Source organism: Sesamum indicum, linkage group LG9, assembly GCF_000512975.1.
Source record: "Sesamum indicum cultivar Zhongzhi No. 13 linkage group LG9, S_indicum_v1.0, whole genome shotgun sequence".
Lineage (NCBI taxonomy): Eukaryota > Viridiplantae > Streptophyta > Magnoliopsida > Lamiales > Pedaliaceae > Sesamum > Sesamum indicum.
The window spans coordinates 8427509-8499597 of NC_026153.1; the positions used below are offsets into that span (position 1 = coordinate 8427509).

Below are 72089 nucleotides of genomic sequence, written 5' to 3' on the forward strand. Positions count from 1 at the left end.
AAAATTTTAGAAAATTATTTAAGGAGAAGTAAGGATTTCATTTTTTTTTTTAAATTTTAACAAACTCTTCTATTAGTCACATAATTATTATTATTGGCACCCATCATCTTGTTTAAATTAAACATTTCAATAATTATTTTTTTAAATAAAATTTGACATTTTTATAAACTCTAAAAATATCTTACAAGATGTATGGACTTAAAATAAATGTTATAAATAAATCGGCCGTCATTTTATTTTTTAAATAAATTTTATAAATAAATTTAGCTAGACATCTTATAAAAAGACACTCATTAATGATGAAAGATTTGATTAATTTAATTTTTTTAAATATATAATATTACAATGGATAATTATTGTCAGAAGTGAATGGAGATGAATGGTCTTGTGGCTTAGTTTCGATTAATTAAATAAAATAGAATAATGATTGGGATTTAATAATAAGATGACACTACAGATTCTTTCCTTAGTTAATATATTAGCTAAATTATATGCTAATCATTTTGGTCCAATAGAATTTTATGAACATGGGGTGTTATAATTCAACCAAAAAAAAATTAAAAAAAAATAGTTGCATGTGCTAATAGTGCCAAATTCGGATCGGATTATCTTAATTAAGACTTAGAGAGTGTTTGGTGGAATTTATAAGTTTTTCAAAATATTTTAGAGTAAATTAGAATGAACTTTTTTAAAATTTAAAATAATTATAAATATTCTTTTATTGTTTCAGAAATTATCAATCTGATTTTAATGATTGTCTAATAATTACCCCAATTTATTAGTCTCATTTTTATTCAATTTTTATGATGAACTGATCAAATCGCCGATATGGACTATGAATTTCACTTTATTTATTTTTTAAAATTCTCTAAATATTTTTATGGATTATTTTGAATTTTTTTTCTACAATTTTCTCAAAATTTTGTATCCATCTTGTTCGATTTTTTCTATAAAGTAGAGGAAGGGCAAAGTTGAAATTCCAGATGTTCATCCAAGGATTATAGAATTTCATCAAATATCAAGAGTTATTTGTAATTTTTCAAATAAGGGAGTAGTTCGTAATTGTATCAAACTTCAGTGGAGCTCGTTGTAGTTTACCCAATATTTTATAAAATGTTTAAAAGCTTGTACGCTCTATATAATTGTCTGATAAATTTTTCATAAAGAGCTTACAAGATCTCGAAATTAAGATATTTAAAGATCTTATAAAGCTCTTTAAAAGTAAATAAGTTCATCCCATCCTTTTTTTTAATAATATTTTTAAAATTTTTTTTAATAACACTCTCATAATTTTGTTATTATTCATATAATTGAACCCCTCCCCTAAGCAAAACTATTTTGTTTATATGAAATTAAAATCTAACAATTTGGTAATTTTTCAATTAATATTTTAATATGAAGAGTTTATTATAACAAACATCGTATAAATTCTGACATTCTTTTATTTGAATTTATTGAAATTTATTTTATACATTAAATGTGCAAAAACATTTATGCGGGAGACACTAAAATTGGAAGAAAATGAATAAATTAAGGATTTAAATAAATTTTCAAATATTGCAAACCAAAATAAATGGAAATAATGTCATAATCTTATTTCACAAAATGTCATAACATATGGTATTAAAATCATATTATGGTATCCCATAACAAATTCATTGATTATTACTCAATTTTTAATTAAGCTTGGAATATGGTATCAAAATCAGGTCCATTAACATATCAAGAAATCTCATATATTATAATTTCCTATTCTTTATAATGTTTAATGTTGTTAATAGTCATGCCTTAAACCTTTCAGAAATCAACAAATGTTTCTGCAGATTTGATTTTATCAGATTCAATTAACTATTTTGCCATAAAAATATAATATTTACTTATATGACAAGTATAAACTCATTTGTTATATAATTATCTTAAATTTGAAAAAAAAATAATATTTTTCTTGAATATGGGATAATGATTAATTCCAAAAATTAATTTTTTTTAATAACATTTCAATCATTGTGGCATAGTGATTAATGTCAAATATTACCACATGATTAGGCCTTAGGTCTTGTCAATAGTATATCAATGATAAGAATCTAACATGCATACATGACGCAATCGCAAATATTACTAACGAATTTGTAGGGTGCCATCCCTGCTTTTCCATTTTGTCTTTAAAGAAAAGAAAGAATAAAATTCATTCACAAATTACATATCAACAGAATTACACTTTTAGTTCCAGAGGATAGAGGTTCAATATATTTAATTTTTTATGGGATTTATGGGACAAAATATGTCGAGTTTTTTAAATTTTAGTACTATTTTGAAAATTTCATAAAATATAAGAGTAAATGCATGGAAGTATTTCAATTTTAAAACTATTTTAAAAATCACAAAAAATAGAAAACTAAATGTGTTGATCGCATACTAAAAGTATAATTTTGCCGTACATATTATTCTTACAAACAATTTAAAATATACTTGGAACCCATTATTTCTTTTGCAATTTTTTAATTTCTAAGTGGGATATTCTATCATTTTCATTGACCCTAGAAAATTTTGATGCAAAAAATTGAAAAAAAAGGCAAAAGAAATAAATAACTAAATATTTTTTGGATCATGTATTATGTTTGGACATCCTTGTCCACTAACTTACAAGCTCATACTAGATCCTGTAATCCTACCTATGGTAACTAAAACTTTTGTTTAAAGATTAGTTAGATCTGCTAATCACTTTTGCTTACATTAAACAGAAATCCCACCAAAACAGTTTAATAAAGTTGCAGTCTTTTTCATCTTTTCACCAGCTTCAAAATGATCAAGTGAACCAAAGCCTGAAAAAGAAAAAAGACCCAACTTTTATTTCAAAACTCTGAAATTTACCAAAGAAAACTCTCTCATTTTTCTACCTCTCTGAAATGGGATTTCAGAGAGTGAAGAAAAATGCAGAAAAGAAAGCCATTTTCTTGAGAAAGACCCATTAAGCAGAAGTTTTCTTCAAGTTTTCAGGTAAAGAGATTCTTGTTTATTAAGCATGGGGTGTGATATTCAACCTAATCCCTACATTATTTTAAGTTTTTAGACCCATGACTTAGGAAACATTCATGAGAATCAAGACATATTGACAGTCTGTAGATATGGACCACATAGCCTCTCTGAAAAGAAAAATGCTAAAATCCCTCATAAATGCATGAGACAAAAGGGTGACCTGAGCGCAGTATATGATTGGGGGGATTAATGAATTGGCATTGACTCCCAAAGATTAGTCTGTTTTCAGAGATGATCATCATTGGGTGCACCAAAATCCTCCGACCCTTTTTGTAGTTTTGTGGTTTCTGTTCAAGAAAGGGAGCCCCGTGGAGATGATCCCCTGCAGTTTCTTGGTATGAGTCTTGAGGGGTTGATTGTGTGATTTTCACAAGTTTTGGGTTGGAAAATGGGGACAATGGAGAGTGGGGTGGAGTTGATGGGAGGCAATGAGGAGAGAATTCATGTGTCGGTGAGGTTAAGGCCGTTGAATGCTAAGGAAATCTTGAGGAATGATGTTTCAGATTGGGAATGCATCAACGATGACACAGTTGTTTACAAGAATGTCAGCCTTTCTGCTTCGGACAGATCAATGTATCCCACTGCCTATACCTTTGGTAAGAAGAAAATCCCTTAGTTTAATTAGCAGTTTCCAGATGTAATTTGTTTGTTGAGTTCTGTGTTGTTTTCAGAATTTTGGGTGTTTGAATGAATTGACTGTGATCATGATGTGTAAGAGAAGATCATAATCTACTTGTACCATGTCTAAGTTTTGTGCCAATTGTGAAAGATTAATGCTGTTGTTAAGTTTTAGCAGACTGTAGCATGGTCTCGTCTGATCAAAACTTTCTCGACTTTGATTTTCAGTCTAGTTCTTATATGATCCTTCTCTCTTGAGCTGTATATGAGCTTCTAAAACTTTTTCAATTTTGTGTCAACTGTTTACTACTGTTATATTGCTAATAATTTGAGAAACCTTGGTGAATTTTTGTAGATAGGGTATTCAGGACTGACTGCTCCACAAGGGAGGTATACGAGAAAGGAGCCAAGGATGTCGCAGTTTCCGTTCTTAGTGGGCTGAATTGTGAGTGCAGCTTCTATTTTCCTTTTTCTTATTCGCGCATCCGTTTTCAGCTTGTTGTCATTCTTTCGAGTCTCTTTTGAGGTTCTTCTCTGATAGATTGTCTGCGAAACTATGATAAAATTTATCTGTAGCAAGTGTTTTTGCATATGGACAAACAAGCAGTGGAAAGACATACACCATGACTGGTGTTACCGAGTATGCGATAGCCGACATATACGAGTACGTACAGAAGGTAAGCGTAAATGCTATTGTATCTCATTTACAAATGCAGCATCGGGGTCTTGTGCAGATTACGTATTACTTCTAATAAGTGAGTGGGGTTCATTTTCAGCACCCAGAAAGAGAATTTGTCTTGAAGTTCTCTGCTATGGAGATATACAATGAATCTGTGAGAGACCTCCTCAGTGTAGATAGCACTCCACTAAGACTTTTAGATGATCCAGAGGTGAATCCTTTGTCCTGACAGGCAATTTGGTTCCTGGTTTTTTTACGATAACCTGATTGAGTGCTTCTTTTGCTAGAGAGGAACCATAGTCGAGAAGCTCACCGAGGAGATTTTACGGGACTGGGACCATGTGGTTCAGCTCCTTTCTGTATGTGAAGGTACAGAAACTGATGTATTTGAGTTACATCGGTGATGAAGAACCTGGACTCTAGATGCACTTGTGTTCACTTCCTTTTTGAGAAAAACGAGTGTTTTCTAGTTAAGATTTTGAACTCAAAACCATGATAACTCGAGACCATCTTAAGAAATGTGGTGTGTTTGTTATGATTAACTTGAAATCTTTGAGTACAACTCCTAATCTAAACAACTGTTGTATCTTTGACATTTCAAGAACGCTGGACTCTGAGACATTTTGTGAATCTTTGCAGCTCAAAGACAAATTGGAGAGACATCCCTGAATGAAATGAGCTCCAGATCTCACCAGATCATTAGACTGGTATTGCTTTTTTCCTTACTTTCTACTGATTTCCTTGATTACCATGAGCCATCCATCGAATGTGGTCGGATCAGACTGTGTAAACTCAATCTTGTTGTTGCAGACAATTGAAAGCACCTCTCGTGAGTTCTTAGGCAGGGAAAATGCGAGCACACTTTCGGCTGCTGTGGTATGGAATATCTAACAAGAAAGAAAGGTTGTGGAACACGATTTCCATGTTTCTGAATGTGGGTTTTTTCTCATTGTAATACAGAATTTTGTTGATCTGGCTGGAAGCGAACGGGCATCTCAATCATTATCAGCTGGCACAAGGTTAAAAGAAGGCTGCCACATAAATCGCAGTTTGCTGACACTGGGAACGGTTATTCGCAAGCTGAGGTAGGTAGTCATACTCATTTTGTCCATTTGCTTTTTTCCTAAAACATAGGTTTTTTACTTTTACTTTGTATTAATGTCAGTTTGGCTGCACACCTCAAATTCTCATCGGACGCTTTGGATGTATCTACGTAATCTTTAATGTTGGCATCTGAAATATTGAATGTTCTGTTAACTGATTAATAACAAACATTAAATATTTCGGATAACGGAGCATATATTATACACTAGAAAGAGCGAGAAACTTTTCTGAATTTTCTTTTCTCCTTCTTGCTGGCTAAAGAAATAGTTAAAAAACTTCATGCATTTGCCCTTTCTTTCCTCAAGTTCATGCAAGAACAGATTCATGACCTTTACAAGTTTGTTATCTTAAATAAACCTTCTTTAAATGGAAGAGCTAAATTATAGAATCTGATTTGAATAGAACAGTTTCAAAGTTCAAACTTTTGATCTGCAAATCAAATTCAAATTTCAAAGAAGTCAAGTATGCCATAAATCTATCATCCTTTTCTACTAACGCACGTATGGTCTAAGGGATGTTGTATGTGAACATAAGAATATTCAGACTGTCTGTCAATTGGATGTTTTTCGTGTTAATTATCTATATATTGTTTCATGACTGTATACAGCAAGGGTCGAGGTGGACATATACCTTATAGAGATTCCAAGCTAACTCGAATTCTGCAAACATCACTGGGAGGAAATGCTAGAACAGCCATCATTTGCACGATGAGCCCTGCACGCAGTCACGTTGAGCAATCAAGAAACACTCTTCACTTTGCAAGCTGTGCAAAGGAAGTGGCCACCAATGCGCAAGTTAATGTAGTCATGTCGGACAAAGCTTTGGTGAAGTATTTGCAGAGAGAGCTCGAGAGACTAGAGAGTGAGCTTAGAAGTCCCCAGTCTGCTTTGGCCCATTCAAATTATTCTGCAATACTGAGAGAGAAAGATTTGCATATCGAGAAGGTAGTAAATATATATGTTGCTTTGAAACAAAATGTTCTATTGAATTCAATGAGATTAAACCTTTAGTTCTTTGCAAAAGGATGTTTGCTGGAATTGTGTGCTAAGTTGACTATCTTCAACTATGGCAATAGTTTAGAGAACAACACATAAAGATGCATTTTGTACTGTAAAATTGACTGATATCAACTTGGAGCTATTTCTGAAGTTTTCGTTTTATTGTAGCTTGAGGAGGAAATTTGCGATCTTATTCTGCAACGAGATATTGCTCAATCACAAGTCAAAGATTTGTTACAAATGCTTGGAGATGGTGCAAGTTCCATGACACAGGCAACAATTCGTTATGTCTAATGATGGTTTTTAACTTTTTCTCCCTTTTCTTATTTTTCATTCCTTTCTTGATACTTTCTCTAGGTAGGATTGGGACACTACCCACACTTGCGAGTGCAGAAATTGCCAGATACTGAAACCCAAGAACGGGAAACATCGATATTGGCAGATCCCATTCCCCACTCCGCAGATGTTGATACAAGAAGATATTCTGATGGACACAGTACAACCAGTTCACAGGATCAAATTGTTAGAGTTCCGTATTTTGTTGAGGACTTTGTGCAGAGTAATGTATCACCGAGGGTGTTGATTAGCAGTTCAAACTTTAGTGAAAGTTATTCATATCATGGTTGGGAGGAAATTGAAAAACAAAGTAGTGGGAATTCGGAGGATCTATGCAGGGAAGTCCGTTGCATTGAGACAGAAGACTTGAGTAACAAAGGGGCTATAGAATCCAGTTTTGTATGTGCTGAAGAGAACACTGAGTTCCCTGAAGTAAAAGTGTATGTAAAAGAACACAGGCAAACTATGGAATTGCCAACAACTCCTTTAGAAATAGATCAAGGATTTAAGTCATCTCCTTTGAAGGATGATAGTGAAATGAAGGAAGGTACAGGGACCGGGGTTGTAACCTCAAAGGAAGACCAAGAACTGATTCTGGTACCATTGGAGGAAGTCAAAGAGTCACTGCCTCCTCCTTCTGAGAAAGAGAAAGAACTTAGCTCCATTCATTATCTTGATACGCGAGCTCTTGAAAATCTATCTTTGAGACATGAACTAGATCAAGATTCATCTGTCATTAGAAGGTTGAAATTGACTAAAAGCAGGAGCTGCAAAGCAAGTATTGCTAACTCAGCTTCTCCGCGGTTCAAGATAAAGGATTTCGGTGAGAATACATCATCTTTTGGATCAGAAAGAGAATCCGTGTGCTTTGAAAGGAAACTGTCTCCATTAAGCTTTAGCCCTGAAGTGCAAAGTTTATCAAGAAACGATTCTCCATCTTCACCAGGAAATGCACTTGATATCGAGATTGACACACCAAATATGAAATTTGCAACTGCAGAGGATATCGCTGGCAGCACTACTGACATGACGGAAAAGGCTGAATTTCCAACTGAACACGTATTTATTACAGATCCAGTGAGTAATGTTTTATTTCTCTTATATTTGTTTCCCTGTCATTCCTTTTTCATCGATTGACAGTCATTCTCTGTTTTGTACAAAATTCATGGGCTGTCTGCTGATAACAGTAAATCGAAACTAATGTTCTATGTTTTGGGAGGGTTGCTAGTTTCCGAGTACATAAACAAGCTTTCATCTTACTTGTATACTACATTCTTGGACACTTGGACTTACAGCTGCTATGTTGCATGGAAATCTAATGGTTTTTGCAGTCCGGGAAGACTCCAAAGAAGAATGTCAAAGATGTTGGATTAGACCCAATCGGAGATGAATCCGAAGGTCTTTATAGTTGGCCTGTGGAGTTCAAAAGACTCCAACAAGAAATACTTGAACTTTGGCATGCTTGCAACGTCTCACTGGTACATCGGACCTATTTTTTCATGCTTTTCCGAGGTGACCCGTCAGATGCCATATATCTGGAGGTCGAGTTGAGAAGGATGAAATTCTTGAAGGATAAATTCTCTCATGGAGAGAAGACCATTGTTAATGGACGGCGTCTCACACTAGCTTCAAGGTGAGATTGCCATGTTCTTCCCGAGTTGTTTATTACATAAAATGCTTCACTAAATTGTTTGTTAGTGCTCAATATTGCATTCATGAAATTGTAACTTTAACCAGCAACAAATTCAACTCAGGACGACTGAAATATTAAATGCTAAGACTGATCTATATGTTTCATGGAAACAGCGAGAAGGCTCTCCGTGACGAGAGACGAACTCTGAGCAAGCGGATGATTAGTAAGTTTTCAGAACAAGAAAGAGAGAGCCTCTTCCTAAAGTGGGGGATCGGTCTCAACACCAAACTTAGGCGGCAGCAGCTGGCTCAACGCTTGTGGAGCAAAACCGAAGATATGGATCACATTGCGGACAGTGCATTTCTTGTTGCAAAGCTGGTTGGTTTCATTGAACCGGGGAAGGCTCCGAACAAAGAAATGTTTGGTCTTAATTTTACCCCGCGACGCTCATCAAGAACGTATAGTTTCAAGCGCAGCTTGGTGTCCCTCCTGTGATGTTCTCGACTGATTAACGTGATCGGTACTTACGAATTGACTGTCGTTTTCTTGGTTCTAATGGGTTGTAGGAACTAAATGTATACTTTGATCAGACTAGGAGTTGGTGGTGTGAAGTTAGGATCAATGTCTCCTATTCTTTAATGTACAGGAGATAGAGGGCTTGGAGTTATAACATTGATGAGGATGAGCTATTGTTTGTATATTCTTTGGCTGTAATATGTAGCTTCACTTGCTTGTCTTGAGATTGTGGATGTTAGACCTATATACTTTATGTGAAAGTGTGAATTCGACGACTATTGTGAAAAGACATGTACATCCTTATCCAAGTACGTTTATTTAATTACAAATAAGGAGTACGATAGTTAGGAAATATCAAAATTATATAAGACATGTGCGTGTTTATATATTTGACATCTTGTCACTAATAAACGTTATGTGATTAGAGCAAGTAGTTTTGCTTCTATCCATTTTGTAAAATAGTCAATAGTTGTGAGGAGGAATTTTATCTGTTCTGGAGCTAGGGGGAAAGGTCCTACTATGTCAATGCCCCATTATGAGGAAGGACAAGGCGATAGCATGGTATTGCTGGTTGATGTATGAGAGTTGAATGTTTCTGACACTTTTCACATTTGCTTATTAATTGCCTCGCATTCTGCTTTATGGTAGGTTAAAAATATCTGGCCCATAGGGCTTTGTTAGCCAAAATCTACATTCCAGCATGCTTTCCGCAACAACCACTATATATTTCCTTGAGTACATGTATCCCCTCTTGCTGGGATAAACATCAAAGTAGAGGGTATGCAAAAGATTTCTTATATAGAATCCCCCTGCAGCAAGAAACGAGTAGCTCGAGCTTTAAGTCTGGCAGCGTCCTATCTATTCTAAGGGAGATGGCTCTCTTCTAGCCATCTTATCATAGGCGTCCGTTAATCCTCCCCTGGGACTCACGAGGCGCCTTTCGCAATGCGGGAAAAGGGGCAACGTGTGGCTAACAGTCCGCCGACTACTTCCGCCAATAGCAATACACAACCGAACTCCCGCTCGACACTAACACAACGTGCCGACAGGAATAGCAATATCGATAGCAACAACAGCTACAACAGTAAGCAAGGTGCAGTAGGAAAGCCGTAAATTGAACACACGATTCCGAAAGTGGATTTTATTGTATTGAAAATTGAAAATACATTGGACAACGATGCTAGTGCAAGGGGATCACCTTAAGGGGGACACTAGCATGCACACTACACCAAGCTTCTTGAACTCATCCCCCCCCCCCCCCATAATAGGTTTAAAAAAGTTTTTCCTATTTAAAACAATAGACACTAAAAAGATTGAAAACGCACCTCAGGAGGCCTAACGTCTCCTAAGCAATCAAAAGCAAAAATAAAAGACCAACACCTAAAACTCTAAGACCGCGGAAGTCCAGCGTCTATCGGCGAAGGTTGTTTGGTTGGCCATGTAGAGCGGTTGCGTGGCCGAAATGTGCATCAAGGGTGCCGATTGCGCGGGCGGCCTTTGACATTCTCCCCCAATGAGATGACGACGTCCTCGGCGCCTGGGAAGCATGATAAGCTTCGATAAGAGGTAGGAACGCCTTAAGGTTCGTCACCCTCTCCCAAGTGTTCTCCTCGCTACTACATCCCCTCCATTTCACCAAGTACTCCGTGTGATTGCGCTTTGCAGTACTCGTAACTCGGTGGTTCAGGATTGCTTCAGCCACCTTCTCCTTAATCTTCGTCAATCAAGCTGCAGGCGGCTAGGCTGATTGCGGGTATCGACTTCCTTGTCTGCTGAATATTTCTTCAATTGGCTCACATGGAAGTCGTTGATGACATTGATATTCTCGGGTCTGGGACCTTCACCATCACAAGGTCTCCCGCATTGAACTCGATGAAGCGGCAGTTTTGATCTGCATACTTTCATCCGCTTCTGAGCTTTCTCCAGGCAACTTCTGGCAATATCAACGTTCTGTTTTCATTCCTGAGAGAAACTTCGAGCGAGAGGGGATCTCACACTTTGTGGGGCGTCGGGAGTGTGAGGGAGGAGCGGTTGTTGCCCAGTAGCGATTTCAAAAGCGCTCTTGTTGGTGGAAGAGCTCTTTTGAGCATTGAAACATAACTGAGCGACATCCAAGAGTTTCACCCAATCCTTCTGCGTACCTCGAACAAAGTGCCGAAGGTATTCCTCCAACATAGAATTGAAGCGTTCAGTCTGACCATTAGATTGTGGGTGATAGCTCGAGCTCATAGAAAGTTTGGAACCGAGGATTTTGAACAGCTCGGTCCAGAAGACGCCAGTGAAACGGGAATCTCGGTCGCTAACGATGTCTTTTGGAAGGCCCCAATATTTGATAATATGCTTGAAGAAGAGATGAGCCGTTCCTTCCGCCGTAACATATTTTGGAGCTGCGATAAAAGTAGCATACTTTGAAAATCGGTCCACCACAAAGATAATAGAGCCTAAGTCTCCCACCTTAAGCAATCCCGAAATATAATCCATGGAGATGTTCTCCCAGGGTCTATTTGGGATGGGATGTGGTTGCAGCAAACCAGCTTTTTTTTTATGGTCTGCTTTGTCCTGCTGGCATATCAAGCAGGTGCGGACATAAATCTCCACATCGTCTCGCATCTGTGGCCAATAGTAGGCCCTCTGCACCAAGGCATAAGTGCGCTCCTCTCCTTAATGTCCAGCCCAAAGGGTGTCGTGGCATTCCGAGATAAGTGATTCTCGTAGGTCCCCGCCTTCGGCAATAGGCGGTTTTCCTTGGTCGTCAACAATCCATCCTCAAGCCAAAAGTGCCGAGCTTTGCCCTACTCGACAAGCTGGATCAGGCCCTGCGCTGCGGGATCTTTCGCGCGCCCAATCCCTTACGGAGGTGGAAACTGCGCTAGAGGAGAGCGCTGTTATCGACTCCAAACTCACCAAACCCGCCCTACGGCTTAGGGCGTCTACCGCATGGATGCTGGAGCCGGCCCGATACTCCAGCACAAAGTGAAACTCTGACAACAACTCCTGCCAGCGTGCTTGCCTACTAGTCAGCTTCGGCTGTGACATGAAATGACTCACTGCAATATTGTCCGTCCTGACCACAAAGGGAGAGCCTAACAAATAATGCCGCCATAGTCTAGGGCAATGAACTACAGCTAGCAATTCCTTCTCATACACCAAATAGCGCCGCTCAACATCCTTGAGCTTCCTACTCTCAAAGGCAACTGGGTGGCCGTCTTGCATTAGGAGTACCGCAAAGTCCGAAGCGTCTGTCTCCACGACGAACGACTTCAAGATATCTGGTAAGGGCAACACAGGATCTGTCACCATTGCTTTCTTCAAATTATCGAAGGCGACTTGGCATTGGGGCGTCCAATTCTAAGTCTCTGTCTTCTTCAGTAAATTCGTCAAGCACCATGCTATCTCAGAGTAGCCCTTCACAAAGCACCGATAATAATTCGCCAAGCTGAGAAATGAGCGCAAGTCATGAACATCGCTCCACGGCCGTCACTCCTCAATGGCCTGCACTTTCTTTGGGTCCATTCGAATACATCCTCTCTCCACAATGTGCCCCAAGAAACTAATAGTCTCCTGAGCAAACGGGCACTTCGACACCTTCGCATATAGCTTGTGCTCGCGGAGTCTCATCAGAACCTTTCGAAAATGATCTACGTGCTCGGCCAAGGTTCCGCTGTAAATCACAATGTCGTCCAAGTACACCACCACAAATTTATCAAGAAAACCATGGAGTACCTGGTTCATCAGGGTGCTGAAGGTTGCGAGAGCGTCCGTCAAGCCGAAAGGCATGACAAGAAACTCAAAAGCTCCATACCTCGTGACAACTTTTATCTTCGCCTCATCGCCCTCCTTGATTCGGACCTGCCAATAGCCCGACCTCAAGTCAATCTTCATAAAATATTTCGCCCGGCTTAAACGGTCGAAGTAGTCCCCCACCAATGGTATGGGATACTTGTTCTTCACAGTAATATTATTCAGCGCCAGATAGTCACAACACATGCTTAGGGAGTCGTCGGCCTTCTTCTGAAATAGGACCGACGCCCTATACGGCGACTTAACGGGTTTGATGATTCCACTCTCCAGCATATCCTTCAATTGCTTCCTAAGCTTCACAAGCTCAGGTTGCGACATCCTATATGGCACCCTGGCGGGAGGTTTCGTGCCAGGCACCAATTCAATCTCGTGATCCACTGCCATCTTTAGCGGAAGCTTCCGAGGCAGCTCGTCTGGCATCACATCCTCAAATTCCCTGAGTAACTTCTTTATTTCGCCAGGGATGGGCCTTGACGCCTCCTTTATCTCCTCAAAAAGGAGAGTGCACAAGTACGATGGCTCATTCTGCTTGTGTCCCTTCTCAAACTGCATGGATGACAGATTTTTCTCTCCTGTGCGCCCGACTAATGTGGGGGATGATACAAAGCTTTGCTCCCAGAATCATCAGTGAATCAACGTGCGGCAAATCATTGTACGCGTGTCCCACAAAATTCAAGCCAGAGGATGAGCTTGAAGTCGTCCATCACCACGACAGAAAGGTTAATCTTGCCCTCAAAAAGACCAACCTTAATCAACACAGATTTGGCCACACCAGCAATGGTTGTGCGGCCGAGTTAATCGCCTTCACTTGCCCAACTCCCTTCTCCAGCACGAGCCCAAACCTCTCCACTTCTGTGCTCACAAGGTAGTTGTGAGTAACTCCAGTATCAATCAAGGCACGAATGGGCTTGCCATGAATCTTCACATCAACCTTTTCTTCCTAGGATTACGGGGCTGTGCTTCTTCTTTCGGCTGGCTCACAGTAAGAGTGGGCAGTCTTTCCCGCATGGGGTGGCACAACCTTCTTTGCTGCCACCTGGGACAACGTATTACACCATCGGGAGAGGGCACCCAAGTTGTCCTCATCCTCCTCTGAATGATCCTCGCCACTCGCAGATGCTTGTGGCTCCACAGTCTTCGCGGGCGACGCCTTGTCAGTAAAGGTCGCCAGTGCATTCAACAATTGTTTTTTCGGGCAGTCCCGATATCTATGGGGGCCATCGCAAAGGAAGCATCCGCGGCTCTTCTGCGGCCCCCCCTACTTGTTCTCGTGGGTATGTTTCTGCCTGAACTGCCCTGCAAGCTACTCTGAGCGTGGGGCTTTCGATCTCCCCCACCTCTATTGGAGTTACTTCTAAACGATCTCGCCCCACCCGGCTAATTCTGTGCGGGGCCAGGCGTTGTTTGCCTGTCCCTCCGGCCCTCTGGATTGAAATCTGTCAAGCGTTCAGCCGCTACTATAGCCGAACTCAAATTAGTCACCCGTTGGCGCTGCAGCTCAAGACGCGCCCACAGTATCAAGCCCTCCATGAAAGTGAAGAGCTTATCATTCTCCGACATATCTCGGATATCTAGCATCAGCACTGATAAAGCTTTCACATATTCTCACACGGAGCCTATATGCTCCAACTTCGGCAATGCCCGCCTGGCATTGTACTCGATTCTCCAGGAAGAACTGCTCTCGGATCGCCTCCCGAAAAAGGGCCCGGGGTATCAAGCCGCACTAGATAGGCCTGTATCTCAGCATATTTGGTGCGCCACCACAACTTGGCATCACCCATCAGATACATGGTCGCAGTCGACACCTTCCTTATCTCATCCTCCACATTCGCTGCAAGGAAGTTCTCGATCTCCTTTGCATCATGAGCACCACCATAGGCTTTTGGTTCAGGATTCCGAAGCCTAGCAATAGGATCATGAGCAATAATAGGGGCGTCACTCACTGCACGTTGGAGCTGACCTATCTGAATAAACATTTGTTCCATGTCACGCCGCATATCGGCGATGCCATCGCCTTCAAAGGCACTAGCCATCTCTTGGACCACCTGTCGACATTCGTCCAGCTTCGAACTCAGCACCGTGATCTCAGATTCCAGGTAAGAGACATTCACCTCCAAATTCATCACCAATTCAGTCAACCGGGAGTTTTCATCCTCCGGGTTCGCAGCTCACTAGCTAGGCGACGCTGCATGTCGCGGGCTCTCGACATCGTGCGCCGACATTCTCGCAGTAGGATTTGTTTGGATCACTGCAACCCGTCTTGGCCCCATGACGGCAACGAGGCTCTGATACCACTTCTCACGAGGCGCCTTCCGCAATGCGAGGAAAGGGCAACGAGATAACTACATAAATTGTCACGATTTTATAGTAGTTTAATTCTCCTTTTTGAGCCAAAATACTCCTAATTTTGTGAATTTATTGCTTATTCAACTAAAAATAGATGAAGATGGCAAAAATCAAGGCAAAAATGGATATTAAGGATATCAAAAAGGGAAAAGGAGATTTCAAGGCAATTTTGCGGGTTTGACTAAACGTGCCCACGCTTAGTGATTTGGTCAACACAAATGAAGAAAGGAAAGGCGTGATTTCCGCAAGAGAAAAAAAGGAATGATGTGCTTAAATTTGGAAATGACTCCTTTAAATATGTTAACTAATTATGTACTTATCCCCCTACATCTATGAGACTTTTATTATAAATAGGAGGGCCTCTCAGTTTGTAGGACAACTTAGAATTGAATAAAATACTTTATTTTCATTAGGTTACTTTAATTCTCCTTTCAAATATCCATTGGATACGTATCCAGTATAAAGTATATTTAAACTATTAACTAAAAAAAACTTCAATACAAACACATTCCACTTTTACCATATATCTAACACTACTAGTAAAATTATGATTCCGAAGTACAAATTAAAGTGACGAAAAAGATAAAATAATAATAATAACGCAACATATTATTTAAATTTCCTCCTACAACACCATCATCGGTTGTTACAGAACTATCGATCATTTTGCTTTATATCTTTATCATATTTTTTTAAAAAAAATCTTTTGCTAAATAAAATTATTTGTTCTAAACTAACGTATTCAATTAGTCATACCTTCATCCTATATCTTTTCCGTATTCATCATATAGTTATGCCCATATCGTACTGTATTAGTATCCATATCCGTATTTGTATCCATATATCCCTATAGTACTATAGCAGTGTTCTATATGAATTGAACAACCTAGAACGTAGGAGCATCGAAAATTAGAACTACGTAGTTTTGCATGTAAGAATCACGTCCCCCTTTGATCATAAGTCCACCCATGTTTCCGGTTCTTGTCCCTGAACTCCAAACCGATCAAAACCACAGCTTGAACATTGGTTTTTTCTCTTCCTCTGTCTTCTTTACCTCTGTCGTCTCGTGCCCAGGCTCTGGTTTCTTCTCATCAGTAGGGTTTTCTTCTACCTTGTCCGATTCGTTCGGTGTTTCGGGCTTTGTGGTCTCAACTGGCTTCTCTTCTGTTTGATTATTATCAGACCCTTTACCTTCTGCTTTGGTTTCCTCGTGTGTTTCGGGCTCAGATTTCTTTTCCTCAGGTTTTTCTTCTGCCGCCTTGCCTAATGCTGATTCGAGCTTTGCAGCCTCAACTGGTGCCTCTTTTTCTTTGTCTGATGATGGTTCGGGCTTTGCAGCCTCAACTGGTTTGTTTTCTGCCTTGTCTAATGGTTCAGGCTTTGCAGCCTCAGCCGGTATCTCTTCTGCGTTGCTTGATGATTTGGGCTTTGTAGCCTCAGCTGGTACCTCCTCTGCCTTGTGTGATGCTGGTTCAGGCTTTGTAGCCTCAGCCGGTATCTCTTCTGCCTTGTTTGATGGTTCGGGCTTTGTAGCTTCAGCTGGTACCTCTTCTGCCTTGTCTGATGATGGTTCAGGCTTTGCAGCCTCAATCGGTTTCTCTTCTACCTTGTTTGATGGTTTGGGCCTTGCAGTCTCAGCCGGTTTCTCTTCTACCTTGTTTGATGGTTCGGGCCTTGCAGTCTCAGCCGGTTTCTCTTCTACCTTCTCTGATGGTTCGGGCTTTGCAGTCTCAGCCAATTTCTCTGCTGCCTTGTCTGATGATGGTTCGGGCTTTGCAACCTCAACCGGTTTCTCTTCTGCCTTGTCTGATAGTTCAGCTGGTTTGTCCTCTATTTGCTTCTCATCAGATGCTTCAGCTTCTATCTTGTTTTCCTCGGGAGAGGTTTCGGGCTTTAGGACATCTGTTTCTGGTGTTTTCTTTGTTTCAACAACCTCGAAAATTGGTTCTGGAGATGGTTGGAGGTCGGCGTCAGCTGCATTTTCTTGTTTTGCTTTCTCCAATGAGGTCTCAGCTGAGGCCGCCACACCTTCGCCCTATACAAAGTGTTAGGAAAACATGATATATAATTCCTCTATTTCACTTTGTAAATTTTCATCTAAAATATAATACCTGATCAAAAAACAAAATCTCGGGAAGGTGGATGCAAATAACCCTAACAAAATGTAAGCTTTACCTCCTTGAACAAGTTCCCAAGCGAGTTGCGTTTGCCTCCAACATCAAGCACCACCAGCGGCGACGCATCCTCCTTGCAGACCTCTTCCACCACCTCTACCTCTTCCTTCGTCGACGGCGCAGGAAGCGGCACATCGTCGGCATCCCTCAACACCTTAGGTTTGGACGCACACCCTCCCATTTTGTCTCACAATTTCCGTGTGTGTGATTCTTCCTGTCTCTCTCTCTCTAGAGCAAAGGAATTCGAAAAGTTCCTAGAGAGAGAGAGGAAGAACTCGTGCAGTGGGAGAGACGAAGAAGTGGATGAGAGAGATGGGGAAGGGGGAGGAGTCGAGTGAGAATTTATAGGAGTGTGGGGTGGGATGCGCCATTGGTACATCGTTGGTTTTGCTCTGACATTCATTCCTACGGTTCCGAGAGATTTGTGCTTGACCGCCGGTTATGGCTGCGTTTGGTATGATTTGGAGAAAGCCAAGTGGAAATAGAGATGAGACACTACACCGAGTTTGACATAGATTTGTCAAAACTCAAAATTCGACATGTGCCATAATCATGGAAAATTGTAATTTTAGTGTTGTAAGTATAAGAGGTGATAATTTAGTTCTATTCAAATTTTCATTATACTATAAATGGTCACAACTTACAAATCATGGTAAATTAATATTAATCACAGTTAAATAAAATTAAAGTAAAAATTTAAACTTTTACAATAATTAATCAATATTCGCTATAATTTTTAGTTATAGTAAAAAATCTGCCATGATTTTGACTATGGACGAATGTATTGACCACACCTGCAGAAACAACGGCCAATTACTATTGCAAAGTCATGATTGATTTGTATTTGTTATGATTTTGTTCTTTTAGCTATAATAATTAGCCGTAGCGAAAAATTACATGTCTATTGAAATAATTTGGTCTTGAAATTTCAAAAGTTCGTATATTAAGGACAAAACTAGCACCATAAAAAATTATTATCAATTTATTTAGATAATTTGGTCTTGTAATTTTAAAAAATTCATACAATGAGGATAAAAATACACTAAAAAAAAAGCGGCATTTGGGGCGGGTTTAGGAGCGATTTTTTTTCCTTTAGAACGGTTTCTAATTGATGGAATTAATTTGAATCGAATTTTGGAACAATTCATCTTCCTTCCTTATAAACGATGTTACAAATATTTAGGAACGATTAATGAATGACCGTTCCAATTTGACACCTTGTTGTAACATATTGTTGCTAGCCATTATTGATATTGAATTTGTATTAAAAAGTTTCTTTTTTCTAATTGTAATGGATTGGATGACATTTGGAACAATTTTACTATTTATTTCGGATACTATCCATGCCAAAAATTTGGAACTGTATTCATTTGTATTGATTATATATTTAAGAAAGGTCATTGGAATCGTTTGTTTGTCAAACATTGCAATAGTATTAGGTACAATTAAATTTTTGTTTGGAACAATCTTCTGTAACTGTTTTAGAACGGTCAATCTTATTTAGAAATACGTATTTAAAACTGTTTTAGCAAGAGGTATTAGGAATGGTTATTCTTATTTAAGAAAACGTACATAAAACCGTATTAGCAATGGTATTAGGAAATGTCATCATTATTTAGGAACACGTATTTAAAATGACTTTAGCAATAGTATTAGGAACAAGCATTGTAATTTAGGAACACGTTTTTATAACTGCTTTAGCAATGGTATTAGAAACGGTAATTTGTTTAGATTTTTTTAACATTTTCTTTGAAATTACTAAAATCGTTTCTATTTTTTCAATAATAAAATTTTTATAAATAATTTAATATAAAATAAATTATAAATAATAATTTAATTAATGTAATAAATTTTAATAAATTATTAAATTTATATAATTTACAAATTTTAATAAATAATTTAATTTAAATATTTTAATAAAATTTAATATATTATTCAATTATTTTAATAAATTTTTAATTAATTATATTTATAAATTTAATTAATTGAATAGTTATGAAATAATGGAATGTAATATATATTATGAAATATGAATAATTAAGAAAAAAATATTATATTAATATAAAATATATCAAATTACAAAATTAAAAAAAATTAAAACCTAATGTAAACCCTCCTCATCCGCGACGTCAATATTGTCCTTGTTCGGGGTCGGGGGGTCTATCGCGGTGCTGGGGCCCTAGTGGAGGCGGTCGGCTGTGACGAGGAGCGGGCCCGCATGTCCCTCATGGCTATCATCGTCTCGAGCCGGCTGATGCAGTCCTCCATAACTGAGTTTGGTTGTGGCGATGACTGTGTCGGTGGAGGTGGCGATGGTGATGTGACGGTACAGCTGGAGACATAGGCCTCAAAACTAAGGTCGAACACTGGACCCTTGTTATTGCCCCAGACTGTAGCTAACCACATTTGCTGCTCGATCATTTCCACCGAAGCCTCCGATCCAATGGGGGTATGGTGGTTATCGGAGGTAGGCTGAGGCTAATGATCTCCCATCAGCTTCTGGAATGTCTCCTGCAAAACAAACAAAATTATTAGTACTTTTAATGAAGAAATAATTTTTTTAAAAAATAGTAGTAGTAATATGTACTTACCGCCGCACACAGCGGCCCTCCACCTGCTCCAGCCACTGTCCTCCTTTTTCTTGTAGCATCTGGCGAACAGTTCTATCTGCTTGGGTGGGCAACAAGCTCTGCCTCCAAATAAAATAAAACAGTTAGCATAATATGAGTAAAATAATGATAAACCTATAAAAGTAATGTAATTTACTTACCAACTTCCTCTTGTGCATGCCGACATAGAAAGATTCCCGCGGTACACAGTCGAGGACGTCGTGGGATTCAACGCCCGATTCTCCTTATTTTTAAAGGACTCCTGCTAGAAGTCCTTGCTGGCCCAGTATGTCTGGAGCTGGAGCCATACGTTGTTAGCCAGCCAAAGTGGCTTGACCAGGCTCGACCAAGCGACGGAGAACATCTTCCGAATGTACTTTCCGACCCACATGTGGAAGACCCAAAATATGTATTTATCACCATAGTCCCACCAGTAGGTCATCTACAATAAGAAAATTAAACAAAACATTAGTAAAATTTAATAAACAATTTAGATTATAAGACAATATGAAATTAATTTTAATTACATTACCTTCATGCTCTCAAACCAGAAATATTGATGCTCTGGCGCCACCAGCCTCAGACATGGCCACGTATGGGGAAAGTGTCCCCGCACCACTGCATTGATGCGCTCGAGGAAGCGACGTCAGACTTAAAAGGACATATTAATTAGTAATTTTCAAGATAAAATAATACAAAAAAAATTCATAAAGAAATTTACCTCGTATTATCGAAGCTGATTACTGGCACGCTGATGGTGGGGTGATAGCTGGTGGTGGTGGATCAGTTGCTGGTGTGGCAGATTTCTGTATGACCTCCTTAGCTGCTGACGCAACATCATTTAGAGTCTGTGGGCGGATGATGGTTTGACTGTGTCAAGTGGTGCGAGTGGTCGAAAGACTGCTTCCCCAACCTGAAAAGCATCAAACGGTGCTGCTGGAAGTGGCGGGCCACGACCACGTGGTATAAGAGACGTACCACTAGACATAATCTATCAAAATTATTCAGAAGTATTAGTTTGTGTAATAGGGAATATTATTGGGAATGTTAACCTAAATTTTGTGATTATTGACATTGTTATGTAAAATTTTATTATTGAGAATATAAGCCTAAATTTTGTGATTATTGACATTATTATGTAAATAATTTTATTATTGAACATATTAGCCAAATTTGGTGAATATTGAAATTATTATGTAAAATAATATTATTATTGGGAATATTGGTATAATTTTGCGATTATTGATATTATTATGTAAATAATATTATTGTTGAGAATATTAACTTAAACTTTGCGGTTGTTGACATTATTATATAAATAATATTATTGGGAATATTGATCTAATTTTGTGATTATTGACATTATTATGTATATATATTATTATTGGAAATATCAGCCAAATTTTGTGATTATTGGCATTATCATGTAAATAATATTATTATTGAGAATATGGGTCTAATTTTGTGATTATTGATATTATTATATTAAATAATTTTGTTATTGGAAACATGGGTATGATTTTGTGATTATTGATATTATTAAGTAAATATATTATTATTGAGAATATTAACCTAATTTTGTGATTATTGATATTATTTTGTAAATTTATTATTATTGAGAATATTAGCCTAATTTTGTGATTATTGAAATTATTATGTAAATAATACTGTTATTGGGAATATGGGTCTAATTTTGTGATTATTGATATTATTATGTAAATAACATTATTATTGGGAATATGGGTCTATTTTTGTGATTATTGACATTATTCTATAAATAATATTATTATTTAAAATATTAGCCTAATTTTGTGATTATTACATTATTATGTAAATAATATTTATTATTGGGGGTATAGGTCTAGTTTTGTGATTAATGACATTATTATGTAAATATGTTATTATTGAGAATATTAGCCTAATTTTGTGATTATTGAAATTATTATGTAAATAATACTGTTATTGGGAATATGGGTCTAATTTTGTGATTATTGATATTATTATGTAAATAACATTATTATTGGGAATATGGGTCTATTTTTGTGATTATTGACATTATTCTATAAATAATATTATTATTTAAAATATTAGCCTAATTTTGTGATTATTACATTATTATGTAAATAATATTTATTATTGGGGGTATAGGTCTAGTTTTGTGATTAATGACATTATTATGTAAATATGTTATTATTGAGAATATTAGCCATTTTGTAGTTATTGACATTATTATGTAAATAATAATGTTATAAAAAAAATTAGCCTAATATTGTGTAAATAATAATATTAATGAAAAACACAAGAATTACATGAAGTAGCTTATACAATAAATTGCACAAAAAAAATATACAATATGATTCAATACACAAGAATTGCATAAATTATACAACTATACAATAAATTTCACAAAAAATTACACTAAATAATAAATTAGACAATAATTGAATAAATTATACAACTACAAAAAATTTTCAAAAATTACAGAAAAATATTATAATTTTAGAAGTATATTTTAATTTTAGAAAAATATATTATAATTTTGAAATATACTTCAATTTCAAGAAATTATATTTTAACTACAGAAAAATGTATTTTAATTTCAAAAAATTATATTTTAATTTTTGGAAAATATATTTTAAATTCAAAAAAATATATTTTAATTTCAAAAAATTATATTTGAATTTATTATATTATAATTTCATAAATATATTTTAATTTTAGAAAAATATATTTTAATTTCAGAAAAATATATTTTATTTTTTCACAAACTTTTAACTGAACAAAATTTCAGAAATTGGGGGAACCCATTTCAGAAAAATGGTTGTGAAATATTTCTAAAAATATTTTTAGAAGTCTTATCTGAAAATATTTTCAGAAATGCTTTCAGTTATATTTCCAAAAATATTTTCATAAATATAGAAATAAAAGAAGCGGCGAAAGAAAAAAAAAAAAAAAAGAAAACTCACCTTCAGGCGAATGGGCGAAGAGACCAATGGGCGATGGAATGGACGGTGGAACGGGGGGTGGGGGGAAGGAAAAGGAGAGAGGGAGGGGGGGGGGGGGAGAGGAGAAAAACAGAGAGAGAAAAAAAAATTTGCTAAGTGTCAAATATATAGTAACTTTTGGAACAGTCGTTTATAACAAACCGTTCTAAGTCTGTCCTAAAGTAAGTTAACGACATCGTTTCATGTGCTAACAGATTTTGGGTCCAATATTTGGCACGGTCACTTATTGAAATACTTGTTGATAAAACTGTTCCAAACATCTCAAACGAGGTCGTTTTAGGGTATATTTTGAAAGACCATTCCTATACTTGTATTGATCGTTCCAGTTAGAGTGCCAAAATTAATTTTCTTTTATTACAAAAAAATAAAAATGCAGAAAAAATCATTCCGGACATGTTAATGATCAAAGAAAAAGTTGACCATAAATTTATGTAGACCATTGGATACATATAATTCTTTTTGATAAATTGATACATGTTCAGCAGATCAAGTAAATTTGTATATCCAATATTGTTAGTGTTACGTATGTAGCACCCCCTTCGCTACAAGGGCTATATCTACCCTAAACGTCATACTTATAGTAATCCATGTGTTCATATATATACATTTTCACATAACCATCTAATTAATTTGCATACGTAATCCCAACACGTCATAATAGGTATTATCAACCCACAACATTATATATATGTATACATATTACACATCACAAAGTGATTCGTCACAGGAAATCCGTACACTTATATTCTCTCTGTACAGACAAAATGTGATTTGTACTCTAACTCACAAAGAGGATAAAACTGCATACTGGCCCGACCTGCCTGAGTATAGCGCGTAGACCTACCCTTCGACAGTCAGACACTTCAAAGTCTATTCCTGAATGAAAATGTCAGTAGAGGGATGAGTCTGCCACACAGTAAGTAAATAACCAGCCCTATCTATATATGTATACCAAATATAACCTCAAACAAGATAAACATGCAATATGCATAGAATATATAGTCAATTTGCTTTCACATAATCATCTTTATTACACCACATAGCTATCTCGCAATAAGATAATCAATTAAACTTCCCCTTTTTCCTAGTTTGCTTACCAGAAGGTGATATTGTGTTTTTCCCATCAACTCAATCTCACTGCTATATAAGTTCAAGTGAATCCCCTTGACAGCCGGCTCATCAATCTCATTTCGCATCATAGCTCTTTCAATTCGCATCATAGCTCTTTTATATTGCAGCATCGCTCTTTTCATATCACATCTTTTTCATATCGCATCAAAGCTCTTTTCATTTCATTTCTTTCTCATATCGCATTAAATCTCTTTTCATTTCATTTCGCCTTATAGGCTTTTCAACACATCAAGGGGTACTCACGCCACAATTATATTCAATTTCCACCACTCCCTCATTTTCACATATCATCATTCTTGTAAGCAACTAGTAACGTAAAATCATATATCAAGACATTCTCATTTTCAGATACTCCCAGCACATCGTACAAATAACATAGTATTTCAACGTATTTTCTCATTTCACGTACAAAATATCATCAATCAAATCAAATAACCATCACTCATATACTTTTAGATAAATCATTGTCAGCTCGAACCACAAATTCATATAACAGTAAAACCACAAATAAAGGGGACATATATAGATAATACTAATTATATACTTACCTCGGCCATACAACGCTTTTATCTATCCAAATAGGTAGTGGTTCGGTTTTTTCACTTTACCCCCGTATCCTATAATGAGTTACACCACACACAATTAATATATCGAGAATATCGTAATTTCTTTTAAATATAATATTGAATATCATTTGTACAATTTCTGATAATTCTTTAATATTTCATTTCTATCGAAATACAAATCTTCGTTTTTCCTCGTTATTAACATACATTTGTTAAATATAATTTTCAGAATATTTCTATAAATTTTCTATCAATTTCTCGCTATTATACTCTTTAATTGAACAATAATACATATAATTGCGTATTTGGTTAATAATTTCGATGAAATTGCATAAATTAGCTATAGTAATATTCAAATCTAATAAATTTAATAATCTAATTGACCAATGATATCATTTTTATATCCGATTTGATATTTAATCCGACACTATTTTAAATAGCCAAACTCGTAAAATATTTCGATTAAATAGTACATCGCTCAATATAAACAACATTTAATAAATGATCTAATTAAATAATATTATTATATAAATTAATAAAAATTAAAATAAAAACCTTACCTCCGCCGCGAATTGTCGAAACAGAAATGGAAATTGCAACATTGTGAACCATTGACTGTGTTCCCAACTAGGTAAGCATCATCTTTTATTTCAACTCACAATCGTCATTCTATTCTTTGTAATAATCACTTTAAATAGTATATATTATATATAATATTATTATTATTTTATTTATTTGATTAAACTTTTCTCAAAATACCATTTACGTCCTTCCTAATTTTCTTAATTAAGATAAATTGTCTCAAAATATTATAATGAATTTCAATTTAATTCATTCAAATGTTATTACATTCCAATTACCTATAATTTATTTACTAATTAACTGAACTTCATAAAAATTTATCAATTAATCCCTCAATTATATATTATAATCTTTGAGGCGTCAGAACGTAGATGTTAGTATCCTCTTATAATGTCATACTGCATCACCTAATCAATCTGTTAAAATTTTAATAAAACCATTGGAAATGATAAATCAAAAAAATATTACATTGGATGAAGTTTTGGAACTTTTTGTTATACGGATACTGAGTTATCATATCTGATTCACAATCAATGAGATCGAAAATAATCTACTGTCAATCAAATCATGTGATTTTGCATCAGACCGCTATATATATTCACAAATGTATAGTACTTATATGTGTTTAAGTTTGAAATTAATCGGGCTCGCGCATGTGGAGATATCATAAGCGGAATGTGAATGGGGAATAATTTGTGCCTTTTAGAAACGGTTTTGTTTCAACTTTAGGAATGATTTTATTAATATTCATGTAGGGCACAATTTATTTATACATTTAAAAACAGTTTGATATAAATTTAATTTAGGAACGGTCAATTATTCAATGATCATTCCTAAAATTGAATTTAACTCCACTTTCCCTTGGCCCCTATTGAAAGTTGTCTGGAAACGCTTTTTCAAAAAGGTCAATTTGTTTGACCGTTCCTAAATTTTAAATTTTTCTTTTTTTTTAATTTTGTAATAATTTCAGGAACGGTATTTATTTATTAGCCTGTTTCTAATGTTATATTTAACAATTTGCGTGTGGCTATTTGGAATGGTTAAGGTAGGAACAATTTTTATATTAACTGTGGCTATTTGGAACGGTTTTTTCTATTTATAATAGTTCCTAAATATAATAATAATTTTAAAAAATTATTTAATTAATCAGTAATTTATTCAAGGATTGTTTATAGATGTCTAATTACAGAAACTCTGAACTTTCAGACATAATTATTGTCTTCTTCAGTCTCGTAATCCTCATCAAAGCTATCTTCATCACACTCATCATTAGATTGACAATTTTCTGATTGGAATGTACTTGCTCCTTGTTGATTAGCAACAGAAAGCTCAACGACTAATTCTATACCATTTAGGTGATGTAGGTCATAGTTATAGTTGTATGTCGCAACTTGTGGAGTAGGCATTGTCTCATCCTCTTGAAACGTGATTTCGATCCATCGAGAGCCATCAATTACTCTTCTGGCTTTTATTTTGCAGACAGTCATCCAGTCCACTTTGTCTCTCTTCATGCTAGGGTACTCCATGTAGTAGACTTGTACTGCTTGTTGTGCCAGGATGAATGGTTCATTCCTTTGCTATACTTTCTTGAAGTTTACAAATAACGAGGTAATAACGAGGATGTACCTCTCATGGGATGGACCCAACGGTATTTAAACAAAACGATTTGCATGTTTAGAATAAGCGGGTAATCTAACTAAATTATCTTTTCGAGAATCCCATAGAAGTCAGAGTCTGTATTTGTATATGATAAGCTTTTGACACATACCCTACAGTTCATAGTAAACTTGCCTATGCTGTGGAGTTCAGTGTGGAAATTATAATCATTCCCAATGTAACACAAGATTGTTGTGACCTCAGCTGTAGGACCCAATAATGCAACTTAAAAAACTCGTTGTCTGTATAATTCAATTCGAATTTCACCTGTGCTGCACATATTAGAGAAGCTATATTTTGACAAATTACAGTTGTAACACAATTCAAAAAGCTCAATTCAAAAAGCTCAATTCATAAGACACAACTTACATGACATTTGAGCTAATCCTTGAATTGAGTAGCTACTAGCTCCTCAATAATGGGGTCCTCCGAATGTGGTGCTCGTAAAGTTCATTCAAAAATGACTTATTCATATACATATCAATACATAGGTTAAAAGTCCAAAATAACAATATGAATAAACTATATTGGTTTCTTTACACTTACTCGTAGTATGGCGTGACTACTTCACAATTGGTTAATATATACGTCTCGATTATGTGGCGTTCTTATCCACAGAGCCATCTCTTATTTGATGCACCACTACCTCGATCAAGGTAGTTGAAAATAACCCGTTGGATACGAGTGTCGTTCATACAAAGGTCGTCATTCTGTTAGCAAAGAAATCTACGACTCAAAGTAGTGCGAAGGGAATAGATCGATTTCTTCTATAAGATAAGTCTCTAACATTGACACCTCAACATGTGCTTTGTTTTTCATCTTCATTTTCAAGTTTCGAAGAAATCTAATAGTCGAATATTTATTGGAAACTAAGTGACACTAGAACTATTTCAGAAAAGTAGTATAACTCGTGTACTTACCTCTCAAATGGATATATTCACCTGTATTGCACAGGCCCTCCCACGCGCGCTTCATATGGTAGGTGAACAATTAGGTGCTCTATTGAGTTGACGAAAGTTGGCCAAAATATCTTTTCAAGGTTGCACAAGATGTTAGCAACACTAGCTTCCAGTTCTTGTACCTTAGTTACATCGAGCGCCTTCAAACAAAGAATCTGGAGTAGAAGGCTAACCTCTGTCAACGCACTCTACACAAGCTCAGAAAGCATTTCACAGAAGGCAATTGGGATCAACTTCTGCATGATACGTGACAATCATGATTCTTGATGCCATGAAGCCTTAGCTCCTTCATGTTGACACAACAGGCCAAATTAGATGTGTAACATCAGGAAACTTTATATGACTATTCCATTCATATATCCTCCTCTTACGCTCCTTGGTCAGGGTATATATGATACTGGGTATCATGTTCAGCCTTCTTTCGTCCGTCAAGGTCCAGTTAATTACATATGATCTTCTGGTCCTTCCGTGAATTCAGATTATCCTTTATTTTTTCCTTTATATCCATCGCAATATTGAATATATTGTCAAACACATTTTTTTCAATGTGCATGACATCAAGATTTGTGTCGTATCAAATGCGCCGACCAATATTCGATCTCCCAGAAGATGTTTTTCTTTGTCCACTTATGCTCGCTATTATACCCATCTGGAAGTGACAACGGCACTTCAACCGCAGGACTAAACTCTTCAACCCAATTGCAGATCTGTTCTCCTATCAATCTTGTTCGTGCAACCTTCCTTTCTACTCAGTTCTTAGTTAATGCTTTGTTGTTCCTACAGTACGGATACTTTAGGGGAGGAATTGTTTGTGGCAATCAAAGCACGCCTTCCTACCGTTTTACAGGTAGAATGCACGTGTGTATTCCTTACAAATTGGACACCTCACAACACCAGTGGAACTTCACCATACATCATCCCATAAGCGGGTAGGTCGTTCACAGTCCACATCAATGAGACGCACATTGGGAATGTCTCGTTCTTCACACTATCGTGCGTCAGTTACCCACATGCCACAAATTTTGCAACTCCTCGATTAGCAGCTCCACATAAACATCGATGAGATGTTTCGAGTTGGAAGGACCAAAGATCACCATCGTGAGGAACATATACTCAAAACTCATGCACATTCCCAATGGGAGATTGTATGGTGTAAGTGTAACGAGCCAGCATGAGTACGAATGACCGTATGCCCATGCGGCGGGCAGCGTGAACCCATCCATGCACAAACCCAGTCTAACATTACGAGGCTCTATTGCAAAATCAGGATATGTCCGGTCAAATTCCTCCATATCTCTGCATCAGGCAGATGGTACATGGATTCCTCCTCCGTCTGATAGCTGGCATGCCACATCATTTGATCGGTAGTCACTTCTGAAGCATACAATCTCTGCAGGCGAGGGGTAATCGGTAGGCACTTAAGAATGGGATATATATGCTGAGAAATATGACCCTCCGTCTTGATATCTACCAACTCAACAAAGCCCCCAATTGAGATTGGTGTGCAACCGTTCCACAAAGGCTACTCAGCAACATGCACTACATCATGAAATCGATCTGATAGTCCGAACACATAATCGCAGGGCCCCCCATCGTAATATGAATTAGGCACTTAATAGAACATGACCTCGTACTATCATCAGGCACACCATCCTGGTTGTAATTAGAAGACCAGAAAGCCGACCCAGCGGCATAAAAAAACCATCATCTGTGCCCAATCCATCTGCGTTGCGTCACCTCAGTGCTTACTGGTACCCTCCACCTCATGAGAAACGGAGTTTCCTCCTTGTGCAAAGGATCCGCAGTGACAGCATCAAAATAATCCTGCAGTTTCTCCTCGCCATGATGATAACTCTGCAATTATCATGATTTTATAGCGATTTAATCTTTCTTTTTAAGCCAAAATACTCCTAATTATGTGATTTTATTGCATATTCAGCAAAAAAGAAAGATTACAAGGAAATTTCTGCAGAATTGACAAAGCGTGCCCACACTTAGTGGAGTAGTCAACTCGGGATAAGGATAAGCACGAGCGATTTCCGCAAGAGATAAAGGAATCAAGTGTTTAGATTTAGAAAGGATTCTTTAAAGCTTATCTCTTGTAATTTATTTACCTTTTTAGAGTTTATGACGTATCTATCCCCCCCACTACGTCTAGATTCGTAGGAGACTTTTACTATAAATAGGGGGGTTCTCTTCATTTGAGGGGATTCAGTTATTGTTTAGAACTCCATAGAATTCTTGTTCATCTTTTCTCCTTTATTTTTATTTTACAGCCGGAATTAATAGAATTCCACTTTTTAGTGGGTTCTTCCATTAATATGTCCGGCTAAATTCCTTATTTTCTGATTAAGGTATGGTGATTGCTTGATTCCCATCATGTTGTGAGATCTAATCTGCGTTCTACACTTGTCAAACAAATATTCATGTTATTCTCTGGGCTTTAATTACAAACGTCTGATTTGTGAATGATTCGACCGGTTGTTCATTATCAAGAAGGTTTCCTTAGCTAATTGGACTTTATAAATCCATTTAATTGTTTATTTAGTTCAATACTTAGTGGCTACGTAGCATAATTAGTTATGTCACAGTATTTAATTATGTTATGCGAAATGCATGATCTAGTTTAAACGAATTGTCCTCGTAGGAGTTTGTTGATTAGAATCAGGCCTTTCTAATTCTTAATGTTGTTAATAGATTAAATCTTGTGGACGTTTCCAAGGTTGTCTGTTAATTAGAGATCTAGCCAACGGTCGTACCTTGGCTAACGAAAAGGTAAGGAAAGGTGAGGTTGTTAGGTCGTACCAACGATCATAATTGGTTTATTTGTCCATACATGTGTTATTCTTGCATCAATGATCAACCCACAAGAATCAAGCATAATCCTAGCCTTAACCGGGAAATCTCTCTCTCATATCTCTATCAGGTACTTTTAATTATTTAGTTTTTGATCACTTCTATTTATCACAACCTTCCCCATTATTTTCTATTTTTTCAAAAGAAATTAACTTAAAACCAATCCCTGTGGATCGACCCTACTCCCACTTTCACAAGTGTAGTAGGAATTATTTTTGGTGACTTCGACACTCATCACATGAGAAGTCCAATTATAATACTCTGGCATAAAATCTTTCAAATACAAGTAAAAATTTTACCTCATCCGAAGTTTTGAAAACTTCATTTTTTCACTTCTGATACGGACATTTAATTTTCTCACCATCCATATATACATGTCAAGACTTGGCCTATTCTATAAATGTAGCAACATCATCCTTAAACTCCAAAGTAAGACCCGCCCTATTCGGCAGGTACTTCTCGTACATCCATCTCCTCAACTGTTTTAATATGATGATGAGTCCTACACACACACATATATATGTTGTTATAACATTCAATTTATTTGATAAAATTACAATAAGTATACTCAATTGACAAATAAAAGGTTAAAATTGTTACTTGATCAAAACAACTTCAAATTTCGACGAAAATTTGAGAGAGATTGATGAACAAGAGTATAAAAATATTAGTAGGATAGTGAGATATCAAAAAGTTCGAGAGAGATTGAGGAAATAGAGAGAAAATAAGAAGAATGGAAGAAGATAATGTGATTAAAAGGAAAGAGAGGAAGGAATATATATAGACAAATTTGCAACGGTCTTTGGAACGATTATTGGAACACATATTTAGCAGTTAAAAAGTAGCTGTTATTTTACAATTTGAAATGATCATTGGATCGGTATTAGGAACGGTTTTTTTACCATTGAATTATAGCCATTGTACTTTATTTGAAACATTTTTAGTAATACAATAATAATAAAACTACAAAATCCTTCCAATTTGTACTGGTTTTTGAGACGGTCATTGTAACACATTTCGTCTTAAGTAAAACTCATAATTAGGAATAGGTTTTCGCATAATTGCTTAGGTCCGTAACTAAAATCGTTTCGTATTGTACCTCATTTTGAAATATATTTATTAATTGTCATCATTTGGATATCTTGTCTCATATATTCGAACGGTCAATGCAAGACCATCCCTATTTCCAATAATTTGTTCCAAACAAAGTTTCGACCATTTACTGTTACTATGTTCGAATAGTCCTTCGAACGGTTTCTGTATTGTTTACTTTGAACACAGTTTGGCACAATTTGGCCGTTATAAAAATATAATTCGTAAAAAATGGGGATCATGACGTCATCTATTAAGTTCCGTTCCTACTGTGTTTCAATACCCGTTTCAATATGGAACAGGCTTTGGAACGATCTGCTTATCCGATAAAATTCCGTCTTTTTTGTAGTGATAGCACCATAAAAAAAATATAATATTAATGACAATATATCAATTAATAATCTTACAATATTCACAAAAATATATGTTGAATGACTATATTTTTTATCTTATTACTATATAATTATTAGTGACACGAATTTTGAGCAAATTTACATATTTAGTCGCATAGGATGGGGTTCAAGATATTATTTCGTGGTTCTGCTTCACTAAATTTTCAAAATGGTCTTAAAATAAAAAAAATTCGATACATTTAGTCCTCTATTTTATGGAATTTATAGGACTAAATATGCCAATTTTTCTCAATCTTTTTGACCATTTTGAACTGTTCATAAACGATAGGACTAAATGCATCATGCAAGTTTCAGCATTTCTCTAATCATTTTGAGATCTTCGTACAATAGAGGATTAAAAGTGTTGAACCCCATATCCTATATTACTAAAAGTGTAATTTCACCAGAATTGTGTTTAAATTTGTTACTCCTACAGATAATTAATAACTAATATATAGTGACAAGTTAGTGAGAATATAAATATAATGACAACTTAGTGAAAATACAAATATACTGACAAAAAATTATTATTGTCACTATATATGTGTCACTAATTATTTATAGTGACGAGTTAATCCACTATATTTTTCACTAATTCTTGCTAATTACAAACTAATTATCACTATTAACACTTTGAAATTTATTATTGTGTAAAAAAAACTACTAAATATATATAATTAGTGATAATATTAAAATTATTATTAAATTTTTTATTTTCTTGTAGTATGAACAAAATGATCAAAAAAGTGCACGTGACTAGCATACGTAATTGGGTGCACTTTTTGGCCTTTTAATTTGCAAATTCCCATTATTTTACTTTTTAATGTGCAAAATTTTTAAAAATATAAAATAAAATTATGAAAATAAATTTATACCGAAATAAACTTATCACCCAATACCTACAAAACAAAAATTGTAAGGTATTCCCCGTGATCTTTTTTATGGACTTTGTTTGGGTCCAACAAATTAGATTCGTTTTATAATTTTAAAAATATTAAAAAATAAATTTTAAACATAATTTTAATGAGGAAAATATGTTTATAACAAAAAATTAATTTTTTTATACTAAATTTGTATGCACGTGTAAGGGTTAATAAATGTAAATTAAGTCGCATCAAACTACAAAAAATAACAGTTCAGACTTACGAGGTTAAGTCACGAGGCAAATTTTTACATTTTCTGTTTTTGCTTTTATGTGAAATATATGTGTTTTAATTTTGTATAATTTTTTGTGTGAAAATAAGAATATATTTGTATCAGTTAATGAGATATATTTTGTCTCGTTCTTTGCACTATCATGCGTCAGACACCCATATGCCACAAATTTTGCAATTTTCGATCAGTGACTCTAGGTAAATATCGATGAGACGTTTGGATTGTACGGTATAAGTACAACGAGCCAACATGAATAAAAACGACCGTATTGCTCGTGCGATGTGAACCCATCCGTGCACAAACTCAGTCTAATATTACGAGGCCCTACTGTAAAATTAGGATATGTCCGGTCAAAATGCCTCCATGCCTCTGCATCAGACAGATGGCACATGCTCCCTCCTCCATCTAATAGTTGACATGCCACGTCATTTGCCCGGTAGTCGCTTCTAAAGCATACAATCTCTGCAGACAAGGGACAATCGGCAAGTACCTAAGAAAGGCATATGGGGTCTTCTTACGGTTAGGATTTCGCTCCCTGGTCAATTTGTACCTAACTTCTCCACAAAACTCGCAGTAGTCCAGATTAATGTTGTACTCTCAATACAACATGTAATTATTCTTACACGCATAAATATTCTCAACAGGTAAATCCAAGTCTCTTATCAACCTTTTCGTACTATAGTAATCCATGGGGAGGGTGTAATCGCATGATAATATATGATCAGTCCACTGGGACATTCGATCATATATATACTAATAAATATGGCCCTCAACCTTGATATTCACCAACTTAATTGATAAAATTACAATAAATATAATCAATTAACAAAAAAATATTTGAGAGTATAAAAATATTAGTGGAATAATGAGATATCAAAAAAATTCAAGAGAGATTAAGGAAATAGAGAGAAAATAAGAAAAATGGAAGAAGATAGTGAGATTAAATGGAAAGAGAAGAACGCATATATCTATATATATATATATAAATTTGGAATGATTATCGGAACACATTTAGCCGTTAAGTAGCCGTTATTTTACAATTTGAAACAATCATTTGACCGGTATTAGGAATGATTTTTTTTTTACTGTTGAATTATGGTCGTTGTACTTTATTTGGAAAGGTCTTAATAATACATTATTAATAAAACTACAAAATCGTTCTAACTTGTACCGTTTTTTGACGGTCACTATAACACATTCCGCCTTAGGTAAAACTCATAATTAGAAACGATTTTTTTCGCATAATTGCTTAGGTGCGTACTCAAAACCATTCCGAATTGTACATCATTTTGGATTACATTTACTGACTGTCATCTTTTGGACATCAATTGTCTCACATATAGGAATGGTCAATTCAAGACCATCCCTAATTCTAATGTGTTCATACACAGAGTTCCAACCATCTATCATTACTATATTCGAACGGTTTGTAACTGTTTATTTGGAACACATTTTGGCACAGGTTGGCCGTTTCAAAACTTTAATCTATAAAAAATGGGGATCATGATATCATCTATCAAATTCCATTCCTACTGTGTTCTAATACTCATTCCAATATGGAACAGTGTGTTGATCCATGTCAAAAAAAATTTTTTTTTTTTTTTGGTAGTGATTCCTCTTGCTGTTCTGTTTTCTTTTAATGATTTTCAATTTATATGTTTCAATTTTCAACATACTTGTTTCTTTTCATAATTTTGTAATTTATTTTTGTTTATTAGATAAAATAAATTTTAATTTTTCTGAATCATTTTTTCAGTTCTTATGTAGAAAGCATCCAAAAGAATGTGTGAATCATTCAAAATTTATTTAAATTTTCAAGGACAAATAAATAACCTCATATATAAAAATTGATCATTTTTTTTTTTTTTGAAATTTATGATTGTATAAATGTAAGTATTAATTTTCAAGAAATTGGTAAGTGTTTTATTAAGAGATCAAGAAATTTATTACTCGTAAATCTCAACCCACCTCTCATTATGTATTTATTTATTTGGAACAATTATCATAGTAATTTAAATTTTTTAAAAAATTTAATATTTTGGCGCCAATACCCATCCATCAAATGTCGACATTATTCTATTCTATAATAATTGGTTGTGGATAATTATTGTTACTTGTAAGTTAGCAAAATTGCATTTTACGTAGATATAGGTTATCACTTTTTGTTGAACAATTTATTCTTTTTACATATTTAGTCAGGGTAAAATATTTTTTTAATCCTTTAAAATAAGGTAGAATTTTTTTGGATACCACAACTATGGCAGGTGATGCTTTTAATCATATGAAACTGAAAATTACGTCTTTTTATTCCCAAAAAATGCGATTTTCAGACTTTTAGTCCCAAAATCATAACTCATTTTTAGTTTCAAAAGCACAATGCACATAATTTTCTAGCTAAAAGTAGGTTATTATGAGTTTTATGGGACTAAAAGTGATACTTGCCACAGTTGTGGTACCAAAATAAATTTTGTCCTTATTTTATGGGACTAAAAAGGTATTTTACCCCATTTAGTCATTTTTTTGATGAATTTAGTATCACACTTGGTTATTTCTTTAGCAAATTTAGTCTTGTGTTCAATAGTTCTGGTATAGAAAAATACAAGCAATCCCCCTGGTATATTGCAAATTAGAGAATTACCCTTCTATGGAAAAAATAGCAATTTACCCCCTTGTATTTTTAAAAGTATAGCATTTGGCCCACGTATGTTTTTCAAAGTGAAGCAATTTACCTCCTTAGACAGGGAGGTAAATTGCTTCATTTTAAAAAATACAGGGAGATAAATTATTGTTATTTCTCATCGAAAGAAAATTTATTCATTTGCAATATCACATGGGGGTAAATTGCATTAAACTCATTTTTTATGCTAACAACTTATAGCTACGTGACAATACAGGAAATCTACTCCAGTTTGTAGTGGACCAAAGTTATCAATGCATTACTTAATTTGGCAAAAAAAAAATCAAATGTAAGATGTTTAAGACTAAATTCATCAATGAAGAAAGAAAGACTAAATATGTAAATTGAGTAAGTTACATAATAAAAAATGCTAATGACCTATAGTTATACGACCAAAAATATAATTTTACCTATAAATTATTATTTAATATTTGGTTAATTACACTTAAACCCCCTTTAAAGATTCAAAGCTATACTAAATTTTTTCCTAAGTAGTTTTGAAATTATACTTGCATTCCCTTCAAATATTCACTATTTACAAATGTCCCCTTTTTGTTCGGATTTGATGAAAAATGGCAAAAATAAACGCATAAATTTTCAATTTTATCCCTCCTTTAACGTTTTTATGTAATAATTTTGTACTTAAAGGAAAAACATAATAATATCAACCTCACCCCATATATATATTACATTTTTATTCTTTTACAAATATAAAAATATACATGAAAATATTAAATGAGGGACAAAATTAAAAATTTATATATATATATATATAGATAGATATATTTGCTTAGGTCAGCAGTTTCCATCCAAATCTTAATAGAAGGAGGCCAGGTGCATAGTCAGAATTTTGGGAGGAGGAAGTGTAAGTGTAATTTTAATTTTTTTTTAAAAAATATATAGATAATTTAATATTTTTAGAGAGGGCATTCAATCAAATAATATATTCATCACCTCACTCGAATTAAGAAAAATAAAATAAAGAAGTAGGTTTGTTCCGAGGTTTATAATTTGCATCAGGTCAAAAATTTTCTCTCCAATATGCAAGTCCCAAAATTTCTCGAGTAATTTTTATGCATTTCATATTTCCCTATAAATTACTAATGCATTCGCTCTATATTTAATTTTAGAAGAAAAATGCAAGCAACTTCTTTGTAATATTATAAAGGAAAAAGTATTATTTTAGTCCGCTAAGTATGCCTAATTTTAATATTAGTCCGATAACTATGTCCATTTTTGTTTAGGTCCAGTAACTTACGAAATTGCTTACTTTTAGTTCTCTGGCAGATTTTCGAACAATTTTACCCCTATGAGTGCATATGGACTAAAACTGCCTTTCAAAGTTGTATATGAGTAAAATTGTCCGAAAATCTGTCAGATGACTAAGAATAAGCAATTTCGTAAGTTACTAGACCTAAACAAAAATGAACATAGTTATCAGACTAAAATTAAAATTAGGCATACTTAACGGACTAAAATAATACTTTTCCCTATTATAAATGAATAAATTATCTCTCCATAAAAAATAGTAGTTTACCTCTATGTGATTTTAAAAATGCAGTAGTTATGAAGATAAATTGCTTCATTTTAAAAAAATATAAGGGGATAATTTGTTTGTTTGCAATATCACATGGAGGTAAATTGCATTAGATCTTTTAATTTCATAACACAATGTTCCCTTTTCTAGTATACATGTCTTGGATACCCATTATAATCAAAACCCTAAAATCCTGAGCCAACAACGAGAATGGTATTAGATGTCCTAATCGTAGATCAAGTTTGGTCGAACCTACAGTATTAATTGATCAAACATTGAGTAAATTTTTTACAATGTTTGACCAGACTAGATCCAGCATTGTATAAATGAATAACGCTAAACAGTGAGATTTAGACGAAATCAGATCCGATTTGATTTTTTTCGACCAGCAACTGTGTATATGAATAAACCTTAAACAGTAAAATTCAGACAAAGTTAGATATGATCTGAACTTTTTTTCTGACCAGTAACTATATTTGAACCTTGGATAATTGAATTTGATAAAAATCAGATTCGAGCTGAACTTTTCCATTAAGACAACTGTATTCGAACCCTAACCCTAACCCTAGACATTTGTGTCTCCCTTTGGTCCTCCAAATGGTTTCTCAACATCAGCAGGTGGCTGGCATGATTCTTCCTCTTTAGTCTTTCCCCACAACACAAAGTAAAGCCCTCCAACCAGCAGAAGTGCTCCCAAAACACTGTCACACATTGAAATGAGAACTCATTAGTTATTACATTTTAGGCATGCAATTATATACTAGTGATTATTACATTAGGTGAAATGATCATAATTAATTAAGATTATTAATTATTACATAAATACTATATATATATAATTGTTACCTTCCTAAACTAATAATCTCCCCCAAGACAAATGCTGATATAATGATTGTGAAGAGCATGACCAGTGGAGTTGTCATGGCCAGGAACACTGGACCTTTCTTCTCAATAACCCATGCTTGGAGGTAGAATGTGCCACCAGTCACTGCTATTCCCTGTCAAAAATATTACAATTTTTTTCTTTTGTAAATACATATGAATTTTTTACTTTTTTACAACAAATGTGAAGGTAGATGTTGACTGTGTTTTTGTGTCACATGTTGGCAATATTACACTTTTAGTTTCAGTAGTTCTCTGTTTTTCATAATTTTTAATACTGTCTCAAAATTGAGAAAAATCGAAATATTTAGTTCTCTGCTTTACAGGATTTAACGGGACTAATCAAATATGTCGAGGTTTTCAATTTCGGGTTCATTTTGAAAATTTTGTAAAGTATAGGACTAAATGTGTCAAGTTATAAAATCCATAAGTAGATGACTAAAAAATTATTGAACCTTCTTTCCTGTGTAACTAAAAGTATAATTTTGCCTCCCACAGACAAAAAAACAAAGGGTTTTAGGACATTTAAGTCCGGACCCATCTTTTTGCCAACGGGGGAGAGGATGTGCAAAAATGAAGCAAGTAAAAAGGGGTTGAAAATGGCTTACACAATAGGCTACAGACAGAAGTCTGATATTCCATCCAAGTTGCCAGTCATTGGGGTCTCTTGTAAAAGCAACAGCAACTAGGAATGACTGTATTGTGCTCAAAAAGCATTGCAGTGTTGTCAATAGCAGCTTTGAAGGGTAGACTTTTAGTACACTCCCCTATTACCATAATTAGAACAACAAACAAAAAAAGAATTACATCATCATAAGTAATATTAGACCAAATCACATGTTGTCTATACATATGACCCTCCGAAATAGATCATAACCTACCAATATTTTATGTTATACATATACCATAATCATAAAGCCAGTGAATGTATTCATCAACAAAAATATAAAAAAAGAATAAAGGCAGTGAATGTATATATATGCATCGAGTTGTTACTACTCATAGAATTATACCGTATAGTATAAAATAAACAGACTGTAGTTTCGTACGATGAAGAAAAAAAATAATCAAGATTTACTAAAACAGCTAGGACTTGAATCAATTACATACTAATAATAAAGACTAAGTTCTGAGTTTTGTAGTAAAAACTAATTGTAAATTGAAGACACCAAGAATTTGTTACCAAAGATTTGAAATGCTCGACCACCAGCAAATCCTTCCATCCAGACACAACTAATCAACCTTAGGATCTTTAAGATAAAATTTTTAGTCGTCTGCTTTATAAGACTTCTAAAATGATTTTAAAATTGAGAAAACTTAGGAAAAATTTCATTTTTGATCCCATATCTTAGAGTCTTTTTCAATTAAGTCCCATCTGTTACATTTTTCTCAGATTGAATCCCATATCTGTCAAATAGATAACTGAGCCGTTAGTTCCATTATGGGGGCAAGATTCCAACACTGTTTTGGAGAGTTTTAAGATATGAAACTAAAAATGAGATTTTTTCGAAAACTCACCATATTTAATCATCTGCATACTTTATGGGATTTATGAAACTAAATTTGCCGAATTTTCTCAAATTCTGGAATCATTTTGAAAATCACGTAAAAGCATAAGACAAAGAATGTTGAACCCCTTTACCCCGTAAGCCTAAAAGTATAATTTCGATAGACAGACATATAACAATAAATGATGCATATGTACATATATGTATATATATACGTGTGTGTGTGTGTGTGTGTACCTGTAGTACTAGCCATAGAGCCCAAGAGAAGCTGGAAAGGAGCATGAGAAAGACACCCTTAATCCAAGTAGTGGGAGAAGGGACATGGTCTTGAAGTTTCTGCAAGTGATTGTTTATCAAGTGATGGTGAGTTAATATTTTCAAGAAAGGCCCTCTGTAGAATGCTATGGTTGCTACCCCTCCTATGCACAGTGATACTCCTGCAATCTTCATCATCCCACCCCTTGTCCTTATATTCACCTTCTCCATCCTGCACCATATTGTACTCGCTCGTATCAGTAAATTTCGATTTTTTTTTTTTTTTTTACAAATGTGTAACTTTTTAAATTTACAGAACAAAATTATCGAGATAAATTCATCTGTTCATTTACAGAGTGAATCTATTGAATGACAACAAATTCGGATTAAAGGCACAACTCATGATAAAGATATTTGCTTTATTCCAATACGTTTAAGTTTGCATGTGACCACACCTTGAAAAGATACACATCATGACACAAGAGAGTTCTCTTTTCTTTGTGGGACATTTTTTTTTGGGGGGGGGGGGGGGGGGGGGTTAGTGCCAATTCATTTTAATATCATAAGTTTGAGGTATGTTAACACCTAAATTACGACTTTTTTGCGAATTTGATGATGTGGTAGTCTAATATTCTTTTTTTTTTTTCAAGGAAATGACCTAGCAAAAAGAAAATTACAAAACTTTGGAGGGAAAAACTTGTTGGAAAAAGTATTATTTTAGTGCGCTAAGTATGCTTAATGTTAATTTTAGTCCGATAACTATGTTTATTTTTGTTTAGGTCCAGTAACTTACGTATTGCTTACTTTTAGTCCTCTGGCAGATTTTCGAACAATTTTACCCCTATGAGTGCGTACGGACTAAAACTGCATTTCAAAAGTTGCATAAGGGTAAAATTGTTCGAAAATCTGTCAGATGACTAAAAGTAAACAATTTCGTAAGTTACTGGACCTAAATAAAAATGGACATAGTTATCCGACTAAAATTAAAATTAGGCATACTTAACAGACTAAAATAATACTTTTCCCTATTTTATTTAACTTTTTGCCAAGTTATTTTCCTGAAAAAATGATACTGGACTGCCGCATCATCAAATTCGTGGAAAGCTTCAATTTAGGTGTTAACATGGTTGATAATGTGAAATTTTTTGATAAAATTGGTCAGAAAAAATTAAAATTGCCATATTTTTTAAAGTTACAGAACCAAAATGTCACTTTTTGTAATTTATAGGACTAAAAATTGGATTTTACCCAAAGATCTTTACACATATTGAATCTTCGACTATAACTTATGTATTGCATCTTTTATTTCATTGGACGTACACACACCGTACGTAAAATATTTTTACCTTAATAGAACTGCAAGAAAGAAAGTTAAGACGGGGAGAGTGTTGGAAGTGGCAGCACCCAAAGACGCAGACGTGTACTTCAAACCTACACCCACGATGTCTAAACTCATTGTAATCCTGCAACAAAAACACACAATAACTTCAATAATCACGTAATCTTATTGGGTTCATACATATATACAACAACATGGTATACACACACACGCAGGTGTGCGTGTGTGTGTGTGGGGTAATGAACACACACACACATACTTACCCACACAGACTGAGCAAGAAAATCTTGATGAAGATTGAGAATGACAATGGTGGAGCACTCTTCCTGCGAATTCAATTAAATTAATTCATTACATCCATATAAATGTCTTCCATCAATGATGAACACTGTATTTAATTAATCTTGTGTGTGTTTGTGTGTGTTTGTGAGTGTATGTGTGTGTGTGTGAATATATATATATATATATATATATATAGAGAGAGAGAGAGAGTACCTTTCGAAGAAGATGGCAATGGGGGCCAAGAAGAGGGTAGCAGCAGCTTGTCTGTAGAAGACAAAGACAAAAGTGTTCATTCCCACGTCGAATGCAAGCTTTGTTATTACAAAGTAGCCTGCGTAGATTGATTGTATCACAAGAACTACTAATAATGGCTTTTTTTCTTCCTCCTTTCCTCCATTTCTCTCTCTCTCCTCTCTCTCTCTCTATATATATATATATGTGTGTGTGTGTGGGTAAAGAACTTGAAACTATCAGTAGCTTATATTAAGTTGTTGGTGTTTGTGTGTAGAAAAGCTGTGGTGACAAGTACATGTTGAAGAGGAAGAGGAAGGTGAAGGTGATATATATAGAGAAAGAGATGTGGGGCTGTGAGTGTGAACGCGTAACAAGCACGTGTCCATTGTTGTTGCTAGAAACAGCTCTTCCCCATGAAAAAGCTAAAAGTGATCTTCACTACAAAAGAATTATTGCAAACTGATGTTTGCGTTTTATGTAGTTAACAAGTTTCTTCCCCCAAAAAGCGCTTTTGGCTTAAAACTCAAAAGTGGGTTCTTACTTATTTATTTAATTATTTTTTTGGATAATTACACTTTAATTCTCTTTCTTCAAATTTGGAACAATTACGTATAAATTTTTTATAATTTAAAAAGTTATATTTAATATCCCTAAAGTTTGTTTTTATCTAGTAAGTAAGTCTATTTGTTAGTCAAAATTTAACAAATTTGCTGATATCGACAAAAAAAATTAGAAAGAAATCTATATTTACCTTCAATTGACTTGTCACTGACTTATTGCAGGTCAAATAAATCTTTTTATGATCAAATTACCCTCATATGTCTTCACACGTTGATTCATGTGAGAAGGTATATCTTCACCTTTATAAGGATAGGTTAGTTTGAAAAAAATTGTTTGGCCGTAATAAATCAGTTTTAAGTCAATCAATGGTGAATATTAATTTTCATTCTTTTTTTTTTTTTTTGAAATGTCAGCAAAATTTAGTGAATTTCAATTAACGATGGGACTTATTTGTTAGACGGAAGCAAGTTTCACATGTGCTAGATGTAATTTTTCAGTGGGTTTGTGTGTAACTACACCAAACCTCATAGGCGGGGACTGTAATTATCCCTCTTCTTCTCTAATATTATCTGCATCCAATCAATACATCAGTATATTAATATATATTCACACGTATTGTAGAACTTGATTCTGTAATTCTGAATTTATTCATGGGACCTCTGCAGGTTTAACCTCAACAGCTAGCTAGGTTAAAACATCATCGGTGTGAGTATTACATATTCTAATAAGATATAATTTGATTGAATCCAACTAATTACACATCAAATTTATATATTTATTATTTGATTAATCATCTTGAACCGTCTATCAACTGTGATCGAACTCGATTTGGACTAAAGCTGTCCAGCACAAAACTTTTGTTTTATGCTTTTGTAAAATTGTAAAATATGTAAAAAATTATATTATTTTATTTAAAATTTGATGTAATTATATGTAATCATTATTCTATCTGCCGTTTGCTTTAATCCATCAATTAATAAAATTTATGAAATTTGGTATCAGTAAAAAAGTCGAATAAAAAATTTATATTTAACTTTAATTGACTTAAAAGCCCGATAGGTCAAATTGCTCTTTTCTATTGTTTAAACTGTTCCGTACTATCGTTTATCATTTTAAAAGGGGTAAAATGCTATTAACCCGTATGCAGTTCTCTCAATTTTAAAGCACTTCTAATCCCAAAAACCCTTAAAGAAATATAATTTTTAGCTATGATTAATTATTAGTTAAAAATAAAAAAAATTAAAGTAAAATCTTTTAACTACGATTATGCAATAATTATTAGTCGTTGTTTCTGTAGATGGGGCAAAAATATTAACTCTAGCAAAATATCATATTTCAGTCATAACTAAAATCATGACAAATATTAATTAATTGTGATCAAAATTTAAATTTTTGTATTAATTTTATTTGACTATTGTAGATAATATTATTTTATTATTATTTTTATAATATAAAAAAGGGAAAAGTATTATTTTAGTCCGTTAAGTATGCCTAATTTTAATTTTAGTTCGATAACTATGTCCATTTTTATTTAGGTCCAATAACTTACAAAATTGCTTATTTTTAGTCATCTGGCAGGTTTTCGGACAATTTTACCCCTATGAGTGCATATGGACTAAAACTGCCTTTCAAAAGTTGCATAGGGATAAAATTGTCTGAAAATCTGCCAAATGACTAAAAGTAAGCAATTTCGTAAGTTACTGGACCCAAACAAAAATGGACATAGTTATCTGCTAAAATTAAAATTAGGCATATTTACCGGACTAAAATATTACTTTTCCCTATAAAAAATAATTACTTTATTTCATAGTAATTTTTGCCTCTGACCGTTCCTTATTAGAAACTTCTTGGATTCCAGCCTAACTGGCCTAGAACCTTAAAAGGTCACGTAATTAACAAAATAATTGAACTTGTGCTTCATTTAAGTTTTATATAATAGTTAGTAAGTGGGTTTGGGGACATTATTATATATATATGTGTGTGTGTGTGTGTGTTTGTATAGGTGTTGTAATTTTACCTAAATTTTTGTTACTTTCTACAATATTAAAATTGTAAATCTGTTGTTAGAATTACCACTTAACTACCCACTAATATTTATTTAATTATTTGTGTTGCTCTACAAATTAAAGCATATTAATTAATAAATTAAATTTCATTTAATCATTATTTTCACGTGTAAAAGATGTTGTGATGTACGAGATTTTATGCCTTTTCTTTTTCTTTGATGGGGTATATTGTTCAATCAAATTAACTTGCAGACATTATCCTATCAACATTTTATTTATTAAAGTTATTGATGCCCCTAAAATTCTTAGATCGGACCTTTAAGCAAAGCAAGTCAGCCTAGTTGGATATGAGCCCAGCCAACCCACCAACAAGGAGGTAAGACCCATAGGCTTACCTTCTACCTTACTGAACTGGGAAGCCCAAAAAACAAACTCATTCCAACCAGATACATCAGCATATAACTAGATGAATACATCATACAGCTTGTCAATACATCAGAACACATCATCCTAAAATATCTTCTGGTGGCTCCTAGTAGATCGATGGCAAATGAGCTGGGAATCCACAAGTAACAGATTCCTGAATTTCAGACAGATCTGGCAAGACTCGATCAACTTGATATATCTCAGTCAAATTAAGTTCAAATTGTGCAGGGTTTATTGGATTAGTTAGTTGATTCAAATTAAGGGCTTTCAAATGGAATACAACTCTTCACAACAACCCTCATATCCTACTCCATATATACGTATAAATAGAAATCTTGTGCAGTTATTTGGTGACATCATTCCAACTACAAGTATGCAAAGATAGAAATAATTTATATAAATAGATCATAACTTAAGAGGTATAAATATATTTTCTCTATTAATTAACTAATTAATTAACATCCAATGTCAAGTCAGTTAAGGAGGAATATATTTTTTTAGAAGAATGAATTAATAAATAAAATATTGTAAAATAATTTAAATTTAAGATCCGCAACATGGTGCCACTATGAAATAAATAGACTATTTCTTACACTATAAATCACTATACAATTAAAAGTTATAGTAAATCAATACTATTTAATTTGGTCAACATTCGTTATGATTTTACCTATAGTTAAAACAATCATCATAGTTTTAGTTATAATTAAATTTTGCCCTCATCTGCAGAAATAATGTCAAATTAACCATTGCGCAACCTGGGGTCAGTTAATTAGTATTCTTCATATTCTTTTAATTTGTAATCATTGAAATTACTAACCATAACTGATGCGTACCAGATTTTTTGCTACGCTACAAGGTCGAAGGATTTTCATGAAAAGTTCTAAGATCAACAGGGACTAACCCTGCAAAACAAAAATTAACACTCCGATGCTTAAGTCAGTAATGATTCTACTGAAAAAAAGAAAAACAAAGAAAATTTGAATTAAAATGAGAATAATGGTATAGAATAATGATAAAGTGTATATATTCATGTGGAGTGCATAATATATAGGCTCAAAGAAGCCTAAAAACCTAGAGAAATGAGAGAATAAGTGAAAGAGAATAAGTGAGAATTTGAGAGTGAGGGCTAATGTTACCAAATGACTGCACAATGTCTTTATTAATAGGAATGTACAGAGTAGGATATGGAGGCTGTTATGAAGAGTCCTACACCATTTGAAAACCTTTAAATCAGCTAACTAACTTGATTTGACTGAGATACATCAGGTTAACTGAGTCTTGTCAGGTCTGCCTGAAAATCAGATAATCTGTTACTCATGGATTCTCAGTTCATTTGCAATCAATATACTAGGAGTCACCTGAAGATATTTTATGATAACGTGTTCTGATGTGTTGGGAAGCTATATGACGTGTCTGTCTAGCTATATGATAATGTGTCCGACTAGAATAGGTTTGTTTCTTGGGCATGGCCCAATAGTTAATGTAGAAGGTAAGCCTATTGGCCAGACCTCCCTGTTGGTGGACCAGCTAGGCTGATATGCCTTGCCTGTGAGCCTAATCCAAGAGTTTAGTAAAATTATAAATATATGCTCGTTCTGTTAGGTTCTCATTCATTTTTTATGGTGAAATGACCAAAATACCATCGTGACCACGCATTATAAATTTATTTTCTTTTAAAAAAATAAGATTTTTTTATGGAATAAAAAGATAGTTTTTGTTACATTTTTTTAAAATTTCTCCATCCATTTTGCTTTATTTCTTTTCAATTTTTAAAAAAAAATTTAAAAAAAAAAAGTATCAAGGACAAAGTTGATAATTTCATACATCCGTCCAAAAATTACATAATTTCATCAAACATCAAAATATATTAACAATCAAATAATAAGAAAATATTAATAATTATATCAAATTTTAAGAAAACTCGATGGAATTTACCCTATTTCTTTGACTGTGCTTACTAGATTAATGGCCTCAATATTCCTGTTTTATAATATACTAATTAAAATCTTTCTTCTGTCTTTGTTTTATTGCAATCAGTTTCCTTTTTATTCCAAATTCATGTCTATCTAAATTTATTTTTTCTTAAACATATATTATATATATAAATATAAAAATCGAGTGTGTTTCAACCGTTAATATAATCAAAGATGCCCCACTTTTTAAATAATTTGATTCCAAGGCACAAAATCTTATGCCCAAAAATTCTATTTATTTACCCTATATATAGAATTTTCCACAATATTTTATTATTTTCAAACTGTTCATGATTATGTTAAAGTAAAGATTAAAATTCTTGATTCCCCAATTGAAGCACTTATTGTCAGCTTTTAACATTAAATTATTAATATTATGATTATAAAGAAGTGACAGTTCAATCAAAATATAGCAGGAAAAAAATTTGAATCATGTCATTTCAATGCAAACACTTGCATTTATGTCTTTGAAGGCCTAGAAAAAGATTAATGTTCTGCTTGTGGGATGTCGTTGACTGGTGGGTTGCAGATACTCTAGATACTACTTCAAATACAGTAAAACCTTTATAAATTAATAAACTCTCTAAAATAATAACATTTTTCGATTTCGATTTGGGCCTTTGTAAAATATCATCAAATTCAATAAGATAATAATTTTTTGAAAAATTCCTTTATAAATATTAGGTCCCATTAAAACTCTAAATTAATAATTCATAAATATTATTATAATTTGCTAAAATATGAAGTCTGTAATGCTTTACGCATTTGATCATACATGGATAATTTTGCGAAGTCTTTTAGATGAGAAGAAATGGTTGGGTGTTATGAATTATTTTATTTTCATATTGAGATTTATATAGTATATGTTTCATTCATCATAACCATATTGAGATTTATATAGTATATGTTTCATTCATCATAACATGAATATATTTTAATTAGCTATAAAAGTTATTTAAGTGAAATGAATTAATGTAAACATGTATGTTTAAGTAAATCTAATAAATTGATACATGCGTCTATGAATATAATAGTTAATTATATACATGAATTGGTATTATACATGAATATATTTAATTAGTTACAAAGAATTGATTGATGCATGAATATAATTAATGAAACATATATGAATTCATTTATTTTCAATACATATGTACTAAATTTACTGAATTTAAAAAGTCTCTCTTTTAATTAATAAAATATTAATTTATCGATAAATTAATATCTCTCTAAATTAATAAAATTTCATGGTCCAAAGATTATTAGTTTATAGAGGTTTTATTGTATGTTTATTTGTTGTTAAGGGTTAAACACAATTTATTCTGTATGTGAAATGAACAAATACTTTTATATAAAAATGAATTAATAAATTATCCCGTTATACTTCAAAAAATAAAGTAAATTAATTTTCTATCAATAGTTTAGATAGGGGGTAAATTGATTTATTTTTTAAAATACAGGGAGTTATTTGCTATTTTATTTTTTACAGGAGTTTTTTTTTACTCATTTTTCATATCACAGGAGATAAATTGCATTTTTTCCTTGTTGTTCATGCCAATCGATGTATAAACGGAAAAAAAAAATTAGGGAAAAGTATTATTTTAGTCCGCTAAGTTTGCCTAATTTTAATTTTAGTTCGATAACTATGTCCATTTTTGTTTAGGTCCAATAACTTACGGAATTACTTACTTTTAGTCCTCTGGCAGATTTTCGGACAATTTTACCCCTATAAGTGTATATGGCCTAAACTGCCTTTCAAAAGTTGCATAGGGGTAAAATTATCTGAAAATCTACCAGAGGACTAAAGGTAAGCAATTTCATAAGTTACTGGATCTAAACAAAAATGGACATAGTTATCGAACTAAAATTAAAATTAGGCATACCTAGCGGACTAAAATAATACTTTTCCCAAAAATTTATAACAAGCTAGTAATTGATCAAATTATATGATGCGCACGATGAACAAGTTTGAGATTATGACTTCGAATCTTATTGGATATGTGTGGGTTAATTATTTTGCCTCACTTTCATGTGGGTTATTGTAATTTGTTTCTTTGAACAAAATTACGCATTTTATCCCATGGATAGAGGTCTAGTAAACTTTAGTCATATACTTTACAAGATTTTCAAAATGATCCCAAAATTAGAAAAACTAACACATTTAGTCAGACCTCTATTTTACGGGATCTACGGGACTAAATGTAACGATTTTTTTTTTTTTAAATTCTGGGACCATTTTAAAAATTTTCATAAAGTATAGGATTGAGTCTCTCCTAGTTATATTAATTTATTAATTGAATTAATATTACTCAATTTATCGACATGTTAACATAATCATGTACTTACTACTTCTAAAAATTTAACCTAATAACTAAGTCAAATTGCCAACTTAATTCCGAGCATTTGTTTAGATTCATATTAGCGATTAAAAAAAAAATAAGTGATGATATTAAAATTGTCACTATTTATTGGTATTAATTACAATAATTTGTATTTTGTCATTATAATTGATGCGGGTTTGGTGTTCGAATTATTCTTTTGGAACCAAACTTTCTATAGAAACCCACCAAGTACAATGGGTCAGCGTGTTTGATCGTCCGAGTCACTACAATAAAATTAATTGTTTTCTACATTATAAATTACTATGTGATGTAGGTCGCACAAAATTTGGATCGGATTGCAGAGTTGGATCCCAAGGTCGGGTTGCTAGATCCTTCTTTCGAGCTACCTGTTAGTGGATCCTGAGAACACAGCAAACGTGAGACTAGCCTAGTAGCCCTCGGCGATGGCCCTCCGATACTTAAGTTAGAAAAGTGGGGTTGAAAAGATTAAAATGAGGTCGAGTGAGATTAGAAGATGGTGGTAAAAAGTGATAATAACGTGTTTTTGAATAATCATAAATGAGACTATTTATAGCCGTACGGTACCGTCTAGGAGAGCGACACGTGTCTCCATTGAGATGCTGCCACATCATTCCAATCCAATGGCCTTCCAAAGAAATGACTTATTCCCTGGTCAAAATTGGTCAAGATAGTCAAAATAGTCAACTGTAAATGTGTAAATGCCTCAAGAAAGCAGGGGTATTTAGGTAATTCAATAATCTCCCTCATCACTATGATTTAAAAATTGTAGTAGATCAATATTATTTATTGTGATGAGATAAAATCGATGCTAAAAACTTAAATTTTGACAGGGGTTAATCAATATTCAACGTGGTACGGCTAGAGTATGTGCCACAATTTTTAGCGTGTTGGCCTCGCTTGTAGAAACAATACCTAATAGCTGTTCCATATCCATTCTGTAGCTGTGGTTAATAATATCTGGGAAAAATTATTTGTTTAGTCCTTTAAATTTTTCTGCTATTAATTTTAGTCTTTTAAATTTATCTATTTTAGTTTTAGTTCGGTAACTTTTAAAATTGCTTAATTTTATCCTTTGATTCATTTTGAACAATTTTACCCCCTACACAGCTTTTCAAGAGTAATTTTAGTCTCATTTTTGCATCTGGTAGCCAATGCTCGCCTAAAATGGTATAAGAGTCTAGATTTATTGAAAAAATATTTGTTTATATTACACTTAAAGCATTAGGATGGACTATTAGCCTTTATCATCAGAAGGGCAAAAAATCTATAAATCAGGCTAAAGGATCAAATCTATGCAAAATTAACAGATAAAGGATTAAATCTAATATTGCTAAAGATAAAAGATCAAAATGAATTCAAACCATAATTATAGGACAAAAAAAAAAATTCCTTAATATCCGTCATAATTTTTATTTTTAACCATGATAATTAATCATATTGAAAAATTATATTCCTTCTAGAAAGTTTCTTAAATGGGAGTGACAAAAAATTCTAATTGTAACAAGGTTGGTGGCAATATTTAAGTAAATTATCACTAGGAGTAATTAGTGTCAAAATATATAATTATGCGTAAAGTTGTCACTACAAACAATTATGATAATTATGGGTGCGCTGATGGTTCGAGATATGTAGCAGAGGATTTTTAGTGTAGAATTACCTATTGCTATTAGCACTTGTGCGTTTTATCGCTTATGACGGATTCCTTGGCCGGTCGAGGAAACCACTTAAAATAAGCAAGTTGTATTGTACTATTGTACTTTTTTTCATTTAATAAAAATTACCTTTATCGAAAAAAACAATTATGACATGATTGGCATATAAAGGATGGAATTAACTCATTAAGTGAGATTGGAATGAATTTAGGAATTGAATGATAGTGAAAAATTAATCATATTTGAATATCACTTTTGTAATTGGTATTGTTTACTTTTAGTCTTTTGGCAGATTTTCGGACAATTTTACCCCTATACAATATTTGAAAGGCAGTTTTAGTCCATATGCATTCATAGGGGTAAAATTGTCCGAAAATATGCCAAGGGACTAAAAGTAAGCAATTTCGTAAGTTACTGGACCTAAACAAAAATGGACATAGTTATTGGACTAAAATTAAAATTAGGCATATTTAGCGGACTAAAATAATACTTTTCTCAAAACGAAATGTTGATAATGCAATATTCAAATTCTTTTTATGAGATTTTTTTTAAAAAATTACTTATTTTATATTTATTGAATAATTTTATAATAGTAGTATTTTTAAAATTGCTATTTAATAAAAAAATAATCTATTTAATATAATTAATGCATCTACTATTATCTTTTATATATATAATCACAATATTATATGAGGATAATTTTGTTATGGGAATTGATTAATCCTAAGTTTTTATTTATTTGGACGGATTTAGATTTAAATGATGAATTTGGGAAAAATATTTGAATAACTTCAATTAATATGAGTTTATTATAATGGATGAATTTGGGAAAAATATTTGAATAACTTCAATTAATGTGACTTTATTATAATGGGTATTCTTCTCGTTTAATATGAATTTATTATAATTTATTATAATCTGAGTAAAGAGAGACCATAGACTATTAAATTATTGGACTCACTTTGAAAATGTGAAATATACTTCCTTCTAAAAAGTTTTAAAATTACACTTACACCCTCTCTGAAAATTCACTATTTACACATATCTCCCAGTGGCTGGGATTTGGATGAGAAATGCTAATGTTAACAACAAAAAAATACATATTTTTTTAAGTTTGCCCCTCATTCAAACGTCTTCATGTAATAATTTTTTACTTATAAGGAAAAAATATAATGATGTAATGATGTTAATCTTATTCTCTCTCTCTATATATATATATATATATTACGTTTATTCCTTATAAATACAAAAATATAATAATTTTTGCTAATTCAATATTTTTTGTCTAAATCCTAACAGAATGGGGTTAAGTGTAAATAGAGAATTTTTAAAAGGATTATAAGTATAATTTTAACTTTTTTTTGAAAAAAGGTGTAATTTCATATTTTATAGGGATTTATGCATAATTAACTGTAAATTATTTTATACTTGAGTCGAATTCCCTGTCTGATTGTGGATGTATGGTTTATATGTAAAAGAATTAAAAATAAGGGTAAAAATTACATTTTTCCATCTGAACTATGCTCGTTTTTACATTTCGTTATCGAAACTTTTTTTTTTTTGTGTTAATTTACCATCTCAACTTTGCGAAATTTGCACTTTACCATATATGATCGTCTTTTTGTTGATTTTTCTGTCGGAAAAACATTACATGTTGTACATATATGAAAAATATCAAATCACATGTGCACTACATGTGATGTTTTTTCGACAAAAAATTTGGTTGAAAATAATTCTAAATAACAAAGTATAAAATTTTATAAAATTGATAAAAAATTTAAATACTGAAATATAAATATAATCATACTATGAATTACAAAATATAATTAACCCTAAAAATAATGCTTTTATTCGGTCTCGGGGTACCTTATTCTCTTGTCAAATCTGTTTGCCTTCTTTACAAAATCAAATACTAACCATATCTTATAGGTATCGACGTGTCTTAAACCTAAAAAAGATAAATAAATATAAAATTTAGTTTTATATAATTCACAAAAATTATCCAAAAAGAATTATAGAACATTTTGGTGCCCCCCCCCCCCTTTTTTTTCAAAAAAAAAACGGTGCCCCCCCTTTTTTCTCAAATAAAGAAAACTAAAATAAACCTTAAACTCTTGAACCTAATTATTGTCTTAATTACACCTAGATCCCTTCTTAAAATGCAAATTACACTTGCACTCCCAACTAAAATTCTATATTTACAACTGTACTGTTTTTGTTATATATAGTTTGGACAAAAAATATTGATCTTTAACAAAAAAAAAATTAAATTTAATACATAAACTTCGAATTATACGCCCCATTCAATATTTTGTTTAAATTATTAACAATATAATTAGATTTTATTTACTAACAGCTGCATTTTATCCGATGAAAATAATTTGCTAGGAATATTTTATTTTACAATTATACCCCTATAACTTTATATATATTAAATTTACTCCCTTATAAGTATAAAACTATTATTAAAGAGTTCTTGTCTCCATACAGCTATAAAATGTTGAATAAGGGGTAAAATTAAATTTTTATATAGATTTCCTTTTACATCAGCATTTTTCGTCCAAGTATGAATGGAAGGTATATTGTCATGAAGAGTTCTTGAAGGGGTGAAAGAGTAACTTCAAAAGGCTTTTTTTTCTTTTTTGAAAAAATATAATTTAATTAACCCTATATTTATATGCTAAATAATATGATATAGTTTTCTCTATATTTAAGCACTCTAATTAACCTAGAAAGAACAAAAAAAAAAAAAATGATGTTTGTTTTCATTTTCAAGTTATTTTCGAGACAAGTCAAAACATACCCAATATTTTTTATCATTCAAAAACACCTTATTTAGGTGTTTTTAACTGTTTTAGCATAAATACATACATATACATATCCACACACATATACATAAATATATATAAAAAAACACATGATTTAACAATAATTTGACAATAAATAATATTTTTTGTCTCCCAAAACACAACATTAAACATATAATACTTATTTTAAATTATCTCCAAAAACAAATCCAAACATACATACTATCTCTAACACACACTTATTTATCTTTATTTTTTCTCTCTCTATCTCCACAAAGTACAACAAAACACTCAGAAAATGAATCCAAACATTATGCATCGCATTTTCCAAGATCCCCTAAATTTCAAAAAGCAAAAAAGGGGAAACAAAAAATAAAGATCATATTGTAAATGTGAAGTTTATGCGCTATACATATATATATATATGTATATATTAACATCTTCATGGAAATTGCTATTGGCCTTTTATTTACTATTCATCAACCATGCATGCATATATAATTGCCTTTGTCCAAACAAGTTTGATAGCTACTTAACATCTTTTAATTAGGATCATACATATAAATATATATATATATATATAGCAAAAGCAAAGAGAGATCGATGTTGATCACTCGATATATATCAACCTTTTTTTTGGTGTCCATCACCTGTTTTTTTCCCAATTGCTTTTCAAGAACATACAAACTTTGAACGTACACGTTATATGTATCTTGCTCCATGCAAATTTGAGAGTGACAAGGGCCGACACCCACTCGTTCACAAAAGCAGACCCTCGCTGATTTTTAATTCAGAGATATATAATTGCATGTTGCTGACCTAAAATTTGATATAATTAATAGGGTAAAGTATTATTTTAGTATGTTAAGTATGTCTAATTTTAATTTTAGTCCGATAATTATGTCCATTTTTGTTTAGGACCAGTAACTTACAAAATTGCTTACTTTTAGTCCTCTGGCAGATTTTTCGAACAACTTTACCCCTATGCAACTTTGAAAGGCAGTTTTAGTCCATATGCACTCATAGAGATAAAATTGTTCGAAAATCTGCCAGAGGACTAAAAGTAAGAATTTCGTAAGTTACTGGACCTAAACAAAAATGGACATAGTTATCGGACTAAAATTAAAATTAGCCCTAATTAATATTTAGTATTCTTGATATTTGTTTTTATTCAACAAACAGACCTCTCCTGTAATTAAAATTTATGAAATTTGCCGATATCAGAAACTTAATTTTGAATGAAAACACATATTTATACCACAAATTTACTTATTGCAGCTCACGCAAACACTACAAGAAATAACGGTAATAGCAACCACACATGCATATTCCTTGCAAGATAGTGGAATTCATGGTTAACATAGATCGTAGAATTTTACTTGCTAATTAGCTTAACATTGATTTTAGTATCAATTTTTTTCATAACTATTAAGTCATTTTCTTATAGTGAAATGTTTACTGATCAAATTACGTTTATGCATCTTCACACGCTAATGCATGTGCTTATAAGAGTATGTAGTTTGATTAGAAAAGATTTGTTTGACTTGTAATAAGTCAGTAATAAGTTAATCGGGGGTAAATATGTCTTTTCATTCAAACTTGCTTTATGTACTCGGGGGTAAATATCAGCAAATAAATTAATTGGGGGTAAATATCAGCAAATTTAGTGAATCTTGACTTAATTGATGTATTCTTGAACGGAGATAAATATCAAGAGTACTATATGTTATTTTTCAAACACCAAAAACATTACGTGTAATTACAAACCTCATAGAAGGACGGTGTAATTATTCCTTTAATTAATTTTTGGTACTTTTAAAATATCTTTCTTTTTTTAAAATATAATTGAAAGAAAAAATATAGGATATGCCCTTCAAAGTTAATATCATGACCATGATGGTTCATAGGATTGATAGGAGTTTCAAGCAAATTTGGAAACTAATGTTTGACCATGAATTTTATGACAACGTGGTGAATACTGTCGTAGAGTCACTAGAATTAATGCCTGAAAAAATTTAATGATAAAATCAACATAAAACTATTTAATTAATAAGTATAATTCTTGTTGCTAATCTATATTACTTAATATATATTTTAAATAATTCGTTGCTAAATCCACTAACAAGTAAATTCTCATTGTTAAATTTATTAACAAGTATATTTTTTATATTAAATAATATAGATTAGGAAACGAGAATTTTAATTACTAATTAGCTCGACGCTTATTCTTTTTATATAGGTAGTGAGTTATTTTCTTGTAGCAAGTACACTTTTCAATATCTATTATCTTGTATGTTATTTACTATATATATATATATATATATATTACATATATATAAAAAGTCTTTTTTTTAAATATATGGGTAGCATAATTATATACATTTGGCGTGGATATATTATTAAATAGAAGACGAAATGCAACATAATTTTATAATAAAAAAAATCCAAATTGAATATATATATATATATATATATAATATTAGGCATCAACTAGTTTTGGTTGCTTTTGGGCTTCTTTGGCTTATTATATATAGTATTCTAACATACAAAACTTATTGACAAGAACTTATGTTTTAAAGTTAGATAACATGTGCATGCGAAGGAGAAATAGTATTTTTAGTCCTGTAAGTTAGGTATATGTTATTTTTGGTCCTATTTATTATGAGATTAATATTTTTAGTTCTATAGTTTACGAAAATTAGCATTTTTAGTCCTCATGCACATTTTCATCTACAATTTAATAATGTAGGTCACGTGCCTAACACGTTGCCGTTAAGTACTTTTGGTTAGAGAAAAATTGGTCCTTTTTTCAATAGTAACATATTAGTGCTTCATTTGGTCTACTTGATTTACCTATGAAAGACATGAGTCTTTATATTGATTCTACTTAGCTTCAACTTATAGAATATGGGAAGAATATAATTCAATTTTTGTGAGAAAATTAGAAATCACTATGTTTTTGCCGTAATTTCCTTTAATATTTATTTTTTTCTCCTTAATAGTGTAGTTATATTTTTTTTCCAAAAATGGTCCAAAGTTTAAAAATAAATTAATTTTCTCTCCAGCAAAAAATACTTAACAATCGCATGCTAGGCACGTGCTCTACACCGTTAAATTATAAATAAAAATATAGATGAGGACTAAAAGTGCTAATTTTTAATAGTTACGAGACTAAAAGTATTAATCTCGTAACAAATGGAACTAAAAATAAAACGAACTAAATTTATGGGAGTAAAAATATTATATCCCCTACTTATGAACAGAGGGTCATTTTTGACTCGTCAATGACTAACATAGAGCAAATGTTCAGAGAAAAGTCCAAGTGCTCAAAAGAATATCCCAACAAGATTCAAAACCCTAAATATAAATATCAACTTTAAATATTGAAGAACAATACTCATATATATATATATATATACACATTAAAAAAATACAAATTTTTACTATAATTAATTATTATCGTGGAAATAAAAAAATTATGATGAATATAAGTTAACCACGATTTGGAACAATCATTAGTTGTTGTTTATGCAAGTTGGGCTGAAATATTAGTTATAGCTAAAATCATACAAAATGTTTTGATCATAACTAAAAATTATGGTAATTTTGATTAATTATGGTAAAAGTTTAAATATTTGCATTGATTTTGTGGGGTCGTGGTTAATAATATTGAATTTTTATGATTTTTCAGTCGTGATCATTTATAATATAGCAAAAAAAAAAATTTTGTGGTGATGTATAATATTAAGCAATATGTTTAAATGATGATTTAAGAAATTAAATTCAAGTAAAAAGTAAATAAATTGTTGATAAAATCCTATTTGTTTAAAAGATAACTTTACACTTCTCTTTTTTATTTTTTTTATTTGCTTGTTTTTTAATATATAAAGAATAGAAGAAGACGACCAACATAACAATCCTCGTTGGTAAGATAACTTTGTAATTTATCTGATGGTTAACACTAAATAACAAAAATAAAAAGGAGAAGATAATTGCTGGCGAAAAATTAAGTGATACTTTTAATATTCTCGATAATTAATAGGAAAAAGTATTATTTTAGTCCGCTAAATATGCTTAATTTTAATTTTAATCCGATAACTATGTTCATTTTTGTTTAGGTCCAGTAACTTACGAAATTGCTTACTTTCAGTCCTCTGGCAGATTTTCGGACAATTTTACCTCTATGAGTGCATATGGACTAAAACTGTCTTTCAAAAGTTGCATAAGGGTAAAATTATCCGAAAATCTGCCAGATGACTAAAACTAAGAAATTTCATAAGTTACTGGACCTAAACAAAAATGGACATAGTTATCGGACTAAAATTAAAATTAGACATACTTAGCGGACTAAAATAATACTTTTTCCTAATTAATAATAAGATTTTTAAGTTTTCACAATAATGAATTTGGTAGTTCTAATAGTGATTATTAGTAAAAGTAGTTATTAGTAAAAAGTTGATTTCATCCCCTGAAGTGGACGTATTCTATAGAACTTCATTGCTTCATAAAGTAAGTAGTGAGTTAAATTATCTCAAACAACAGGTGAAATATTTTATAACAATTATTCACAATATCATCCCCGAAGCGATGATAAGTATAACATTTGAGTTTTCCACCATCTAAATATTTTGACATAATGGCTTGATCAAGAAGCTCGAAGCTTCTTCGTTTATTTAATTGATTCGTGGTCATTTCTTTGATATTATATTATAGATATTGTGATTAAAATATGACTAACTAATTGAAGTTAATTTAATTAAGGCAAAATTTTATTTTTCGTCCTGTAACTATAGGGATGTTATATTTTTTCATTCTTTATCTTTTTAATAGACATATTTAGTCCTGTAAGTTTGGAACGTTTGACATATTTAGTCATGTAACTATTGACTGAACAGATTTAATCCTATATGTATTTTAGTAAAACAGATTCAATCGTTTATGTTTAACAAGTGTGACACTTTTAATTTTTTTGTGTTGGCGAGTGAGATATGTTACCGAAAGAAAGAAGCGTATTTTCACGCATTACTTACTAGACACAATCAGGCAATTTTATTTTTTCAAACCCCCAAATTAAACACAATCAAAGTCTGCCCTAATTTTCCCCTTGCATTCCCCAAACCCCGCCCTAATTTTCACAAATCCCCCAAATGATTACTAATAAAAACACAATCAAAATCAATTCGAATGTGAGAAAATCTTGAGGAAAAAAATACAGAAAAATCAATTTGATTGCATTTTAGAGGGCACGATATACAAAAAAAGAAAGCTTGACTTTGACAAAATGTTGTAGAGTAAAGACAAAAACGCATAAAGTACTTTTGAATAAAAAGCCTTTTAGGGTTCCTCAAAGCCTTTGAATTCTTGAACAAAAATGTTGATTAATGTGTGTTTATATACTTTTCTGTATTATTTTATGAATGTAGTGGATGATTATTTAATGAATTTTTATCAGCTAGTTGTTATTTCATTTATAGTTGGATATTAACTTAGTTGAGAATGAAATAAGGCTTGAGATCTAGAGGGGGAATGGGTATGAAAGCAACGACATGGGGAAAGATGACTTATTAGGCAGTGAGGATAACTTGGATTCAATTTTAGGCTCTGATTATGAACAATAAATTAAAGGGAAAAGTATTATTTTAGTCCGCTAAGTATGCCTAATTTTAATTTTAGTCCGATAACTATGTTCATTTTTGTTTAGGTCCAGTAACTTATGAAATTGCTTACTTTTAGTCCTCTGACAGATTTTCGGACAATTTTACCCCTATGAGTGTATATGGACTAAAATTGCCTTTCAAAAGTTGCATAGGGGTAAAATTGTCCGAAAATCAGCCAGAGGACTAAAAGTAAGCAATTTCGTAAGTTGCTGGACCTAAATAAAAATGGACATAGTTATCGGACTAAAATTAAAATTAGGCATACTTACTGGACTAAAATCCCTATGAGTGTATATGGACTAAAATTGCCTTTCAAAAGTTGCATAGGGGTAAAATTGTCCGAAAATCAGCCAGAGGACTAAAAATAAGCAATTTCGTAAGTTGCTGGACCTAAATAAAAATGGACATAGTTATCGGACTAAAATTAAAATTAGGCATACTTACTGGACTAAAATAATACTACCAAATTCATTATTGTGAAAACATAAAAATCTTATTATTTATTAGGGAAAAATATTATTTTAGTCCGCTAAGTATGCCTAATTTTAATTTTAGTCTGATAACTATGTCTATTTTTATTTAGGTCCAGTAACTTACGAAATTTCTTACTTTTAGTCATCTGGCAGATTTTCGGACAATTTTACCCTTATGCAACTTTTGAAAGGTAGTTTTAGTCCATATGCACTCATAGCGGTAAAATAATCCAAAAATCTGCCAGATAACTAAAAGTAAGTAATTTCGTAAGTTATTGGATCTAAACAAAAATTGACATAATTATCGGACTAAAATTAAAATTAGGCATACTTAATAGACTAAAATAATACTTTTCCCAAAGTGTATTGACAAGAACTTATGTTTAAAGTTAGACAACATGTGCTTATGAACAAAGGGTCATTTTTTACTAGTCAATGACCAACGTAGAGCAAATGTTAAGAGAAAAGTCACAAGTGTCCAAAAGAATATCCCACCAAGATTCAAAACCCTAATTATAAATTAATAAATATCAACTTCATATTGAAGAACAATTATCATATATATATACATTATAAGAAAAATATAGTTTTTTGCTACAATTAATTATCATATCAAAAGAAAAAAATTATAATTATGAATACAGATTAACCACAGCTTGCAGCGATCATTAGTCGTTGTTTATGCAAGTGAGGCTAAAACATTAGTCATAGCTAAAATCATGCCAATGTTTTGATCATAACTAGAAATAATGGAAAATAAATGGTAAAAGTTTAAGCTTTCGCATTAATTTTGTTTGATCGTGATTAATAATATTGAATTATCATGATTTTTAAGTTGTGGTCATTTATAAATTAATATAAGTTAGTTTTAAGTGTTGGAAATATGGGTTTTTGTATTTGTTATGTACAACAGGATTAGGTCTACTGGGCTGATTGGGAGCCCTTTTATGCTCTGGGCTTGAAAAAATAATTAAGAAGTGCATCATATATAATTAAACAATAAATTTTATTTCAGGATTTTAATATTGGACAATGGATCTTTTAATTTACATCAAATACATTACATTTCTCTAAACTCATCATGAGTCCAAGGAAATAAAGTGAAAGTACACAATAAATTTTGATTATTTAATTATATTTTATATCAAAATTCTTAAAATCCATAATTCTACCAAGCTATTGGGCTTTTCTTTAAGGGAAAAGTATTATTTTAGTCCGTTAAGTATACCTAATTTTAATTTTAGTCCAATAATTATATCCATTTTTGTTTAGGTCCAGTAACTGACGAAATTGCTTATTTTTAATCCTCTGATAAATTTTCGAACAGTTTTACTCCTATGAGTGCATATGGACTAAAACTGTCTTTCAAAAGTTGAATAGGGGTAAAATTGTCCGAAAATCTGCTAGAGGACTAAAAGTAAGCAATTTCGTAAGTTACTGGACCTAAATAAAAATGGATATAGTTATCGGACTAAAATTAAAATTAGGCATACTTAGCAGACTAAAATAATACTTTTTCCTTTTTTTAATGTAATCCAAATTTTGGTCTTCAAATAGCAAGCAAATATTGGGCTAGGCCCATGTTGTACTTGAAGATAGGCCCAAGATAATTGCTATAGTTGGTTCTCATAAATCTTTTAATTGGGCTGGGCCCCAAAACTTGACTCTTGTAAAGAAATTTAGAAAAGAAAAAGTTATGGTGTGTGGTTTTGTTGGTGAAGGGGTGGTTGACATCCTCTCCATTTTTGCTTTTAACATAAGGTAAATTGCAACTACCGTTCATGAGATTTGGGATAATTACAAATACTTTTTTATTGTTTGAAAAATTATAAATACCCTTGATTTTTACATCCAACGACGAGTCCATTTCGTTAGGTTTTCATCAAATTTTTATCGTGAACTAACCAAAATACCCTTTTGAATTATGAATTATAATTATATATATATATTATAATTTTCTAAAAAAAAATTATGAGCTAATAAATTGTTTATTTTACCCATCCTCAAAACTTTTTATATTTTTTAAAATATTTGTTTTATTTTTTTAAAAAATTCAGTATAGGAAAAATAGTAATGTCCAATTCACCGTTTAGGGGCTACATAATTATTTTTTACTTGAGAAGGATATTTATAATTTTTTAAAATAACATAAAAAGATATTCGTAATTCTGCCAAATCTTAAAAGAGATAATTGTAATTTCCCTTTTAACATAATAAATACTATTGACATTCAAATATTTTGAAAAAAGAAATATCAATTAAAAGTCTAAATAGATCAACTAATGGTTGAATTTTAAATTAAAAGTTAATAATAAATTTAGACTTCTATTTCGACTAATAACAGTGGGCATAGGATCCTCTATTTCGTCTCCTGTTGCTTGTCTAGATGATTGCCACGTCAGACAATCGTAAGTGGAAGAAAATGTATAGTAGAAATTATAAGACAAGATAGAGAAAATAGAAAAAGTTGATCCAAACAAAAAATTGAACAACATAAAATTTAGGGAAAAGTATTATTTTAGTCCGTTAAATATACCTAATTTTAATTTTAGTCCGATAACTATGTCCATTTTTGTTTAGATCCAATAACTTACGAAATTGCTTACTTTTAATTCTCTGGCAGATTTTCGAATAATTTTACCCCTATGGAACGTTTGAAAAACAGTTTTAGTCCATATGCACTCATAGGGGTAAAATTGTCCGAAAATCTGCCAGAGGACTAAAAGTAAGCAATTTCGTAAGTTACTTGACCTGAAAAAAATTAGACATAGTTATCGGATTAAAATTAAAATTAGGCATACTTAGCGGACTAAAATAACACTTTTTCCTAAAATCTATGGCAAGAGATAGAAAATATTAGGAGACAATTTTTTTTTATTACTATAAGAAAATAGAAAATATTTAATGGCATTGATATGGTCACTATTTATATATATTTAGAGACAAGAATTATTATTCTATCACAATAATGAATTTTAAAATTTTTATTTTGTAAAAATTATAATTTACCCTTAGGACATATATATTTTGAGTTATTAATTGGGACATTCCACTGAAAAATTCTATTTTTAGAGAAGTGATTTTTATTAAAAAAAAAAAAAGTTAAAGTTGTAGCAGAATCAAAAGTGAGTGATGTTTGTAGAAAAAAAAATGAAAAGTATATGAAAGCAAATTCGGATAGTATTTGGAAAAAAATCACTTCTAAAACTACACTTAGTTAATGAAAGACTGTTTTGTCCCTATGTGTTAAAAAAATACTGTATTTAAGGTTGTTATTTCACTTGTTGTTTGTCACTAATAATTATTTTTTCACAAAAATTATAAATTTTATTTCGGTTAGTATTTCATATTTACAGTTTTAAAAATATTAAAAAGTATGTTTAATTTAATAATGCTCCCACTAAGTAATATAATTGTTCCTTCATACACAGTAATTAAACTTACTTGATTGCAAAAGATACTTATTTTATTAATTAAATAAATAATAATATGTGTAGCCAATAATATAATTAGATGATACAAAACATAAAATATTAAATATATGAAAGTCTAAACTTAATTATTATTAAATTTAAATTATTTATATCAACTTTAAATATATAATTTAAAAAAAATAAAAATAATAAAGTTAAATTAAAATTATTATAATAAGGGTAAAGTAGTAAAAAATGAAATTGGATTTATTTACTAAAAAGCCAAAATAGGTAAAACACTCCCCAACGTGTTCTAACTTTTGATCTAAAAACGCTTTTCTTAGTCATTTAAAAAGCAGAAGTTGACATCCCAAACACTTTAAAAATATTTTTTGGGGGGCAGAAGTTGAAAAACGCTTTTTTGAAATATTCGCAAACACTCCCTTAATCACCTCTGATTTTTTATTTACTTTATTTTGAATCAGACTAGTATTAATATTTAAAATCCGCTACTGTAGTTGATTATCGTTGAATTACAATTTAAAAATTTTCTCCAATCACGTCAAGTAAAAGAGACCTAAATAAATAAGCAAGAAAAGAGGGGGGAAAACAGAAAAAGAAAATATGTATACAAAATTGTCACGTGAAAGGCACGTGTTCTTGATACTTTAGGGAGGGTTTTAGCTCCTCCCACCTTCTTCCCCGAAAACCCTTGCAAACTACAGTGAACCGACTTTGGGGGAGCCCTATATGCTCTTCTCCACGCTACTCCTTAAATGATCAAACCCTCAATTCTTTCAAATTTCCCTCTCACTGTCCCAAAATGAAACCCATTTCTCGGAGGCCCATTTTCACGCTTTCCTTTTTCGCCACGGCGAGCCACAGAACAATCAAGAATTCCCATTTTGTAGCGTTTTCCACGCAGACCCATCAAGGCTCCGGCTTCCATCCCCGGCGGCAGGAGGAGGAGAGCCGCAGTGTGCGGGTGTCCGTGTGGTGGGATTTTGAGAATTGCAATTTACCGTTGAACACCAATGTGTTTAGAGTGGCGCAGTGCATTACCAATGCCGTCAGAGCTAATGGGATTAAGGGTCCCATTCAGATTACGGCTTTCGGTGACGTAATGCAGATTTCCAGGACCAACCAAGAGGCCCTTTCTTCTACTGGGATCAGTCTCACCCATGTTCCTTCTGGTAGTTCTCTTTCTCTCTTTGGGTTTTTGTTATTGTTGGACGTGAACTGTTGTTTATTGTTTTCTTGTGGGTTTGATTTATGTCAAATTATGTGTTAAAGATTGTCGCTTTAGTAGTGGGAATTTAGTTTTTGGTGGGACATGAAATTCCTGGGAAATAAAAATTGTTGTTCAGTATGTGAAACGAGTGAGCTGAAGCGGATTTTTGAAATTTGGATGTCCAGCAGCTACTTAGGAGTTTAAAGGTTTTTAGCCTTTCTAACATGAATGTTTTTTAACTTAAGGGTGATCCAAATTCCTATCTTTTATGAATGCTTCAAGGTCTTTTGTAACTCAGCTCGATACTGTTCAAGAGTGTGGTTCTCGAGTGAGTTCTACTTGAGGTATGAACAACTGCATTTTATGGTTTTTTGGAATGGTGATTCTTTAATGTAGAAAATCTAGTTTTTCATTGAAGTCTTGATGCTGCTACATTAAATGCAGCTTTTATGTGCTGGAATGTGGCTACTGATTGAGTTAAGAAGTTGTCGACTTGCTGAAAATTTGTGCTTTGTAATCAACGAATGAGGTACATGTTTGGATTCTAGAATGTAGAGCTTCTAGGGCAATTACAGCAACCTTTTTCCAAAATAAGGCACTATTCGGATTTATTGAGAGTCATGAAATATTCAGTAATAGGAATTTTGATTTCGTAGTTTTGAGGCTGTGGTTGCTAAAATTGTATACATTGTCTTCCAATTTGTAGGTGGCAAGAACAGTGCTGATAGGTCTCTTCTTGTTGACCTTATGTACTGGGTTTCCCAAAATCCTCCACCAGCACACCTTTTCTTAATATCTGGTGACCGAGATTTTGCTGGCATTTTACATCGGCTAAGGATGAACAACTACAACATCTTACTAGCTAGTCCAGATAGTGCTCCTAGCGTCCTCTGCAGTGCAGCGACTATCATGTGGCAATGGAGTTCTTTACTCAAAGGAGAGAACCTTACAGGGAAGCTCTTCAACCAGCCTCCAGATGGTCCATACAATTCTTGGTATGGTTACTACAAGGCTCCCCTTGAGGATCCATTTCCAGTTACAGATCAATCCTCATGTTTGCACACTGATGAATCATGTGGGTTGGCTCCAGATTCTAAGCCTCGACCAATTCCAAAGGCTGTAATGAAGCATATCCGTCAGATTCTTAATTCATATCCTGAAGGAATTTCGATTACAAATCTTCGGGCAGAATTAGCTAAGAGTAATTTGACAATAGACAAAGACTTCTATGGATGTAAAAAGTTCTCTCGTTTTCTTTTGGCCATGCCACACATTTTAAGGCTTTATAATGGAACTGATGGCCAGCTTTTTGCGAGAGGTGCAAACACCAAATTTCTTGATGAATCTGTTGTGGCTACATATGTAGAGCCTACAGCTAATGATGGAGAACCTGAAGTTGGCAGTGTTGCTAAACCAAATGGGGAGGTAAGTGCTAGTGAGGATATGAGTGAGAAGTCAAGATTGTTTCCAGTTCCAGAACCAAAATCAAAAGCTCAGTCAGCAAACTCCCATGAGTACCAGAAGGAAGAAAAGCAGAATGAGTCGTCTTCATCACTGAGTTTGCAAGGGACCAAAGTGAAAGCTCAAGCAACGCAAGATCAGAAGAATGAAGAAAAGCGGAAAGAGACCCCTTCAAAAAGAAATATTATTCAAGAGATACGACAGCAAGAGAGAAAGGGAAAAGTGCAGGAGAAACCAAAGCAAGTTGATGTGGCTTCTCCAGGTGTTGAAATCAAAGAGTCTTCTGAAAAACGTAAGAACCAAGTTGTTGTTCCTAATGAGCTTAGTTCTGCTCCTGAAATTGGGATCTTCAGAAGGATATGGATGTGGTGGTTTGGAAGTGGAGATACTAATTCTAGCAAGAGGAACTGTCGGAAAGGTGATGAGAAGTCGGCTGGAAAGGATAATATTGAGGAAAAAACTCTGATAACATGCCAATCTGCCAAGTCCGTCCATCCAGCTATTTTTTCACCTTCGAGTCATGAGGCTTTGGTTGATGGAAAAATTGCTAGGAGTAGTGATGCTGTTACTGATGTATCCAGCCAAGGTTCGAGCTTCTTCAATCGGTCCACGAGCTGGTTTAAACTTTGGAGTTCCTGGGAGTCTGATGATAAAGTGGAAAAAAATGGTGAAACAGTAGATCAGATGGAAGTTACTCTGGAGCAGTCTGAGATTTTCTTAAAAGAATCCTTTTGGAAAGAACTGGAGTCATTCATTGACACATCCGAAGGCGTAGCTGCTGTTTTGGAGTCAAGGACCAGGTACCCTTTCCACAACTTCACCATGCATCTACCTCCTGCTGTTATTTCAATCAATTTTATAACTGCAGCTTTACGGGTTTCTTTTCAGCATATCTTACTTATAAAAGGGGAAAAAAAACAAAGAAAAGAAATTGTTAACATTAACATGCATATGCAGCTTCTGTTTGCGGCTCTGTTTGTTTATATGACCCTATGTGTTACCAGGTTGCTTAACTTATTGCTTTTAAAGTATTCATGTTATCCAACATCAATAGTTTAATCAATTAAGAGATAGATATTATGGTATAAAGATATATTTAGACTTTTAACTGAAAACTGGATTCAAGATCACTTAACTAGAAGGGTTTTGAATTTTTGCAATGGGGTGACAGATAATATTCTTGTCATTGACTTGATTAATCTAATTTTATCAGATCATGCCTTAAGTGGCATCTTTCTGAAGCTGATTAACGTCCCAGTGAAAATAGCTGGTCAATAATGTAATGCTTATCAGATAAGCTTCTATATTTTCCAACTTATGTATCTGGGAACACTAAGTGCACTTACAAATGGAGTCATTTTGCAATCCAAGATGCTTGCTTTACCATCTAACTAGTACTACTATGAACATGTTCTCCCATGGGTACATCAGTTCCTATGCATTTGTCTTGCAGTTTAGCAGCATGTCAGGTTGCAAAGCCTCATATCGTAATGCATCTACTTTTGCTAGCTTTCTTGGCATGCATTAAAGATGGCTTTTTTTGGTGATATATATATATATATATAGTATATATATATATACAATACTTGAACTCATGTCCAGTTGTCATAATGTGTTGTGTCAGGGAGCATCTGGTGCAAAATCTACGAAAACAGGGACCTCCAGTTCTGAGCTCTCTTCCTGAAGGAGATCTTCTTCACCTGGTTGACTTGTTGGTTTCTGACAAGAAATGGGTGGAAGTAGATGACTCTCGGACATTTCCTTTCAGGCTCACTATGCTGGCTGGGAAGCATCCGCATCATAAACCACCTCTTAGTTCAAATGGATTGAGTCATATTTTCTCAGGCAGGCAGCCAAATTTACAGGAATCTGGAGAGAGAAAGCACCAAAATCCTCCTCATGCTGGAGTTCAACAACCCGTAGTTCATAGAGTTTCCTCGGGCAAGCCCAGAAGTGAGATATTGGCCGACTGCCAAAAACTTGTGGATCATATTGTAAAGGAGTATCCAGAAGGATTTAACATGGGATCCTTTAGGAAACTATTCCTTGAAAAACACGGTTATGCTCTTGATCTGCAGAAGCTTGGCTATGAAAAGTTGGTGAATCTTTTACAGATAATGCCTGGGGTGAGAATCGAGTCTAATCTAATCGTTCCCGCTTCAGCATTCAAGAATCTTGACCCACAAAACATTGGTATTCCTATGGAAGAAAGTAAGGTCAGTCCGGTGATTGACTCACATGGTGAATCTTCGGTTTCGTCGACCAAAGATGATGACGGTGACTCTTCTTGGGACGAGCTTGGTCCCCTTGACAGTTCAGGCCCTGGAAAACGGGCAGCAGAAGCAAGGTTGAATAGGAAAGGCCAAAATGGAAGAACAGAGTCAAGGCTTCCTGATTATGAACCTCTAGAAGAGGATGACATCTCTGATTCAGAAGAGGAGACATCCTCCAAATCAGAAAACGAAATCAAGTCTAGATTGGAGGAAGAAAGTTCTTTGCTGCAGATTCTTGATTCATGGTACAGCAACAAAGGAGCAGATGGCAGGAAAGATGAATCCACGAGTACCGCCAATGCAACAGATAGCACAGAAATTGGCCTTGGGACCAAGAACGAGTCTCCAGTTGTAAACCCCACACGGAAACAGAAATCTGTTAGGACCTATTCATTTGTCATGGAGCAACCCGTTGATGATAAGGATAAACTCGTCGACGGCATATTGGGTAGCTTGAAGAAGTCCAGTGAGAAGTCAACTGAGTCTAGAGTATTGGGTTGAACTATATTCAGACTAGAAAGAGTACGTTCCCATGCAGCTCATCAATGCATTAAATAGCCCACATGATATTTTTTTAGTAGTTTTTAGTGGAATAGAAGCACTCATGCACCAATTGATGGACGAGAGAGGAACGCTTGAATCAACGTGGCAACATAGAAGGTTCCCATACGCACATTCCAATCAAGTAGAGCTACATGGTTACTTGTAAGCTGTGACATTCTTTTACCAGGTAACATTCCTGACTGAGCTTTATATTGCATTGTTTGAGGTTCCATGGAGACTTTTCAAGGATTATGCATATGTAATACAGAATGATTGATACCACATGCTTAGGGGCAATGTTCTTTGACACGTTTTCGGTATAGTTTCTAGCCAATTAGGGGCTTGAAATGAGTCAAGCTTTTGAAAATTCTTGAACTCGAGCTCATTGGCAAGCTTTCAAATTTATATTTGAGTGAGCTCGTTTTAACTGATATATAAGCACCTTTGTGAAACTTGCCTTTTTTCTTAGGTGTTGCATTATGCAAATCAAGATATTTTTTATTAAAATCTTTATTTTTAGGTTAAAAACAACGATGGGTTTATTTGAAGCTCGTCATAGTTACAAATATCTCATCATTGCTTGAAAAATTATAAATACCTTCTTGAAATGAATGTTCGTCTAACAAATACCACTCTCGACAATCCTGATAAAGGGTATTTGCTAGACGATCGTAAATTTTAAGAGATATTTGTAAAGTTTTAAAAGGGATGTTGAGCGAGTGACTGAGAGGGAAGGAATGGCATATGGAGCCACCTCCTTCACATCGGCATGCCCCTTGTTCAGGAGCGGTATTCCACAAGCCTCCCACTGCATACGTTCCTAGCCTTTTTCATATCGACCACAACCGTCTCGTCTAGTATAGGCACTAGAGATAATGTTAATACTCCTTTATGTTTTTATTTCATTTTTTATTTTTATTTTTTTAAAAAAAGAAAAGCGTATGACGTGAATAAAATGACACGCAACAAACCGCATTTTATGAAGTGAGGTAGGTAAAGAGTAGTAACGTCTACAACTAAAAGAAGCATAAATGTGGCAGTCTATATTATTATAATATAAGATATTGATGTACTAAACCAAATTCCATTATTTAAATAAAATATTCACTGCAATTTTTAGAGAATACTAATTCTTGCAAGCTTCTGCTTCCATACATATGGATAATTATACTCCTCGTTCTTTAAGTTTGGTGTAATTACACTTAACTCCTTCAAGTATTTCTTAGGTTTGCTTCCGTCTAATAAATAAGGATATCTATTAGTCAGGATTTGCTTATATTAACAGAAAAATTGAATGAAAATTTATATTTATCATCGATTGACTTATTATTTACTCATTGTAGTTTAATATGTATTTTTTTTGGACTAAACTACTCCTATAATGGTGAAAATATACCTCTTCATATGCATTAACGTGGGAAGACGTATAGGGGTAATTTGGCATAAAGAGATTTGCTTGACCTGCAATAAGCCAATATAGATTTTTTTTTTGATTTTTTTTTATATTAGCAAATTAGGTAAATTTTGACTAATGAAGAGACTAATTTGTTAGACACAAGCAAACCTTAGGAGTATTAGATGTAATTTTACAAATCTAAAAAAAGAACAGTGTAATTATCCCATATATATACGTATACACACACATCCATCCATCTTTGCATTATTGTTAAAATCTAACCACTGGTATATTTTTTATTCCTCTTATTTGTATATTTCTTTTTAATATATACTAGTTGTAGTTGTGTGTAGTTCTTGCAAGTATATAAAAAAAAATTATAGTGTGAGATGACAAGGAGAAAAAAAATATAAAAAGAAATAATCATAGAGTGAGGGGATTGGAAAAAAAAAGTTTATGAGGGGAAAGCAACATAGAGTGAAGTGATAGAAAAAAATAAATAATAATTGTTGATTTATTAGTAATATAAAAGTTTATGAGAAAAAAAAAAAAAAGAAACTCAGAAAAGTAAGGTGAGAGAGAAACGTGATAAATGAGTAATAGAAAAGAAGAATTATAATTGTGAGGTTATGAAATAAATATTAGAATTATTATTCTAACTGGGGTAAATTGGACATTTAAAATCTTCGTCATCGATACTATGTTTCATAAATGCATTAAGAATGGAACTTACATATGATTAGCACGTTGATGTGTTGTATTATTTAACATAAAAGTGAGATAAAAGATATTTCACGCGTTTTAAGCATCTATATAATGGAGCATAAGCTACCCAACAAGGCCTTACTGGATATAAATACCCATTTTTCACTATTGTTTTTTCTTTAAGAAAAGGGTAAATTAAAGGGATCTCTTAAGATTTACAATAATTATCAAGGATAACTACACTCTTCTCCCCTGAGGTCTGGTGTAATTATACTTAGACCTTCTGTGATTTGAGAAAAATTGCATCTGGCATTTCTGAAGTTTGTTTCCGCCTAAATTTGTTGATAGTAACAGCTGAATTGAAAAAAAAAAAATCTATATTTACCCTCGATTGACTTATTGTTGATTTATTGCACGTCAAACAAATTTTTTTATAATCAAATTATCCTTATACGTTTTCACGCGATAATGTATATGGGGATGTACATCTTCGTTGTTATAAGGGTAATTTAGTTGGATTTTTTTTATCTGTAATAAGTGAATAATAAGTCAATTGAGGTAAATATTAATTTTTATTCAATTTTTTTATAATATCAGAAAATTCAATTGATTTTGACTAATGGATTGACCTACTTTTTAGACGAAAATAAATTTTATGGGTACTAAATGTATTTTTCACATCATATGAGGTTTTAAGTGTAATTACATCAAATCTTAAGAAACGAGAGTGTAACTATCTCTAGTTATAGATACTCTTTCATTATCTGAAAAATTACAAATACCTATTGGAATTAACTATAATCTAACAAATATATTTTCTGTAATGGATTGTCACGAAGATGTATTTACTATACAATTATTAATTTTAAAAAATTATTTATAATTTATTAAATAAAAATAAAATATTTATAATTATGACAAAATTAAGAAAATGTATCTTAATTTTAGCTTTTAAAAAAAACACAACAAAAGCACAAAACGTAAAGAGAGAATCACATTAGATGCCCTCACAATATGCTCTACGCTAGCGGAATCTATACCTTAATCATTTCCGTAAATATCCCCGAATCCCATGCCCCATTTCGTCCAAAATAAAAATTAAAGCAATTGCAAATTACCTTTAACACCTTAAAAGATTATTAAAATACATAAACACTCCTTATCTTTTATAAAATTATATTCATATCC

The 72089-nt window shown here is 32.9% G+C and overlaps 4 protein-coding genes across 4 annotated transcripts; 2 read left to right on the forward strand and 2 right to left on the reverse strand.

The window, feature by feature from the left end:
- Positions 2758-9209, forward strand: LOC105171112 (kinesin-like protein KIN-7G). The gene is made up of 13 exons (XM_011092136.2): positions 2758-3632; positions 4010-4099; positions 4231-4331; positions 4431-4544; positions 4621-4702; positions 4973-5040; positions 5144-5209; positions 5294-5418; positions 6045-6381; positions 6604-6708; positions 6793-7848; positions 8103-8404; positions 8578-9209. Exons 1-13 carry the CDS (start codon positions 3425-3427, stop codon positions 8897-8899), a joined length of 2976 nt encoding a protein of 991 aa, XP_011090438.1. The 5' UTR covers positions 2758-3424; the 3' UTR covers positions 8900-9209.
- LOC105171113 (fibrous sheath CABYR-binding protein-like) lies at positions 15651-17539 on the reverse strand. The gene is made up of 2 exons (XM_011092137.2): positions 17243-17539; positions 15651-17102 (listed from the first exon to the last, which is right to left on the reverse strand). The coding sequence occupies exons 1-2, from the start codon at positions 17420-17422 to the stop codon at positions 16071-16073; spliced, it is 1212 nt and encodes a 403-aa protein (XP_011090439.1). The 5' UTR covers positions 17423-17539; the 3' UTR covers positions 15651-16070.
- On the reverse strand, positions 37848-42112 carry LOC105171173 (WAT1-related protein At5g64700). Its single transcript, XM_011092200.2, has 7 exons — positions 41938-42112; positions 41706-41768; positions 41450-41566; positions 40086-40335; positions 38949-39107; positions 38305-38456; positions 37848-38159 (listed from the first exon to the last, which is right to left on the reverse strand). Exons 1-7 carry the CDS (start codon positions 42015-42017, stop codon positions 38024-38026), a joined length of 957 nt encoding a protein of 318 aa, XP_011090502.2. The 5' UTR covers positions 42018-42112; the 3' UTR covers positions 37848-38023.
- On the forward strand, positions 63970-69272 carry LOC105171114. The gene is made up of 3 exons (XM_011092138.2): positions 63970-64485; positions 65230-66784; positions 67609-69272. Exons 1-3 carry the CDS (start codon positions 64116-64118, stop codon positions 68756-68758), a joined length of 3075 nt encoding a protein of 1024 aa, XP_011090440.1. The 5' UTR covers positions 63970-64115; the 3' UTR covers positions 68759-69272.

What these genes read in the sequence shown, in the direction of transcription:
- LOC105171112 (XM_011092136.2), top strand. Translation starts at nt 3,425, where the DNA reads ATGGGGACAATGGAGAGTGGGGTGGAGTTGATGGGAGGCAATGAGGAG. An exon ending in GCACACTTTCGGCTGCTGTG is followed by an intron (nt 5,210 to 5,293) that starts GTATGGAATATC and finishes ATTGTAATACAG; the next exon opens with AATTTTGTTGATCTGGCTGG. An exon ending in CGTCTCACACTAGCTTCAAG is followed by an intron (nt 8,405 to 8,577) that starts GTGAGATTGCCA and finishes TCATGGAAACAG; the next exon opens with CGAGAAGGCTCTCCGTGACG.
- LOC105171113 (XM_011092137.2), bottom strand. Translation starts at nt 17,422, where the DNA reads ATGGGAGGGTGTGCGTCCAAACCTAAGGTGTTGAGGGATGCCGACGAT. An exon ending in TTGGGAACTTGTTCAAGGAG is followed by an intron (nt 17,103 to 17,242) that starts GTAAAGCTTACA and finishes CACTTTGTATAG; the next exon opens with GGCGAAGGTGTGGCGGCCTC.
- LOC105171173 (XM_011092200.2), bottom strand. Translation starts at nt 42,017, where the DNA reads ATGAACACTTTTGTCTTTGTCTTCTACAGACAAGCTGCTGCTACCCTC. An exon ending in TTTCTTGCAGTTCTATTAAG is followed by an intron (nt 40,336 to 41,449) that starts GTAAAAATATTT and finishes AATATGGTGCAG; the next exon opens with GATGGAGAAGGTGAATATAA. An exon ending in GAGATTATTAGTTTAGGAAG is followed by an intron (nt 38,160 to 38,304) that starts GTAACAATTATA and finishes AATGTGTGACAG; the next exon opens with TGTTTTGGGAGCACTTCTGC.
- LOC105171114 (XM_011092138.2), top strand. Translation starts at nt 64,116, where the DNA reads ATGAAACCCATTTCTCGGAGGCCCATTTTCACGCTTTCCTTTTTCGCC. An exon ending in TCTCACCCATGTTCCTTCTG is followed by an intron (nt 64,486 to 65,229) that starts GTAGTTCTCTTT and finishes TCCAATTTGTAG; the next exon opens with GTGGCAAGAACAGTGCTGAT. An exon ending in GTTTTGGAGTCAAGGACCAG is followed by an intron (nt 66,785 to 67,608) that starts GTACCCTTTCCA and finishes GTGTTGTGTCAG; the next exon opens with GGAGCATCTGGTGCAAAATC.